The sequence below is a fragment of the Solanum lycopersicum genome, chromosome 4 (genome assembly GCF_036512215.1).
Source record: "Solanum lycopersicum chromosome 4, SLM_r2.1".
Classification (NCBI taxonomy): Eukaryota; Viridiplantae; Streptophyta; class Magnoliopsida; order Solanales; family Solanaceae; genus Solanum; species Solanum lycopersicum.
Genome location: NC_090803.1, coordinates 42,127,782 through 42,199,870, shown reverse-complemented (window position 1 = coordinate 42,199,870; position 72,089 = coordinate 42,127,782). Strand labels below are relative to the sequence as shown.

At 34.1% G+C, this 72,089-nt stretch overlaps 1 protein-coding gene, 2 long non-coding RNA genes and 1 other non-coding gene across 4 annotated transcripts; 1 reads left to right on the top strand and 3 right to left on the bottom strand.

The window, feature by feature from the left end:
- Positions 1-12,420: 12,420 nt before the first annotated feature.
- Positions 12,421-12,494, bottom strand: TRNAF-GAA (transfer RNA phenylalanine (anticodon GAA)). The gene has a single exon. It is a non-coding gene; the product is annotated as a tRNA-Phe (tRNA).
- A 19,509-nt stretch (positions 12,495-32,003) lies between these two features.
- On the bottom strand, positions 32,004-35,696 carry LOC138348284 (uncharacterized). Its single transcript, XR_011220677.1, has 2 exons — positions 35,437-35,696; positions 32,004-32,200 (listed from the first exon to the last, which is right to left on the bottom strand). It is a non-coding gene; the product is annotated as an uncharacterized lncRNA (long non-coding RNA).
- A 1,133-nt stretch (positions 35,697-36,829) lies between these two features.
- LOC104647000 (uncharacterized) lies at positions 36,830-37,772 on the bottom strand. Its single transcript, XR_011220676.1, has 4 exons — positions 37,702-37,772; positions 37,553-37,616; positions 37,409-37,437; positions 36,830-37,299 (listed from the first exon to the last, which is right to left on the bottom strand). It is a non-coding gene; the product is annotated as an uncharacterized lncRNA (long non-coding RNA).
- Positions 37,773-66,604: 28,832 nt separating this feature from the next.
- Positions 66,605-67,144, top strand: LOC138348105 (uncharacterized). The gene has a single exon (XM_069296715.1). It carries the CDS (start codon positions 66,605-66,607, stop codon positions 67,142-67,144), a length of 540 nt encoding a protein of 179 aa, XP_069152816.1.
- The last annotated feature ends 4,945 nt before the right edge of the window (positions 67,145-72,089 follow it).

Genomic DNA, 72,089 nt, shown 5'->3' with positions numbered 1-72,089 from the left:
CGTTATGTTCTATATGCAATATTATATGTACTAAGTATAAGATGTTATTTGTTGTGTGCAATATGATAAGTATGATGATGCATGTTATTCTCATGGCATGACTTTCCTACTCCAAATTTGGAAAGCTCACTAACTTTCCTAATCCAAATTTGGAAGATCACTAACTTTTCTAATCTCAATTTGGCAAGTCCACTGACTTGACTTTCCATAATCATGTTGTTAGGAAAGATCTATTCTTACTCATGCATGTACTTGGTGTGTTCTTGCATATACCCATACTTAGTATATGTGTGTGCTAATCACATATAACTCTACATTTTTAGGTGCAGGCACAGGTTGACGCTAGAGCTCACAGGTTGATGTTGCAGCTATTCAAACATGGAGTTTTTCAAACTTGGTTGGGCCCTCATGCTTTCGAGGATGTCTACTGTTATCATCAGTGAATGTCCTGTAAACGGTAATGATTATTTGATTGTTACTGCACATTGGATTGATGAAAATTTGTATATGCAAAAAAGAATTTTAGGTTATAAATGTTGTCAAATGCAAAAAATTGGTAGTTATATTGCTCAAACAATTTAGATATTTTACAAAGTTATGGAATATGTGATAAAAAAAGTAGTATAACCTTAGATAATGCTTCAAGTAATAATGTTGTTGTTTAATATTTAAAACATACACCTTATCTTTTCTATGGTGATAATTATCATATTAGGTGTAATGCACATATATATAATTTGATGGTTAGAGATGTTGTACATATGTATGATAACAGATGTACGAAAGTTTAAAATGCATGTAATTTTATATTAAAATGTCAAGTTAAGTCTAGGCGTAAAGATTTTCAAAATCGCTATTTTGAAAATAATCTTCCACCTAGAAAAATTCCAAAAACAGTAGCTACTAGATGGAATACTTTATATGAAATGCTTGTAGTCGCTTATGAATATTGAATACCCTTACAAATGGTTTGAAATGCTCATAATTCTGATATGACATATAGACTAGATTAAACTGATTGTCGTGATATAAATTAACTTATAGATTTTCTAAAAGTTTTTTACTTAACTATAAAATGAATATTTGTACTTTATAATGCATCAATTGGTATTGTTTTTCCTGATATTTGTATGATTTCTTCTAAATTATATAAATTTAAAAATAAACCATGATTTCAACAGACTATTGAAAATATGGTTCTAAAATTTAAAAAATATTATATTCCTATTCCTCAAATTTATTTAATTGCATGTTTGTTAAACCCTAAGTATAAAGATTTCGGTGCATCAAGAATGGTTATAATATATATTTTAAGTTAGATGTTAATGATGTATTAGAAGAAATTCCTCGTTGTCAACAAGTTAAAGATAGCATAATAATTGAAGCTAGATAATTTTATGATCTATATAATGATAATATAAGTTTATCAAGTGAAAATGAACATGAAAGATCTAGGGTTATATTTGATGAAAATAATATTGATGATTATTTACAGGATTATTTTTAACTTTCTCACGATAATAGAAATGATTTTGATGCCTATATTATTAAAATTACAGAACCTACTGAAGTGATTCTCCAATGATGGAGAAATCACGGCAAAGGATTTCCAAAACTAGTACTGATGGCTCGAGATATATTAGCAATGCAAGCGTCGTCGGTAGCTTCGGAAGGCGTCATTAGTGCAGCAAGGTTTCAACTTGGAGAACATGGGAATTCACTAGCAGCTGACAGCTTGGAGATATAGGTATTATTTCGAGATTGGATTAATACCGAGAGAAGAAATTTGGGTCCTGAACCACTACCGACCAAATTTTAAGATAACGTTGATGAAGTAATGCAGGATTATAGTAACGACGGGATTGAAGCAATGGAAGATCTTTCTATTCAACCAATTCCCGAAATGTTACTAAAGAAATGTTGAATGATTTACGAAGGAATTTATATGGTGGCACCAACTATTAATAAAAGTATAAAATTCGAGATTTAATTCAAACATAACCCTTACGAGAAGGTGGTTGTGTAGATTAAATCTTTTAATACTCTACTAATATTTTTGTAAATGTAATAGTAATATCAAATAAATATTAATAAAAATATAGGCTATTCATCTTAATTTATTTTTTAATATTGTTGTTTTAATATAGTCAATTTTTAATTTTATATCTTTAAAGTTTAAATTTAAAAATTTCAAACTTTAAGAGTTTTAAATTTAAATTTTATAATTTTAAAATTTGAATTTAAAATTTTCAAACTTTAAAAGTTTGAATTTAAAAATTTCAAACCTAAAAGTTTGAATTTAAAAATTTCAAACTTTAAAAGTTTGAATTTACAAATTTAAAGTTTGAAACTTTAAAGAGTTTGAAAATTTAAATTTGAAATTTTAAAAGTTTGAAAATTTTAAATTAATACTTTAATGTTTGAATTAAAAAATTTAAATCTTTAATTTTTTTTAATTACCGGTCCGGTCTGGTTCGGTATACTACCGGTTCCCTTCCGGACGGGACGGAACAGTACCATTTTTATCGTTTTCTCGGTCCGGTCCTGTACTGGTTCTGAAATGTTACCGGTTCCGGTAATTACCGGAGCGGTTCTCCCGGTTCCGGTACCAGTGCCACACTTAACTGAAAGTATGAATTATTATCTATTTGATATCTTTTAGGATTTATTTATCCATGTGTTACTTTTTTTTACAAAATATTCTTCAATGAAAATTCAAATTGTGATTATTAAAATTAAATATCAATATGTTTAATTATTGAGATTAATCAGGTAATATTAGGCCGATCAAGAACCAATCCGTTGTTAACCCATTTGAGCCCAAAGTAAACTTGGGCGGGTCAAGACCTATCTCTTGATTTCTATTAAACCCATTTTAATAATTCCAATATCAACCCAACCCGCCCATTTAACGCCTTTAGTTTCGGCTATCATAGTTCAAACTACACTGAACCTATTTCATTTTAATTGAGTATATATAGAAAACCTCTGAAGTAATGTTCGGTCATCTTTTTCAAAATGACTTCATCGGAGTTAGAAATAGTAAAAACATAGTCATTTTTTTTCACTTTCTTTGCTTGAATACTCTTCATGTTTCCAAGCAAAGAGGGGTATGCTATGAACACCTAATTTTCGACGTGCTTATTTTACTCCTATAATATATAGTAACGTATTTTTTGAATATATATTTTTATTTTTATTTTTCTGTTGTTTGTCTTTCTGTGTATTATTATTTTTATTGGTCCAAATGAGCATATTTTGTTTGAATTGGGCTGATTTAGATTAATTTATGATGGTCCAATTGATTTTGAGCCGATCTAATAGAAATATTTAAGATTGAATCTCAATCATTCATGATATTTTGATCCAAGGGTTATTATTGGACCCTAACAAAAATACAAAACTCCAAAAATTAACAGTTTTTGTATTTTAGATTTTTATTTTTCTTCTTCCCTTTGCTACCGCCACCGCCTTTTTGGCTGGAAAAATAATCAAAAATTTACCATCCTTTCCATTTACCCCCTTCTACAAAAATCCACAAACCTTTCTTCCATATCTATAGCCAAATTCTATAGATCTAAGAAAAACAAATATGAATCTTCACCTTTCTCCTTCAATTTATGAAAATCCGATCATCCTCATCTCAAACCCTTTTAATAAATGTGTAGAGATCTTCAAGGGATATCTTTTGATATATATTTTTAGTCCAAAATCAATCAAAAAATTTTCCATCAATATTTTCTGGCGATCTTCATTTACCTGAAAATTTATTTCAATCATTCCCCCCTCCCAACCTTCAAATTTATCCTTATCATTTTTTCTTTACCATATAAGTCATTTTAAAGTTTGATTGTATATTGTTTTGTTAATGTTGTTTAACTTTATCATGTTGGTTTTGTTACTTGAATTATTATCATTATTATTTTCACAATTTTTTTAATTTTAGTTTTATTGTTTGACTTATTTTTTTGTATTTGATCTTCAATATATTTTAGATGTTTAAATTTTGTGTTAGTGGGTCGATTTTTTTTTTTTTGGTTTTGGTCTTGATGAAATGGGTCGATATTTTTGACCTGTTTTTAGAATTTATATGACCCATTAGCTATTATTCAAGAATTTTTTTTCAAAATGTCAATATTTTAATATTTACTAGAACCACTTAGCCACACTTTTAATATTTATCAAAAATGTCAATATTTTAAATTGTTATATAATTGATTTATGTATTTTTTTTTTCTTTGACTTAACTTATTAAAATACAACTAAAAAAATAACAAATTAGAAAAAATCATGGGAGAGAATTTTTCAAATTAAGTAAATAGTGTTGAAAATATATTTTTACTTAATTTACAGATTAGGAGACTAAAAGATATACAAATTCTCTAATCTTCCTCATCATCCAATAACGACTTTCTCCATTAATTATTCTCTTTCTTCGTAGAGAGCAAGACAACTTATCAAGGTTTTTGCCGGAATAAAGGAGATTTTCTTTACATATTAAGAGACTAAGGCAACAAATTCTCTCGTCTTCTTCGTCTTTCGTTAACGACTTTCAATTCTCTATCGAAAATCCTCATTCTACGTAGAAGACAAGACAATTGATAGATGTTTTTGCCAAAAAAAGGAGATCGGTACAAAAAAAAATAAGCATACAAATTGAGTGGGGCTTCAAACTATTGAATTGGTGCTGAACAACACTACGGTTGTTGGATGCATTGCTGATGTCAAAAATTCGGTATTTATTTGAAAGATTTATTTCGAATTCAAAGTGTTTTGGATACAACAGTTCAAAATTTTATTTTGAATACGATTTGACTTTGATACAACAATTAAAAGATCAAAAATTGTATATCATTTGTTTTGAATTTGTATGTTTGTTGATGTAAAATTTGTATTTCCTTTCTGTTTCGAATACACATTTGCATCTAAATACAATTTAGATTATGTAATACAAATTGTATATTCAAGCTAATAAATTATAATACAATTAAGTTCAAAGTATATTTTTACTTTGCAATATGTGTGGGATAAAAACAGTAAATTATTGAATATTTTGATCTTTTATGTTGGATGCTTGGAATACATAATAATTTGGAATTCTACTTAGTTGATGTTCTATCAATTAGATTTGGATATAATATAATTTTTAAATACATAACACATATGAAATACATTTTTATCATGAAATACAATTTTCTTTTGAAATACAAATTTTGATTGTTACTATGATTATAAATTTGTATGTTTAGATGAATAGAATACAAATTTTCCTGGAATTTTAAGAAAAACTTTACTTTTTTGAAAAGCATACAACTCAATGTTGTATCATTTCTGAATGAACACGAATATACATAGTATATGGATACAAACATGCTTCTTAAATAACTACAAAGTCATTTGTCATATCTATTGGAATAAATACAAAAAACAAATTTCATTATACAAAAACAAACATGAAAATATTAATGAAAACAACTACACAAATAAATATTGAAAGGAGTACAATTTTAAAAAATGATACAAGATTCTAAAAAAATACAATTACATTGTGAAAGAAATAATTAAATGGATAAGGTAACAAGTGTAAGCTATGAAAATTAATTTAGGTTTGAGTTATTTGAGGAGAGGGAATAAAGGAAAAAATTGTATGAGAGAGAAAATATAGTAAAAGATTTAGAGAGAGAATGAGTTTTTTTCCAATTTCTGGAAAAAAAATTGTTGAAAGAGTAAAAGTAGGGATTTTAAAATGACGGATAATTGAAAGTGTAAAATTTGAGAGAGAGAAAGTATTTTTCTTTTATTAATATGAGAGATAAATAATTGGAAAAAGTGTAATAAATGTGAGGTAAAATAGGAATTAAATTGAGACATATAGTGTTTTTAAGAATAATGACATTTTTACATTTTTATTAATATTTTTAAAGTGTGAAGGTTTTTACTAATTATTTTATTTTTTTGACTAGGTTGCTAATTTTTTAATTAAAGAAATGGGCCATCTAAAATGTCATTTGAGTCTCTTTTAAATTTTCTGATGATCCATATAACTATTATTCAATTAATGAATAAAATAAATGAGTCATTTAAAAGGGAAAAAGAGTCTTTAAATTAAATTATTATTTTTTAAAATAGGGAATATTTCATTGGTCTTCTTGGATGACACTTTGAGAAAACAAAGAGTTCATTGCATGCATTGACTCTTAAGTTTTCAAGAAGAATTGGAGATTTAATGATCAACACCTATTTAAACCTCTTCCTCTTCCATTTGAGAGGACACAAAAAAATATATAGAAAAAAAAAAGAAGAACAAAATTACAATAGAGAAAAACATAAGAAAATTCTTTTTCTTATATTTTTTTTTAAAAAAAATCTTTGGTGATTTTTGGAATTCAAATATGTTTGCTTCCACATTTTACTTGTCATCAATTTTAGGTATTTCTTTTACGTTTCACATGTAATCTTAAATTTATATTGTGTTTTTTTTATAAAGTTGTTTGTGTTAAATTAGTTTTATTTAGTTAAATCTATTATGATTTCTATATGATTATATTTATTATTATGTCATTTAACTTGGATTCTTTTTACTTAGTTTAGTCTATGGTGATTCTCATATGATTATGTTTATTATTATGTACTTATATATTTCTAATTGGTGTTTAGTTTAAAATTTACCATATTAATAGTAACTAGATTCATGTTTTGCCGAAAAATTATAATATAACAATCACAAATTTATTTTTGGTTTCTGGTCACCTTTTTTTATAAAAAAATAATAATAAGAAATAAGAATTTTTTTTGCGAAGATTGTAAAACTGGTAATTTTTTTTAAAGAAATCAGGTAATTTATGCAAAAATGTAAATCTTGTCATTTTGTAAAAACAATTAAATCTGGTCATTTTTTTAAAAAATTAAACATTCTCATTTTTGCAAAAAAAATAGGTAAGAATTAAAAAAATGTAAATATGGTCTATTCATAAAAAAAAGTCTCTTAAATAATTATATAAAATGACTATAAAAATAAAAACACAAAATCGGCTAATTTGACATAGTAATCTAGCTATTAGATAAAAAATTGACTATTTTTGCGATCTTCTTTCAAAGAAGGCAATGTGGTCATGTTGTATGAAAATTTTACTAGTGTTACGACCCGCAAGTACACCCTATAAGTTAGGGCAACCCTTAGGTTGAAACAAGGTGGACTTGAACTTTTGAAGTTTTTCCACAAGCCTCTTAGCTATGATTCATTACATATGACATGAAAAGTAGTGTGAAATTTCAAACTTTTCATGATACATAATAAGGAAAAACATATTTTATAAATGCCAAAGGATAGTCTCATTGTCACAAGCCAACTTAAAGACACGACGTAAATATCTTAGGGACACGGCCCTTTACATTGAAATAAATACATAATAAGTCTTAAAAAGAAACTAAAGAAACATCTACTATGCCCTCGAAATTATGAGGACATACTTAGTCTTGAGACAGCCGATTTCCAAGCTTGCCTTCTACCCTTCAACTCGGCTCCGACCTGTACTTATAAAGTACAGAAAAGTATAGGGTTAGTACAAACAATGTACTAAGAATGACATTATGCAAAATCATGAAAAAAGGGACAAATTTGAAGAAACATACAAGTCATGCTAATTTGATAAAACCCTTTATGAATTATGTTAGAAGACATCACATGATCATCGTTTAATACAAAAGGTGAAACTTCTGTTTTTCTTAACATAAGAACACACTTATAGTGAACCCAAAATATCACATGAACTATTCCTATCCTAAGTTGTCCTAAGGTTCCCTTAGGTAAGACATAAGGAGATTTCCCATACAACCTACCCAATAATTACCAAATAGATCCTTAAGACTACTAAAGGACTGTCAAATCCGGGGAGCACTCCCTAACAGTAGCATGGCGTACTTGACCTCTCGAAGGTCTTATACAAGCGCATAGTTATCATTAATAGCACTGACATAGTAAATTTAGCGGAAAATTCAAAATTTTTCATAGCGCATCATATATTAGAAACTTTACTTAATATATATATAAAACGTAAGTCATAATATATATATTTAGACCTTCAGCCTCTTTGCCATCTTAGACTCAACAACATTACAGTACATTAAGGACACAACCCTTAAGGCATAAACATAAGTACAACTTTACAAACTTTACAGTTAAGACATCAGTAGGAGATCCTTGAACTTAAGGATTCCTTTCATTGAGGTTGGGTCATCTATCAAGCTCCTTAATCATATAGTCATCCACTAAGAATCCATAGCCTACACTTTGTGTAAAAAGTAGAAACTAATGGGATTAGTACGAGAATGCACTAAGTATGAAAACCATGCAAAAACATGCATTTAAAAGGGACATTTTCTTGAAATCATACATCATGCCTTTTTGAGTAAATGTTCATAAAACCTTTATCCAATAGAATTAGCACCATTCACATACTTCGTATAAACAAATTCAAATGCCAAACATTACATAAGATCACATATAGAACTTATGACATTTACATGTCACATTACAGTGAGCTATTCCTTCTTCATAGTGAACATTTCTTTCTTTTATTAATTAACCTCCCATGTAACCCTGTAGTGATACTTTGTGCAATGTATCACTTTAAGGTCACAAATAAACATACATATAACCTACATAATCCAAAACGTAACATCATATAAGCATAATATATCAAAGAGACATTTAAGTCATGAGTAAATTGGCTCTACAATAAGCTACTTCAAGTTGCATATATTTTTACTTCTTTTCATATCCATTATTATAAGACCTTGTTCATGACCCAAATATTAGTCTACTACTGCAATGTACATGTTAATCCTCATAATCCCACACATCCTTAGTACACCCCTTCTGAGACCACAAACCATAACATTCTATTTCATACATCAACAAGTAAGTTAAGAAAACTTAATTCATATCAATATAAGAACTTCATCACATAGTCATTTAGACCCACATAGTGCATATAAATATCAGACCACATTATATAGAGTCATACCATGCACATCTTCATAAAAAGTAGATCAATACTACAAATCCATGCATATGGACATACTCATAATCATACACATAAGTTCAACTTTCTATGACTTCCTAAGGAGCTACTTGTGCACTCTCTAGATGGTTTCATTACTTCCACCTATCCTAAGTAACCTCCCTTAAGTCCTCTTTGTTAGGATCATACTCATTTGCTTCCATTGTCCATTTTACTTTAGGGAAACCATAGCCTTAACTGACACTAAGACCTTGGGTGCTAATCATTGAATTTGGTGTTGTAGAGCCTTACACTAATGGAAGGTGTTCCTACCTAGCAAAGGTAGAACAATAACACATGCTAGCATATTAGGTGATATCACTTACTAGATCCTATGTGGCAAGCATAGTTTATGACTCTTGGGTCTGTTATGGAAATATAAACTCTACACCCTTTGTTGGGTCATGAGGCTATCCACCTTGTGAGGACCGTAGTGGACCCTTTCACCTTCCCTCTTTAAGAAGGTTCCACCCCCTCATCTACAAGTTCACTCGTTGCTAAGCTAAGTTTCCTTTATTGTAAAAGTCTTTATTTATCATTTCTTTATAAAACATAGGTTTTTTGAGAGTCATCCCTTCATATGCTTAGCTCATAGGTCATGTATGAGAATTCCTTTCATCAACCTATATCATGTGAGAAAACCTTTCACATGGACATAACATATGTAAGCACCTATATAGTTTAGGGTACTCTTGAGTACACCCTTCAAGTCTCTTCTATTTACTAGATCATGTTCATGTATCAATGTATAAGTCTATAGGTGTACCTATATAAGCAATACTTTCATATCAACACTCCAAGAAACTATGCATATTCATACTTCATCGTATCATATACTTAACATCATAGCATATAAGTCATGTTTATAACTTGTTCATATAATCCTATGCATGTCCTTAGAAGACCAACCTAGAAACTATCCCATCACGGTGAACATGTACAATGCATAGTCAAAGTTTCATATCCTTGTCTATGCTAGTACATCTATCAACTCATCCTAGTGAATGATACATCACACAACATCATATAATAGTTATCATAACAAAAGACTTATTTATTTAAGACTTACAACATTCTTATAGTAAGCTTTAGTCTTTATGTACCCATCTTACCTTTTCATCACATATAGCATTATAAGACCTCATCATGGTCAGCAAGTACATTTTACCCTAACAAAAATATACACATACTTTTGCACTAACCATACCACCAAAATCACAACTAGAATAGGAAAGTAGACATAAGATTCACATGGCATCATCATAAGCACACATTCACATGTTCATCAATTTTCCTACAAGGCTATGGTCAAAACATATATAATGACAATAAAGTAAACATCTCCACTATAAGTGGACCATAACATACAATGTCGTACAAGACTTCATTAACATTATAAAGAAAAGTAGGGAGAAAGAGAAGACCTTACAAATTCATCAACCCTCTTGACCAACATTAATAACTATACACTTTCATCAATTATATACATGTACTGGGCAGTAACTAATTGTACTTTAAACATGAGAGAAACCATGTACAAATCATTGCAAGATCAATATACAACTAGTGCAAAAGATTACCATTGTTTTAGAGAATAGATAGACATATCAAATAAATCAATTTCCCTAGTCTTGTTTATCAATAAAGATTCATCAATAATGCACATGTAGAGAAGTAGCCAAAGAAAATCATAACTTTAACGAGATACTACTACAACTGCCAATAAACTCGAAATCACTATAAGCATGCTTCATATTAGGAATTCATAGAAAGTAAGTTTACATTGGTAAATCTTATTCAAACTATCATGAAGTGATCCACATTGTATTCGTTGCATATAATTCATACTCACATTGCATTATAGGCAGTAGATATGGAGAATTAACCATGATCGATTCATATAACAACTAACTACAAGAAAAATTACCTTTCGCGAAAGAAAATCCCGTAACTATAAGTCTAAATCTGGGCGTTAAAGGTCTATAACGACCGGTAAAAAGTTGGTCGTCACCGATCGTCAAAAGCTCCGTCGTTAAAGTTTAACTATCGGAGTTGTTCGACCGGTTGTTAAATATTATTTAACGACCACAATTAATTCATTCGTTACATTTGGTTACAATGAAGAAGTTTCCCTTCATTGATGGTCAATTGGCCGTTAGAATATTCAAGTAAAACAACAAATTAGGAGTGTTATAACTAATTGTAGCGATAAGAATTCATATCGTTGATTAAAGTACTTTTTATTAATAAAATTTCCTGTCACAAATTTCAATCAAATTATTACATCTTATTTATAGTTTTTATTTTTTCCATTATTTCTCAAAATAAACTACTTAATATATATTAATTAATATTTTTCACATCCAATTGAAAATTTGATATAAAATTACATAGTTAATATTGAAGAACACATTGATTTAATTACTTAATACTTATATGTTCAACACAATACCTAAAAAAAGAATACACGTTCAACATAATAAAAAATATGTGTTCGACATCTATCAAATCAAAGATAGATATTAAGAAAATGACATTATATAATAACTACAGAAAAAGTCTCTACACTAACAATAAAATATAATATTCTTTTCTACACGCACCACATGAACTCTTCCTAGGTTGTATTCAATGACGAATTACCAAAGAATTGAGTATTAGTATGCCTGTGCGAGAAGACCTTCTCGTAGATGATTTCTAGTTAGTGTGCCGCAAGTGGCTTCTCGATGAATAAGTTGCGATTGCTCTTGTTGATACAGTTTCATTTTTTTAGGTAGTTCCGTATTCTATTGATCCCGTCTTACATGATGATTAGGATTTGCTTTCCCTATTTTAAAAAAGGAGATCTATGTCACTCTCACTATGCTTCAAACTTGAAATTCTACAGCTTTCAAGGTCTCATCCTAGCCTTTTTTGTGACCATAAACTTTTTTGTGATCACGCTTATCATAATCATTCCTTAATGTAGACGACCAGTTTGAAATCTGAATGCCAACATATTCATTGAAAGAGTATCTTCTTTTTTGCCACATCGCATCAAGATAGGATTCGAACCTATTGCCCTCTGTACCCAAAACAGATGCGCTGACGAGACTGTGCTACACCTCTTCTCACCACTCCAAAGCATATAGATCCACCCGATCGATGAACACTCAAACCGAACTTGACCATCATTTTGGATGGATGCGAGAACCAATCCGAGTAATCAACCACTTTTTATTCGATCTGCCTCAAGCACCCCAACCCTACCTCCAAAAAGTCGTCCGTATAGTGCAAGAGCGCTAATACTTTTTGGCTTACTCTTTCACTTTCATTTCTCAATCCGGCTCATTCCCGGCTATGGTTTTGACCTTTCGCCTGTTTAGAAGTGGATTCGAACCACTGACACAAGGATTTTCAATCCTTTGCTCTAACCAGCTGAGCTACCTGAACACCTTTCCTAAAGTCTGTTTTCTTAATAGAAGAGCGCCCTACCTTACCACTTGAATAGTAAGGGAAAATCCCTTTTCTAAACTATGAAAATAGAATGTATAGGCTTTTTTTGCTTGTTCTTCAAGCTTTCGAGAAGCTCTTTAAACTTCTGCCTAATCCCCCGACATTCTTAAGAACCGACATCCGTCTAGGGACTGCTGGAGGGAGCTTACTTATAGAAAGAAGATAGGCCATAAAAATAAGGTGCAACGTGCTCTACGCTCCTAGTTACTAAGAAGTGCTATTCTGTCCTCTGGGGGACTGGACTCCACCAAGAGGTCATTTCACTCAAGTTAGTTCTCCCGCCCGTTTCATTTCCATACCGGAGGAAATGGGGTTTGAACCCATGATACAATTTTCTTGTATGTTGATTTAGCAAACCAATTCCTTAAGCCACTCAACAATACCTCCAAGTTGTTGATCGAAATGGAATTGGATGTGCAGGGTTTGGTTTCTTGACCGAAGGAAGGGCTATCTGATCCGATCAACTAAGTAAGTCGTAGCGCGCTAGCGCGCGTACTTTTCCTCTATGAGCGAGACACCATTCAAATCTGTCACTCCTTAGGCGAGGCCTTCTGTTCTATGAACACACAAACCCACGAACCTAATAGTTGGATTCATGAGGAGACAATAGAAAGCCTTTCATTCTAGTCATTGCACCCGGATTGAGGATTGATTGATCTAAACCAAAGACTTGATTATATATAGGAGAAAGGCGTTCTCATACCCTGATACCACTTTGAGGAAACCTAGAACTGAAGAAAGTCTCTTTAGGATGGCTTTGTCCTAGCTAGATCGAGTCACAACTACTTATTATAGAAGACTCAGGCATACTTCCCTATACTTCTCCTAAGTGACAGCACAATACTCTTTCAGCTGATTCAAAAGCACCAATAGATGAGATTGAATCAGACAGAAGGTTCACCCCTCACCTTGGGGGATTGGGGAGTTGAGACTTCCTTGCTCTTAGGACCGCTGTAAGGCAAATAAGATCAGTAAGAAGGGAAATGGATTCTTCCTTTTATACGGACTAACTCTAATCGTGATTTTGACTCTATTATGATACTTTCCTCTGTCGCAATAGAAATCGAGAATGGAGGTGACATCGCTACCCTTGTTTATAGTTTGAAATTCCAACTCGAAGGCCCTAGTACGAGTGACTTTGCACCAGATTAAATTGAAGCTTTTTTTCGGCATCCCTTCTCAGACGTCTTATTCCTTGCCTTAGTAATGTGCAATCATCTACTTGGCACCTTCCCTTATTCTCCTTCCTTTCCGAGGTAGTACTAATTAATGCTTGAATTGCTCTTATTAGAAATCGAGCTACTCTTGGGTACAAAAGAATGATATTCCGAGCCTGGGAACATCCCTTTGATAACTTTGTTTAGCCTCCTTTACTATGTCAATCCCTCTGTATTAGTTATGGATGAAGACGATCCTCTCCTTGGTACTTCACTTAGTGGCTAATCTCAAGTCTCTTGTCTCGACCGGATGAGCCTATGTCACTAGAATAGGTGAGGAAAGCCTCCAATAACTGTACTGGCAATTCAAGATGAACTCCTTCCATGAAGACAATAATAGAACTAAAATTTCCAAAGAAGAGAGATGAGATCAAGCTTTTAAGTTGGTAGCCGAAAGAAAGCTGTTCGTGAAGGTCAAGCCAGAGCATAAGGAAGTAAGCTCACTCAGAAGCAAATTTTGACTACTATTCAAGAGTACCGAAGCTCAATGGCATTGATAACACCTACGGCCAGAAAAAAGAAAATAACTAGCACCCCGGTCGCTCCATTGACTAACTTGCTTAGAGGGCATTCCGCATATTAACCGGTGCAATTCGTGCATCTGCCGGTAGAGGGTTCCGCTAAAGTAAGTAGCTCACAAAGAGGGATTTCCTTGGATGGTAAAAATATATAGATCTACTAGTAAGATCAGCAAAGGCGGTTAAGAGTGGAAAGAGTTAATCTCTTAGCCTCAAGGTGAAAAAATATAACAACTGACAAGAAGTAGCTGTTTAGGGTTACAATCTAGTATAGCACTGCTAAAAGGACAGTCAGTCGATAGCGAAAGCAAAACTTCTCACATCTCTATCACTTTTTGTTCTCATGAACTCAGAATGATTGACTACATTCAATATAAAGGAGAAAAAAGGATTTTCCCCTCATATTCAACTACACATCTAAGAGCATTTGGTTTTTCAGAATACTTTCTTCTTTTTCTTTTTCTATGGACTGCATAAATCTTATCTTCCAGCCCTAAGGAGGATAATATATTTTGGAAGCTCAATCCTCACGGTAATAATTATGCCAGTTCTGCCTAAAAATCTCTTCAGGTGATGAAGGGGGCTCCCTTTTAATGTAGATGAGATTAGGACGAAAGGTATTATCTCAATGCCTTTTTTCTCTGGTTTGCTTTTTCAAATCCAATTTTGTGGTGCAGTAATGTAATCGGGATTTTATCTCCTAAATTATTTTTTCTATGAAAGCAAGAGGTGGAAAGTTTTGTTAGAAATTCTGCCTTATTCCATGAGATCTAGAAGCACTTCAGCAACTGTCTCTTTTCCCTAACGCTCTATTTTTTGACTTTTTTCAAAGGGCAATGAAGGCCTTCCTTATTAGTTATTGCTCGATCGAAAGGATATAACACATACAAAACCTTAGCTTCGCTAACTTTATAAGGTCTAACCTTCGCCATGACATTAGTGGCTTAGCTGTTCGCGCTTTCCGCAGGTTTTTTTTATAGAGAGAGAGTAAGGGGAGGGGGGACGGAAGATTGCTCCGCTCCAAAAATATGAGTTTTTCGGTTCGACCCTCTATGTGGTTGGCTTTTTTACCAGTCTGTCTCCTTTCTCTTGATGGAATATATCAATATCCCAGCTCCATCCTTTCTTGTGTTCTTCATCGGTGCTCGCCAGATGTATGACTCATCCTACTCCCCATGGAGTAGTAAGGGGTCTTCTTGTGTGTTATAATCTTTACGGGAATGAATCGCATATGTTGGTTGAGAATTGCTCGAGAATTCTTTGATAATAACTTTGCCATGTTCTAGGGAGGCTACTCTTATTTTTTGTCGATCGAGCCTCTTTCCCTCATTCCACTCGTCCAGCCCTCTTCAGGAACTTGTACAATCAATGCCACAAAGATAGCCAACTCTATTGTCAAAGAAATAAGGAAAGGGGTGACAATTTGGCCCTAGTATCCGGAAGTGTGAAAAGAGCAGCTGTGAGAAGCGGAAAAACCATCAAAAAACGATGATAGTTTGTGGAGGTTTCTAACAGAAAGACCCCTTGGTTCTGGCAAACAGATCACAATTATAGGTACCTCGGAGCATACCAATGGAATGAACAAAATACGAACATTTAACATAAAATGTTCATAGATCTTAGGTTTTAACTTGATCATGAGCGAATTTGTTGATGTTGCACCCATGAAGCATGGAAAGTGCCAAACATTAGGAACTACCCGGGGAGGAGTTAGGAATAGGAACAAGGACAAGCGAGAACCACTTAAATGGAGAAATCGATTTTATTCCTTCCTTTTTTCCCCATAGATCCTGCGGATCAAAAAGCACCAAATTTGATGACTTATTAAGGGAAAGACGAAGTAAGAGCATGCTATTGGAGACGTTGCAACATATGTCGGGAAGGCCTTGATTGTGTATAAATAAAATATGAATCCAAAGGCAAGGTAAGAAAATTTTTAAATAATGGAGATACTAACTCTTCCGGGAACCAGTAACACGTAAACTATGTCAAACCAAGACCAATCAATACCCGAACGGAATGGATTTGAACTTCTCCTAGAATAGTTGCCGATGCGTCATATACCGTGGTTTCACGGTATTATTAATACTTTTTCCTTAAGTTTAGTTTGTCCAAAAGCCTTTTTGTGCTAATTTTTATATAAGTTTCTCTTTGTTTTGCAGGAAATCTGTACAAAGATGAATGCGGAGATTTTAAGCAAAGAAATGCAGAAGAGACCACCTACAGAGCTTATGACGGTCTGTCGTGCTTGTGACGGTCTGTAGGTAGCAGCGTAGTGCAGCTGCTGAAGGAATATGGGGAAGTTTGTCCAAGTGTGAGGCTACGGAATCCATGACGGTCCGTCGTGTCTATCATGGTCCGTCCTGCAGGTTCGTCATGAAGTTCAGAGAAGTCCCAGTACCCATATTCCAAGAGTTCAAGTGTTTTGAAACGAATATCCTCGACGGACCGTTGTGCCTATGGCGGTCCGTCATACCTACCGTCAAGGGTAATGAAGAGAGTAGCAGAAGAAATTCCACAAGTATGGGACGACGGAGTCTATGACGGTCCGTCTTGACCACGACGATCCGTCGCGAGTTCCGTCGACCCTGCCGCGTTTTGGCAGATTTCTAACAAATAGAGTCCTTGTTTAATTAGGTTTTTATTTTCAATAAATAGTTCAAAAAACCTCGTTTTTAGGTTAGAATCTTAGACACTACATTATTAGGTTAGACTCTGGATCATTATTAGACTCCGTATTGTTAGACACCATATTAGTAAACACTTTATTGTTAGACTTTTGATTATCATTGATTGTTGGTGATTTTTGGTAATTAATCAAGCAAACTTTTGGCTTTTACTCTTTCTCATTGAAGTAAGTACATGAATTCTTATATAATATATTTGAATATTGTGATTATGACTATGGGTAACTAAACCCCATAACTAGGGTTGTGGGAAGCATAGGCAAATAATGAGATAAAACCTAACTAAAATAACAATTATAGAATAGTGTCCTGCATGTATTAATAATTCTTTCTCTTAAAAGTCTTTTTAACGGATGATCAACTTTAGAACTGGCCTTAATGCTAGTTGTCGGACCAAGGAGGTAGATAATAGGAAAAGAATTATCAACACAGATTTAGTTTATACTATCTAATAGGCTAGTATTAATTGGTACGAGGTAATAACTTAGTCAAATATCGAATACGATGCTTAATATGAGGTAAAGATAAGGGTTAGAAAAGCAACACACCTAGCTGGACCAAGGTACGGAGTGAGGTTTTCTAGATGCCGGGCCAAGGATTTAGAAATACATAACTTATCACTTTGCATGCAAGATATTAGGAAAGAATTGTTATAGTTAGAATTATGAAGTTATGAACCTGTGGATAACACGTAAACCCTAGTTATTGTGATTAATTGATTAAACTCCAACATTCAAAGCTGTTAAGTCTCTTTCGATTTCGTTAGTTATTCTTATCCATTTAGAAATTGAAACCCGACTTTTATTGTTTTACTTTTCAAGGAAGTCATTGACTAAACAAAAGTAATAATAGATTGAAGTTAAGTCTAGACTATTTTCCTCGTGGAAACGATCCCAACCTCACTAGTTAGGTTATTTACTTGACACGACCTCTTTACTCTAGATTAGTTGATATATTATTTATTTTACTTTGTTTTATTATTTTTGATTTTTTTTAGAACTATCCTCCTTGTATGCCAAATATACGGAGAGCAAGAGAACCCTTGTTTCCCTACGATCGCGAATTAGAGCGTACACTGTGCCATATGAATCAAAACTTGGGAATAAATGATGATGACCCAAACCAGAACATCCCAGCTCCGGTTGATGTTCATGGTCAGTTCTTACGCGATGCTCCGGGTGAACACCAACAGAGGGGACAAAATCCCGCTCCACGGCCCCAAGCATACTATAGAGGCTATGATAACATAGCAGACTCGGATGGGCCACTTGTCTTGCCTCCTCTACCACCAAGCCACACCTTTGTGGTAACTAGTAGCCTAATGCAAATGCTCACTGCCAGAGGTTTGTTTTCAGGGCTACCTTCTGAGGATCCACACACCCATATAGCTAAGGTAAGGACAGTGTGTAAAAGTAGTGTAGGGAGGCCTGATTTGGATTTAGATGTAATAGGGCTCAGAGTGTTTCCTCTCTCACTGACAGGAGAGGCTGCTATATGGTTCACTAAGCTCCCATACAACTCAATCTTCAGTTGGAACCAACTAAGGTATGTTTTCTTAGCACGCTACTATCCGGTCTCAAAGAAACTAAACCACAAAGACAGAGTGAATAACTTTGTGGCACTACCAGGAGAGTAAGTTAGTAGTTCTTGGGATAGATTCACCTCATTCTTGAGAAGTGTTCCAAATCACCCTATAGATGATGAGTCACTGAAGGAATACTTCTATCGGGGACAGGATGATAATAATAAAGCGGTGTTTGACACTATAGCAGGTGGATCTTATGGGGAATGTCCTTATGCTGAGATTGCCAAAAATTAGAGAAAATCTCCCAGAATAACAAAGCTTTGATTACTAGGAAGTCTGATACAGGGATAAACACCTTAGCACCGCAGTCCACTCACAACCTAGCCACAGATGAGATTCGTTAAGAAATGGCTCAGATGAGAACTGAGCTTAGGTTGGTACTAAAACATGTCACTGGGGGTCTAGAAAAGATAAATTCAGTTAACTACTTGTCTAAACTACCACCTCCTAATGATGAATGCTATTATGCGGAGGACACCTATGAAGTAAATGAGCAGACGAGGGATACACCATGATGTGCTAGTAAAAGTGGAGTCATTCATATTTCCGCCAGATTTTGTTATTCTTGATTGGTGCTTTTACACAGTTCTGGGTGCCTTGTCTTTCGGGAAAGCTCAATTCCAAACGGACTGGCCCTTACTTGATTACCCAAGTATTACCTCATGGAGTTGAGTTAAAAGCCAAGGAGGGAGTGCGGTTTAAGATGAATAGAGATTGAATAAAACTCTATTTTGGGCATAAAGCATCGGGGAATGAAGTGATAGAGGCATACCATCTTGATGAAGTCTGTGTAATCAAGTGTCCCCACTCGTGCCACGGCATTAAATCTGGCTCTTATTGGGAGGCAACCCAATACTCATAGTCTTTTTAGTAATGGTATCATTTTTGTACTAATGGGTTTTTAAATTTGCAGGCACATCACCAGGAAATTCTGTAGAAAATTACTCTGCAGCAATCAGTGACGGATATATCGACGGACCGTTGCACTTGCAACGTACCGTCGTATGCCTCCATCGTACCAGGTATGTCTTTCTGTTATTTTCAAACTAGCGCACACACGACGGAACCAATGATGGGGAATCATCGCGTTATTAATGAGGCATACCCGATGCGACCAGGTTAGAGTTTATTATAAAATTTCACCATTTAAACTTCCCAACCCCTCATTTAACCCCCATTACTTCATTATTCCTCTTTTTGCCCTCTCCTTTCAACTTCCAAAATCTCTCGCTGTATCAACTGATCATTGCCCCCCCCCCCCAAAAAAAATTTCTCCAAACACCTTAAAGTTATCATCTAGTAGTCGGAGTTGCGGCTGTGGGTGTCTTCTTGGTCACCGAGTAATTGCCCATCTTGTTTTTCTCAAATTCTAAGGTATGTGTCTATAATTTCTACTCATTTATCTTGCATTTTTGTTTATTAATTAGTATTAGCTTAATTGTTCGTGATATGTTCGTTTCTTTTATATAAGATTCTATCTAATCTAGGTTAAAAATGTTCGAAATTGCCGTGTTTACAACCCTTGACATAGGTGCTTTTGCATTGCTAGTTTCCTAGGTAGTTGGGTTAGACAAATGTAGGTCCAAAACACTACAAGTTCGATTTGGGTTCATCGGGGATGAATGGGGTACCCCAGTTCTTTCACTGATCTACAGAACGAGACACCTATGACGGACCGTCGTACCCACGACGGACCGTCGTAGGGTCCCTTCCAAAAGCCCTAACACCCCAATGCCCATTTTTTTCTATATTTTCTCCAACGGACACATGTGACAGACCGTCGTCTTCATGATGGTCCGTCCTGCACAACCGTTATGGTTGTCAGAGACCCTGTTTCTAAGGGTCTCTCTCCATTTTTCTAAGTGTCCTTCAACGGACACATGTGACGGACCGTCGTCTTCACGATGGTCCGTCCTGCATGACCGTAATGACAGTCACAGACCCCTCTCATAAGGATATCTCTAAGGATATCTCTCCATTTTTTTAAGTGTCCTTCAATGGAAATTCACGACGGTCCGTCCTGCATGACCGTTATGACGGTCAGAGACCCCTCTCCTAAGGGTCTCCATATTTTTTTTCCAAGTGTCCTCTGACGGACACCTATGAAGGACCGTCGTACCTGTGACGATCTATCATGCATGACCGTTGTGACGGTCAGAAACTCTCCTTCAGGGTTCTCCATTTATACATAGTCTAAGTAAGACACGACGGACCCTATGATGATCCGTCATATTCATGACGAGACGTCACCTAGCCCATCGTGTTTCACTATTACTATAGACATATTATTTTAATTTTTTTTGCGGTTTTGCTTGTCTGGTTTGCCACTACTCGTACTAATATTGATCCTTTATAGGTACTATCTACTATTGCACCCAAGCAAGATCGAATCTATGCACGTGGACGATCGAAGTCTGTTGCCCCGTCTGCTCGCATGGTCATCGGCTATAATGATAAGCATGACCCCGAGTTTGTGCGCCCAAGCACTTCCACCCCTTCCCGTGCTGCACGTGCTCCTAGATCCACACCCAAAAAGGTAGCATCCAGCGTAGTCACTTCCTCCCAGTCTGATGAGGAGCGCACACTGGCCGGCACACCCTCTGGGTCAGCCACAACAAAAGAAGGAGCGTCTGTCTCCTTAGGAGTATCGTGGTCGGAGGAAGCCTCCGGCTCTCCTAAGGTTCCCACAATCGCAACCCCTGTAGCGTCGGCCTCGTCTGATGAGGCTAAAAGTTCGGAATCCACATCAGGTTCACCAGCTCAGGCCCCCACCCCATCTACTAACCAGCCCAACCGATGGTGTGTCGACGGGCAATTTCAAGTCTACTCCGACGCCAAGTTCCTGACTGACAAAGGAGTTACGACTCGAACACTCACCTTGGAGCGGCGGGTCCTTACAAGGAGTCTCCCAATGATGCATGATATGCACAATCTCTTCACCAGGCATCGCCTGGAGAGGCCAATAAGTCCGTTGGGACGTATAGTGAAGAAATGGTCTGAGAGTTCTACACATCCTACTTAGCGACTCTCCGATCACAGATAGATAGGCGAGCTGCCCCCGCCAAACAGGCCCCACTGGAGCAGGTCCGAGTACGGGGTATGCAGTTTGACATTTCCCTGCCTGCCATCCGCCGGTTTCTATAAGGCGAGGGTGTTGATGCTACTCGGACACCTTTCACTACCGAGTTTGACTACAGATGGAAGCTTGTTAAAGATGGCCAGTTCCTGCGTGAGACATCGCTGAAAGAGACCACCAGGAGGTGCATGGCCCTGCACCTGTCAGTTGATGGAGAGGGTGTCGACTGGGGGACCGAGCCAAAGGGATCCATCAAGAAGGACAACCTCACATTCACGGCAAAGTTCTTGTGGCTGATTGTCCGCCACTGCCTTTCCCCACAGCTGGTGATAATATCGTTACATGGGATTGAGTAGTGTTGATGGCGGCGATGATAGCTGAGTTCTAGGTGGATTTTGGGTGGCTTCTACAGGCAGTCATGCACGAGAGGGCTTTCAAGGTCACAACTACTTACCCTTTCCCGTGCATGATATTTTCTCTCTACAGGTCCGCAGGTGTGCCTATATGGCACTTAGATCAGCTCAAGACCTCGCAGGGCACTGTTGATGTCGGCCTCATCATAGATGAGGCCAATGACTTGCCTCCACGCAGAGGGCCCCGTCCAGAGCTGCCCTCACTTGCAGACGATCTTACTGAGATGGTATCCAAGGCCCGCATGGCTACCAAGGCGGCGTCCACTGACACTATCCGGTCAAGTCTATCCCGGGTAGAAGCACTGCCCCGAGCTCCTTTTGCACAGCCCCTCTACCCACGTTGCTCCCGCTTGCTAGGGTCCAAAAATTAGACGTGCAAATGGCTACATTTCTGCATCATATTCAGCCATGGAGGCAGAGGTCCATTACCGTGACAGAAGAGTGCCTGGAGCGGAAAATAGTCCAGTATACAGAGCGGAAGATCACTGAGGCTCACCAGTGCTTGGATGCCTTTGAGTTGAGGGTGTTAGCTCGGCCATCCCCTCCGGTGGATATGTCGACTTTTCAGGACGCGATCGTCAGTCTTCATGCAGATATCAACACGATCTTAGAGGCTAAGGTGCCGGAGTATGAGGCCCCTTCTGTCGAGCCTACTGAGCACACAGTGTTAGTGGCCCTATTCACTACCTCACAAATTCCACCACCTCCCCCTCGAGAGCATGCCAAGAGGCGTAGGGGTCGAGTAGAGGAAGAGGCGCGAGCATGGAAGAAGGTGAGCCGTGAGATGGAGGCTGCGAGGAGAGCCTCACTTGTTGAGGAGAAGGCGCATCAGATGAGAGCATCAGAGTAAGTAGTTGGAGCGTCTAGCTCCCGAACTATGGAGATAGCAGGAGGCACTATTGACAGTGCGGTTGTTGCTGAGGACACCACTGAGGATGTCCAGATTGTAGAGGACGTGAGTTCCGGGGAACCAGACCCATCATCTTGCTGACCGACGGCGCTTTGCGCCAAAGGTTTGCTTCACCTACCACTCTAGTATTTAAATTTTTTTATGCATTGGGTACAATTACATATTTTTTTGTTGGGGGTGGGGTAAATGGAAAGTGAGTGTTAGGGTGAAGTCTGAGTAGCCCAATTCCCTTTGCTCTTTTGGGGTTTTCTTGCATGTGTTTTTTTCCCCAAAAAACTTATTGCTTTTTCTGTTGAATTGGCATATCTATATCTTTTGTACATAGTTTAATTCTGGAGCATGTTGTCTAAAATGATATCCTGACAAATTGGAAAATAATGCATGACTAGGCATAGTAACTGATAAATGTGTGGCTCTAAGCATGACATAGAGGTACACCATTGCATCACTTTAAGTCTGAAATTCGAACTAGGTGTCTGATAATCTGGTAGAGTGATGAGATGTCAAGTGAGTGTGAGGAAGATTTGAATAGCCCACTATTTGTACTGAGCTAGAACTTGCATGGTAAGTCCTGCTAAAAGTAAGCTATAATAGACAATTAGGAAAAGATCATAGGCCCTTATTAAATATAGCCCATTTTTAGCCTGAATAATAGAAAACAAAATGAAATTTATCCTTCTTTGATCCAAATGATCTGGGCTTAAATTAGACCTTTCTTTTTCACCCCAACTGATCTTTTCTGGAATTAAAGTGTTGGCCCTAGTCCATCCTTGACATGTGCACCTCAGCTTATACCAAAAGCATAAGTTGAGGGTGGCTAATGCAGTAAACAACCTTCTTTATGGCCCTGACCCAACTTAAGGTATTGTGTACCTTCACTCATGGCAAAGACATGAGTTGAGGGTGGATATTACGAGGAATGGTCTGGAAAGTGGGGTTGAAATAACAAAGAGAGGGAAAGAACAAAAGTAAAGTGACTCAAGAATTAGTTGAATGAAAAGTAAAGAAAAAGAAAAATATACTAGAAATACAAGCAAGAAAAGAAGAGAGTCACCTACACAAATGAAGAAAGAAGAGAAAATAGCAAGGTGAAAGAATATGAGAAACTTGGCGAGATAATGATAGAAAGTGAAAGGTTTAGCCGATATGTCAAGGAGGGGCAAAAGACACTAAAGTATACCTAAATATACCCTACCTGACCCTGAGCCTGTGTTACAAGCTAAGAAATTCCTATCGTGATCCTAAGGGTTGTATAGAGAACTTAACGCAGTGAAAATAAGGGCAAGTTTATGGCAATAGGTATGAATGAGTGTGACTTTGTTCTGAGAGCGAGTGTTGAAAAGTAATCCTTAAACTCAAACTGAAATCTTTGTGTCAAAAATGAGGATTTTGTTTTAAAGTGAGGAGACTATTTGCAATACCGGAATTACTAGCACCTCGGTGAGAAATTGAAGAGGATAGGTGTTAGTGCATGGTGAGTCTCTGTCATGTTTTGATCCCACATAATTCAAGCCTAATAGTGATAGCATGCATAGATTTGATGAGATTAATCGGGATTGATAGCCAAATGATTGCAAAGGATGAAACATGGATACTATTGTAGAAAGATTTTGTATTGTGTCATAGTGCGTCGCTTGAGGACAAACAACGAATTTAAGTTGAGGGTGTTGATATAAGTTTCTCTTTATTTTGCAGGAAATTTGTCCAAAGATGAATGCAGAGATTTTGAGCGAAGAAATGCAGAAGAGTCCACCTAGGGAGCTTATGACGATCTGTCGTGCTTGTGACGGTCTGTAGGTGGCAGCGTAGTGCAGCTACTGAAGGAAGATGGGAAAGTCTGACCAAGTGTGGGGCTACGGAGTCCATGACGGTCCGTCGTGTCTATGACGGTCCGTCCTGCAGGTTCGTCATGAATTTCAGAGAAGTAGTCCCAGTACCCATATTCCAAGAGTTCAAGTGTTTTAAAACGAAGACCCTCGACGGACCATTGTGCCTATGACGGTCCACCATACCAGCCTTCGAGGGTAATATAGAGAGCAGCAGAAGAAATTACACAAGTATGGGACGACATAGTCTATGACGGTCTGTCGTGACCACGACGATCCGTCGCGAGTTCCGTCGACCCAGCCGCGTTTTGGCAGATTTCAAGCAAATAGAGTCCTTGTTTAATTAGGTTTTTATTTTCTATAAATAGTTCGAAAAACCTCGTTTTTTAGGTTAGACACTTAGACACTATTGTACAAAGATTTTTTATTGAGTCATAGTGCGTTGCTTGAGGACAAACAACGAATTTAAGTTGAGGGTGTTTATATACCGTGGTTTCACGGTATTATTAATACTTTTTCCTTAAGTTTATTGTGTCCAAAAGCCTTTTTGTGCTAATTTTTATACAAGTTTCTCTTTATTTTGCAAGAAATTTGTCCAAAGATGAATGTGGAGATTTTGAGCAAAGAAATGCAGAAGAGACCACCTACGGAGCTTATGATGGTCTGTCGTGCTTGTGACAGTACGTAGGTGGCAGCGTAGTACAACTGCTGAAGGAATATGGGGAAGTCTCACCAAGTGTGGGTCTATGGAGTCCATGACGTTCCGTCCTGCAGGTTCGTCATGAAGTTTAGAGAAGTAGTCCCAGTACCCATATTCCAAGAGTTCAAGTGTTTTGAAGCGAAGACCCTCGATGGACCGTTGTGCCTATGACGGTCCGTCATACGTGCCGTCGAGGGTAATGAAGAGAGCAGCAGAAGAAATTGCACAAGTGTGGGACGATGGAGTCTATGACGCTCCGTCGGGACCACGATGATCCGTCGCGAGTTCCGTCGACCCAGCCGCATTTTGGCAGATTTCCAGCAAATAGAGTCCTTGTTTAATTAGGTTTTTATTTTCTATAGATAGTACAAAAAACCTCGTTTTTGAGGTTATACTCTTAGACACGATATTATTAGGTTAGACTCTGGATAATTATTAGACTCTGTATTGTTAGACTCCGTATTGTTAGACACCGTATTAGTAAACACTATATTGTTAGACTTTTGATTATCATTGATTGTTGGTGATTTTTGGTGATTAATCAATCAAACTTTTGGATTTTACTCTTTCTCATTGAAATATGTACAGGAATTCTTATATAAGATATTTGAATATTCTGATTATGACTATGGGTAACTAAACCCCATAACTAGGGTTGTGGGAACCATAGGCAAATAATGAGATAAAACCTAACTAAAATAACAATTTTAGAATAGTTTCATGCATGTATTAATAATTCTTTCGCTTAAAAGTCTTTTTAACGGATTGCCAACGTTAGAACTCGCATTAATGCTACTTGCCGGACCAAGAAGGTAGATAATAGGAAAAGAATTATCACCAGAGATTTAGTGTATACTATCTAATAGGATATTATTGATTGGTACGAGGTAATAACTTAGTCAAATATCGAATACAATGCTTAATCTGAGGTAAAGATAAGGGTTAGGAAAGCAACACACGTAGCCGGACCAAGGTGCGGAGTGAGATTTTCTAAATGCCAGACTAAGGATTTAGAAATACATAACTTATCACTTTGCATGCAAGATACTAGGAAAGAATTGTTATAGTTAGAATTATCAATTAATGAACCTGTGGGGAACACGTAAACCCTAGTTACTTTTATTAATTGATTAAACTCCAATATTCAAAGCTGTTAAGTGTCTCTTTCAATTTCGTTAGTTATTCTTATCCATTTAGAAATAGAAACCCCCCTTTTATTATTTTTGCTTTCCAAGGAATTAATTGACCGAACAATAGTAATAACAGGTTAAAGTTAAGTCTAAACTATTTTCCTCGTGGGAACGATCCCAACCTCACTAGTTGGGTTATTTACTTGACACGACCGCTTTACTTCTTATTTGAGAAGTATGTTTGAGCGTAGCAGTGCGAACTGAAATTCATAGGATATATATGAGTAATACAAAGGAGAAATTATAGAATTTGATTCATTTTATTAATGAACAAAACTTATAGGATTGATTATGTATCAGAACTGAATCACTACATGAACCAGAACTGAATCACTACACGAATCAGAACTTGAAACAATGAAAAAATAATGTTATGGGGCTTCCCTATCGAGAAGAAAAAGTTTTTCTCTTATAGAGGCATTTTCTTCGCTTAGAAAAGTGTTCCTTTTCTCAAGGGATTTCCATAACTCAACTAACTCTTGGCGATGGTGCATTTCCAATTGGGCTAGTTATATAATAGAAATCAACTCTTACTTGCAAATCTAAAGGGAGGTAGAACCTCAGAAGTATGAGGAAAAGGCATGACCAGAAGAATTGTGTGAAATAAGTGAATTTATCTAGTTGAGGCATTCTTTATTGATTGAGACAAAAAGATTCCCTCAATACAGCTTCACTCCGTCAAGCCTGTACGAGTAGTGAAGATGTATAGATCTAGTTTGGTATTGACCGACGACAAGCATGGGACAAAGGAGAAAGTTTTAAAAATCACTGACTAGGGTTGGCAGCTAAATTCAGTCTTTGAGACCCCATAACATAACAAAGTCATGGAGTGCATAAGCCCATGTAAAGATAGGGGTGACTTTCTTGTGGTAGTAATTGCGAATGAGCAAGTAGGGGGCGGAAACTAAAGAGGTAGCGAGACTGACCGCAATTTCAGGAATAGGTTGAGTTTCTTTCATTATTGTTATGGAAAGTGAAAGTCGTTTCGTTTAGGACGAGATCTCTTCACATCTCACAATGCTTACACCTCTCGCCTATCGAAGTTCTGTTAAAAAACCTCGTTCGAGAACTTGTATAGAGAAGGATTTCCTGTGGCGCAGCAGTTCTTCCATATCAACTGCTGCCCGGCGCTGCTATTGGCATAACAGCCGGTACACCATACGTTATCCCAAACCAGTCCTCTCTTACTAGGGTTGGCTCCTCGCAGTTTTCCCTTTAACACAAACGGTAGATAGGAACCAAACTGTCTCACGCCATTATAAACCCAACTCATGCACCACTTGAATCAGCAACAATCAAACCCTTGGGACCTTCTTCAACACCTGGATGTGATGAGTCGACATCGAGGTACCAAATGATTCCGTTGCTAAGAGCTTTTGGGAGTCATCAGCCTTTTATCCCCGGTTTAACTTTGATCCGTTGAGGGATAGCCTTTCAACGGGACTCCCGGATCACTATGGCCGACTTTTATCTCTGTTCGACTAGTCGGTCTCACAGTCAGGAAGACTGATGACATTATGCTCACGAGCACAATCTTAGCTTGAGCCTACCTTCGCACACCTCCGATACTCTTTAGGAGGCATCCGCCCCTGACAAACCCAACTCGCAATGTCCCGCCTCCCCCCGAATAATCGGTGCGGAGGTTAGGCATCCTTAGACGAAAGAGCGGTCTTTTAGGATCGGTCGTTGTGTGTCACCACCTCCCACCTATCCTACACATTCTATTAAGGTTGTCACTGCGAAGCTATAGTTAAGGTGCACAGGGTCTTACCGTCTAGCCGTTGGTACTCCGTATCTTCACGTAGAATTTAATTGCACCGGATCCATGTCGGAGAAAACGGGGCAGTCGTTACACCATTCGTGTAGGTCGCTACTTATGCGACAAGGAATTTTGCTACCTTAGGATAGTTAGAGTTACTGCTTCCATTTACCGGGGCTTCCATTCAAACCTTATAACACTTCTCCTTCAAACCTTCCAGCAACGGACAGGTGTCAGACTCTATAAAATCGTGTTACCACTTAGAAGAGTCCTGTGTTTTTAATAAACAGTCGCTACCCCCTGCTACGTGCCGATTTCCTAATCAAAATATAGGAGAGCACACCTCTCTTGAATTTACGGGGTCATTTTGCCGAGTTCTTTCGACATGGTTCTCTCAGGCGCCCTAGTATACTCTACTTGTTAACCTGTGTTGGTTTGGGGTACGGTCAGTTCACCGGGAGGATCGCCCTTCCATATTCGACGTTTTTTACTAGAAGCGTAAACCTTGTTGATTATGACAATAGCCGCGAATACAAATAGACTCGTGACTATGGAAGTGCAGTACGCTCAGCTCTCTCGCGACCCCTACTCTAATCAAAAGTCTAAAGGCCCCTACTTAACATAGGTCACCAAACTATGACGGAGAGTTTCGCCTGTTGAAGCGCCAGTCGCGTAGGGAGATCGGGCCCAGCCGAGTAAGAAAGGCTTTGATGACTCAAGGTTTATATTAGGGAAAGAAGAGTGGGGGAAGAGTGGGAAGCCCTCCGCCCGATTATCCAATTCACTCCAACAGAAAGGCATGGTTCTGTAGTCAAAGAAACTTCGTCACTTTGGTGTACCCATTGGACGGCACCCCTTTCGGGGAATCCTTAGGGACTGATTCACTCTGCGTAGATTGACTAAACGCAGAAAACCTTCCATTGGCAGGCGATCATGTAATTCACAGGATTTTTCGTTACTCATGTCAGTATTCTAACTTTTGATATCTACAAGTCTTGTAACCAAAACCCTTCCCCGATTGAGAGAACGTTCCGCTATTGACACTTGAAAAAGCAACTTTCAAGGTCTCGTCGCTTCGGTGAATCACTTGAGCCCTAATACATTTTGGTTTCCATGGAGATAGACTAGTGAGCTATTACGCGTTCTTCAAAGGGTGGTTGCTTCCAAGCCCACCTCCTGTTTGTCATCGCTCGATCGCTATATTTTCCACTAAGTCATTGCTTAGGGACCTTAGGGAACGTCTGGGCTGTTTCTCTCTTGACTTTGGATCTTAGCACCCAAAAAGTCTAACTGTTCTTTCACATGTAGTTCTTTAATCTTCAAAATCTTCATCTGTGAAAAGAATAATTTGAGGTAAACTAATTAGTAACGAATAAGTTGAACTTAAGGATTAATTTTCTGTTATAGTAAAATACACAAATCAAGATGGAGTATGAAGCCGACATTTAATTAGTTTCTTTTTCATTCCGGATCTATTTTCTAATATATATATATATATATATATATATATATATATATATATATATATATATAGCAAATAAAAACAAATTTGATGTTCTAATTCATGAATTCTAGATAATTTCTCTACCCAACTTTAAACATTGAGGATCTCCACTGGCAGCCAACATGATTTGTATTACATTTCACATGAACATCTCATACAAAATGTAATTGCCGCTTCCTCATATAAATATTTATTTAACTGTATGCTTGTGGATAATTTGAAGGAAAGAAAACATAGATAAGTTGTTGAAATGGAGAATGCAAGTGGATCAGATCTAACAAGCTTGCATCCGAATGGCTAGCAGGAAGAACAAAAATTTAAAAAACTAATTACCCAGTGGAGAATGACACCGACATGATCAAATATGTTTGAAGTTGGAGGTCATCAAAGAAAGGATAATGTGAAAGTATATGATGTTTGAGATTAACTACTAATGCTACAATAATAAGGGCAGATTATATTGACACTGATATTATAGAGGAAATGGTAATACAAGGATCTAATAAGATTACAAATCCTAGTTTTCTTCCAACAACTATATACAGAACAATAACCATATTGATACCTACTTTTACATTTGAAGATGTTATCACAATCTCACTGGTATATACATAAACAAACATAAAATCAATCTTTTAGCTTTATGGATATTATAAGTAAAGTAACATCGATTTTAGTTATATACAGAAATAATAGAGTAAGAATTGCCAGATCATACGAAATATTTAAGATAACGCAGTGCACTAAAAAGGAAAACAAATAACTCACAACTGCAATAACAAAACCCTTATAAACGAGGAGTACCAGAAAACAACATCACTTCATTCACAAATAAACATCATGTAATAATAACTGATAGAATATTTACTAATCTGATGGAATGAATGGAACTAAAGAAGACTGACGGGTCACTATATTTTCAAGGTGTTCATATTTACTCTCTGGAATATCCATGCGTTTTTATAGCGATTCCTTTTCTTTTCGACTTGTTTTAAGATCTTCCCACAATGCAGCCTTTGAGGTGGTACATCCTTTTAACTCCTTAGTTGTTATTCCACCACCAAATTCAATTACATGACTTTTTGAATGCTGGTCCAAAGTACATTTCCACTACCTCAATATTAGTAAGAGATGGTTCAGCGAATTTCAGCCTATAAAACATAAAATTATTTAAATAACGCAATGCACTAAGTAAGAGTAAGAAATTTGATATATAAACATACATATTTTTCAGTAGTATCAGGCTCAACAAGCTCATTTCCCTTCTTACGTGTCTCAAAGAAAATAGTTGCCATGTTTTGTGGATTACCATCTTTGCCTCCCTTCACGATTTAAAAATAAGTCATAAGATATTTTATAGAAATAGGAGAGGTTTCCTTGTAAGGTTGCACTATTTACTTACCATTTCGTAAACAATCAATCTAATAGGCTTGCTACCCCACTGCAACAAAAACAGTCTCTAAGGAAGGGAAATCTAGTCCCTAAAAGTTAAAATCTGGTATCAAATGATCTACAGCATCTAGAAAAATTTGGTCGCTCCTCCTCCTAGAAACTACGTCACTATTGGTAATTAAGGATGAGTTCAAAAATCTCGTCCCTAAATGGTTTTGAGACGAGCCAAAACTCTGGTCGGGAGAAACTTTTAGCGACTATATATCTCGTCTCAAGTAGACCATTTATATCATGAAATTCATGTCGTTAAACTTCTTTTGTGACGTTAAGCAATGTATTCCTATTAGAGTTTTAGAGATGAGTGACACCTTATCATAAAATAGCATCAGAGACCATAAAAAATTTGTTCCTAGAAAAGCTATAAGGACCTTAACAAACTGGTCCTTGAGAAGTTTTAAGGTTGACAAACAATCTGGTCCTAAACAACATTACAGACGAGAATCAATCAAGTCCTAGCTTATACATTACAGACAGAAGCAAGTTTGGTCCTATAAAGAAGCAAGTTTGATCCTTCAATCATTTATATTACAAGAACTAAATTCATCAACAAATACCAAAATGATTACTACTAAAATATGGAAACAAAAGTATCATAGAGCTAGTGAAAAGGAGAATGAAATAAGAGTGATTGATTATCTCATGATATTTGCATAACAAAAAATATTCGATAACATCAAAAGTATTGCAAAACATTCGTAGCAAACATTCTAAACTTGCATCTACCCACTGAAGAATGAACAAAACTATAGCAGAAAACTTTCAAACTTCAGTCTTTGTCAAGTGATATCCAAAAAGATCAACAAAACCTGCACGAAAAAAGAAAAATCTATTAGAAAACTTTGAGAAACATTATACAAGAATCCAACATCTATTTTGAAGAACCACAACTAAAAAACATTATGTAGATGATAGAAACAAATTGAAAGAATTAACATAGAAGATGAGCTACATTATCATCTCTGCAGAAAATGATAAACATGGTAGCTGGCAGCAATATTGTTGCAGCATAGTAGAAAATTTAAAAACAAAATTTATGTCGGAAAAAACTTTTAAAACAGAGTTGCTGGCAGTGCTATTGTTGCAGCATAGCAGAAAATTTCAAAACAAAATTTATGTCGGCAGAAACTTTTAAAACAGAGTAGCTCGCACCACAATATCGTCACCTCACTTCAATTCGTCTCCTCCTGTAACTGACCTTGCTTGTTTAAATAAATTAAGAGTTCAAATGTTACTCCAACTAATGAATTTCATCAAATGATTTCCATGCCATTGAATCAGCCCGATGCCTCATTATTTTACCATCCACTTTTTTATCCTTATGCCATGTCATTAGAGTAGATGTCTTGGTAGACATAAACAATCTCTGAAGTCCAAGATTTAAAGGAAAATAGCTTAAACTCTTTGACGCTATCTTTTTACCTTTTCTATTCTTTGTTTCCCCACTATGCTTATTTGTTCTCCATCTTGACGCACCACAAAATTTGCAAGTATCAAGTAAGCTATCCTCCTTCAAGTATAACATGCAATCTTTAGTACAAGCATTAATTTTGCCGTATAAAATACCAAGATCTTTAATTATCTTCTTTGCCTCATAATATGAATTTTGCAAATTGGCAACATTCGGCAATAACTCATCTTTAAACATATTCAATAGCATTGCAAATGATGCATTACTCGAACAACCCATACTTTTGATATGAGGCAATTTTATCAGTGTGGAAAGTTTTGAAGCTTTTTAATTTTGGTATAATGGACACTCTAAATCCCTTAATAGATCGTAATACTTTTTTGCTTCAGCATTTGGTTCCTCTTCAAGAATGTCTTCACAACCAGTCTGTGTAGCTCCTCCATCAAGATTAGGATATAAATCTCTCAATAGTTTTTCTACTTCATCTTCACTCTCATGTTCTTCTAAAACATCATGTTGTTCACCATCATCATGTTCTGATTATGATTTTGATAATGGCTAACCCGAATGTTCTCCATGGTGATACAAAAAGTATAATTGCGAATTATTCCATGTACTAGCAAATGTGTCTCAACTATTTTACGAGTTCCTAAAGTTGCATTGTAACATTTAACACACGGACATCGTATTTCATATTTTTCTCCTGTTCTTTAAAAAGCATATTTCATAACACTTTGGAACACTGCTCAATTAGATTTCATCTAGTCAATTGTCAAAAAGATCCAACCACTGCTTACTAGGTGCCATAATCTTTAATAGGACATAAAAAAGATTTTAAAAGGTAAAGAAAAATAAAAAAAAATCGAAGTTGCAAACAACTTGTTACCATCAGATAAACAAAGTAGTGTTGAATCTAAGTATAGATTACACTAAGAATTATGAAAGTTTATAATTATACTTATAGCAAAGATGTTAATTCATGTAACATGATTTTTGTTCGAGCCTACAAAGGATTGGAACAACTAAATACACAACTAAATACAAGGATTAGAGCAGTAGTAATTTTTCGTGTTGAGACATTGATCTCCATCCCTGAAGACTTCACAGATATAATGGCACTACAAATAATAAATTACATAAGTAGGAAACTTGGATGATAAAATTAAATACAATGAAACCTAGCTTCAATTGAAGGAAAAGTGTTGAATTTTCTGCTCCAAAAATTTTGGGTAAGTTTTTCTAACATAGGACCAAACAAAACAAAGAAACGATGAACCTTGTTCATCCAAGAATGATGCAGAGGATACTGCTTCTTTTTCACTGTTTAGAGTTCACAATGAAAGTGCAAATAAAGTTCTTGATGAAGAAACCAAGAACCTTGTTCTGCCAGTGATCAGAATGGTGGATTTCAAGCGCACGGGGAAAAAATCGAGCTTCAGAAAAGACTAATATATTAAAGTAAACAAAGAAAATTTCTTGTGGTGAAATCCTTTGATGAAAATTATATTGAGACAAGAAAAACAGATCAACAAAAGGGAACTCAAATTGAAGCGAGAACAACTATTGAGAACTGAGATGTCCAGAATTTGATGAGAACAACTATTGAGTGTTCGTTTTCAAACACTTACCACGCCTAAAATAGGGAACTCAGATTGAAGTGATTTTCAGCCTGCTCTGTAATAATGAAACTATCTAGACGAACAACAATATGATCACTCAGTCATTGTTAAGGATGAATACGAGAAAAACATATAAAAAAATTAGTTCATTCTGATTCCAGAAAAGTGTTTTTAGTATCTTAAATTTGGCTCCTAAAGTACATAAGCTAAGTGAACAAGAATTTGAGTATAATATGATATTTGATTAACATTATATAGATAGGGATACCATAGTGAGTGAATTATACAAAATACTAGAGGAGTTCAAGAAGTAGCCATGTATTAGAAATTACATACTCTTAATTCATCAAATGGTGGATTAAAAGGATGTCGAGCAGATTTGAAAAAAGATCAAACTTGAATATGGGAGAGCATTGTGAATAAGGCTTCCTACACTGCTTGTGTGAGAAAACCTACTAGGATAAGAGATGAAGTACATAGTTTCTTTTAGTGGAAATTATGTATGCGATAGTATGGTTAAAAATTCAATCGTCCAGTATAAATCATAGTAATCATTATCTTTAATTCACTGGTCAAAGACTCCAAAAACAAATGAATCAATCAAGTTAAATAATTATCAATTCACGACCTGCAACACAGAAATAAAAGAAGACAATTACTTGTGTTGTAGTAAATAGAAAAGAATAAGTTTTGTTACTACAAGTTGATAAACACTTCAATATAAAGAATTTTTGTTTTATAATCATCAACTGATCACATGACAATCAGATTTATTCAAACAATCAACTTTGGTGTCCATTGAATAAGGGAAATAAAGAAGCAGAAAAAAACCGAACCAAGGTCTTCACTTAGTTTTTTTCAGAAAAAACTTTACTTTATGGTTTATGGGATTTTTCGAAAATACAATGTAATACACACTTGAAAAAACTTCAACAAATTACACCATCAAAAAAACTGGGCAAAGTTGAATTAACGACAAAATAGAGAACAAGAAGAAAAAGAAAAAAAATCTTACCAGAATTTCGTAGTAGAGAGAAGAAAATAGAGACGACGTTTCTGATGGATAAAGGTCTTTTAAGAAGATCTTGAGAATCCTAAGAAGAATCTGCTCTTGATCCATATGAAAAACAGAGTTGCGTCGTTCTTGATGATCTGAATATGTAACGTCTTAGGACAAGTGGGTATTGAGAAAACATGGTTTTTTTTTAGATATTTTAGGAAATGATGTTTCTTTTAGCACCTAATTTTTCAGCCAAAAAAATGATTTAAGTAAAATTTTTGGGATGTTTGGTATCCCGCTAACTCAGCCAATTACAACAACGACTAGTAATTAAAAATTTTAGGGACGATCTTTTGCACCTTCTCGAAAACATATAGCTTTTAAGACAAAAATATAATCTCGTCTCACTATATACACTTTTAGGGACGAGATTATTAACTCGTCCCTAAATGTTGGTCGTAAATAAGCCTTTTTTTTGTAGTGCCGTATGATGAGGCATACATAACTTAGACCTATTGACTTAGTTTCTTGTACTTGCATCATGCATTAACAACCCAACACAGAAATTAATCCCAATATTGTTAATGATTCTATATTTAATGTGTACTTTTTAGTTTAGTGGGAAGAGGGTAATAGAGAACAGAAATACAAAACACACCATTGCAATTTTCTTTGGTATATCTTAAGGATAGAAAACATCAAAAAATTTTAACGAGATCAAAACTCAATTTGAATGTGGTATAAATTATTCCAAAAAACTAATCATATGTTATAACTAGAAATAGAATGATATTTGTTAATAACTATATGAAGTCTTACCTTAATTTATCAGATAAAAAATGTTCCTTGACCAACCATCCCCAATTACTCTTATCTACTCCCTTCGACACTTCTTTAAGAACATCGGGCAATGATTTATATTTCAAATTCTTGTGCAGTGATCCTCTCCAGTTATTCCAAAGCTTTCTCATATATTGCAAAACGTTATATCTTTGATCATTCATATCGTCACTGTCAAACTACTCTTAAAATAGAAAAAATACCTACAAAATCTATTAATAAGGGAAAACAAGTCATCGAAGTACAAATCACCTAATAGGGATGTAACCGAGAAATTTCAGGAACATAAATCAAGAGTCACATGTTTGAAACTGAAAAAACCAATAGTTTTTGAAAAGGAATTAATTCTTGACAATTATCAGTAAAAGATATAGATATGTTGTAATCCCTACAGTAACAGCTTCCCACATGTGCTCAAGATTATGCTCTTCGATGTTCATCCATTAGTGTACCGCAGTGGACACATATTACAATCACGAACTTGCAAACTCAAGTGTCTAGTAAATGAGGTGTGATTCTGCCCGACGACTCAATTTTTATAGAAAATGACTTTTAATTTTCTCCAGGTCTCAGTCGCAAAACATTCTTACAAATATTTGTTCCTCTCACGTTCTTTACCCTATCTATTTCACATGAACCTTCAAAATCTACAGTAAGGAAAACCAAACAAGATGTTGATTCTCACAGTAGAACAAAGCGAAGAAGGAGACAACTAGAACATTCTTCTAAGAAGGAATCTAAATTACTCGGATAAGGAGAGTTATATAGGATTTGTTGGTCTCCTAACTTCATATAAAGATCTTATTAACCACGTATATGGCTTGAAATGGAAGGGGGAAATAACTTTTTTACTCTTGGACTCTCAGGGCCTATTAAAGCGAGTAGAGATAATGTTTTAGCTCCTTTACAGATAACAATGCAGAAAATAATAGAAATTATATAGAAGAAAGTACATACTAGTTTCAATTCCCTCAACATCTTGTACCACTTCAACAACTTTTTTGGCTTTTCTAGATTCAAACAAACCTGCAAATCTAACTGTAAGCAAAAATGCCCAAGAAATAAATTAGCTTACTAAAAAAAGTTACACAAATAAAAATAAAATAGTAGTATCACTTCTTTGATACTGCCGAGACACTTCATTCACCTTTTTAGCCTTGTCAAATTCAAAAAGACCTGTAAATTTTTATTCAAGTAAATCGATATAAGAAGTTCATTCCCATTACTAAGAAGAAGGGTACTTTTCCGGTAAGAACAAAAAGAAAATATTACATAAAAAGAAAGTACATACTAGTTTTCCTTAGCACCTTGAGCAACTTCAAAAACCTTTTTTGCTTTTCTAGATTCAAATGGAGCTACAAATTTAAGTTCAAGTTATAAAAACTAACACTTCAATTCAACAACAACAAAATAAAGCTACACAAATAAAAAATAAAATACCAGTATCACTTTTTTGAGAAGATCGAGGCACTCCAATAACTCTTCTTGACTCATAAAATTCAAATGCAGCTGCAAAATTTTATGGAAGTCAACTAAACTAAGAAGTTCATGACCATTATTAATAAATAATACAAAGGAGATTAATTACAGAAAGCTAAGCAATTTTTGTTGATCAAATATATTAATCAGACTAACTCTTTTGCAAATTATCACTACTTTTAGCATCTCGAGTAATTGTTGCTTCTTGAAAGAGGGTGTCATTGTCTTCCATTGGATAAAAATTAGGAGGAATAGGGATACTAGTCTTTCCTTCCTTGTTTCGACTAGAATTTGTTATAGTGCTTCTAATTTTGCCAATCAGAGTTTGTTTTTCAACATTAGTCCCTAAGCTTTGTCCTAGAGCCCTTGCATCACTGGTCAAAGTATGTAGATTCATTTGAACTCCTTGACAGAAGGGAACATTGTCTTCCTTTTTATAAAAATGAGGATGTACATGGAAACTATTGTCTGCTAGCTTATAAGACTTAGAAGTTGTGGCATTGTAACTTCTATTTTTTGCAATTGAAGTCCTTTGTTTATCATTATCTCTTGTAGTGCTAATAAATTTCAAACTTTGACCTAATCCCTTTGCTAAGAAACCAGGTTGAATGAGTCCATGCTTGGGAATTTTTTAAGCTTATCCCATTTCATATTAATCCTTATTTACCTTGATCATAACCAATTTATACTTACAATTCAATAATAATATTAACCTTAAAAAGTGGTTACAAGAACCACAACTCAATCGAATTACACAATATTTCATTAAAACGTCCATATTACAGTGATCACATAAAGGCATATATTCGTGATGTTCAAATATTCATATAATGATCCTCATGGATTCTTTATCATCAATTCAACATCAATTCACGTAAATAACAGTACATATAACCACTTCAACGTACTAGAATCATAATTTAATCGATAACAAATTGAGAACACAAAGCCCATGCAAGGACTAAATCAATTTTGGGAAGGAACATGGGTTCATCATGAAATTGGATTAAATAACATTCAATCTAATACATTAACATCAAAATTCTTCATGATTTAACCATTTAAAATATTTTGATAAAGAACCCATGGCTAGATTGAAAGATTGATCATAAAATCCTCTTTAAAAACTTTGAGAAGAACTCTCCAAATGAAAGGTTACTTAGAGATGAAGGATCACCATAACTTTGATTAGTTCAAAACTTCTAAAACTCGATGAATAATCCATGGAAATCAAAGTTCCAAGCTTTTCTTGAGCTTCACCATCAATAATTGTTTCTAGGGAAAATATTTTTGGATGGGAAGGTTTATTTTGTGTAGTAGGGATTGGGAATGGGTTGTTCACGTGTTTGATCACATATATACACCCAAAAATAGGTAAATTAATCAATTAGAATCAGTTTAGTACGTGGGGTGAATTTCCCATTCACCCCTTAAATAAAAGAGTACGCAGGCAACAACCGCAGGCCACCATCGATGGATGACCATTGACTGGTCGTTGGTCAATTGGCTGGCCATCCTTTGGCTTCCATCAATTGTAAGTTGGCCTTTGTTTTTAGTTGAGGCCTGCCCAGTCTATGTTTTGATCGACTAAACCTCATCAAAGGGCAGTTGGTAGACCAACTGGCCATTGTTTGGTTCAGTCGATTGACACTACGAAGGTAGTGTCTCGACCAGCTTTGGGTCCTTCTTGTGGGCCCTTTTGCGATCCCATTACAAGTCGTACCCAAACGTTTCCAAAGTAAATAAAACCTTTATGAAGTTTTAGACCTCACAAATGAGTTTCACCAAAAAAAATTACCCATAAAACGTCCAAACCGTGTAGGCCCATCAAGACACACTTGAACGTCACAAGGGCTAACTTTCGAACGTGTTGGACGTTCTTGGACGTTTGATCTCCAAACCTCACAGAACTTCATATACTATAATTAAGAATCATTATAACTCATTTTAATACTTCTTAAGATCATGAAATACACATATAATAACATATAGACACATGATCCATATAGGCGATGAGCCGTGGAACGTCTTGGTCATCCCTTGACGTTTGACTTCCAAATAGCCTCAAAATATACACTGCCTCTAAACCATATTATAATTCAATTAGGACCTTAGAAACTTAAGAAAAACATGTTAGGCTCTAGGTCTAACTCATTTTGGGGGTCTTACCATGACGAGCATACTTCATTACATTTAACAAATCAACACTCCATACTAAATACACTAAAGAAAGATACTTGCATATAAGAACTTCACATAAGTACCCTCTCAAATTGACTTACAAGTAACTCAAAGTGCAATGTGAGATTAGCATCCCAAACTACTACCCCCACTATATACTCCTTGAGGATTTCATGAGATTAGATATACTACATTCATCATTCATAAGTTCATCCTACAATTCATAACCATAAAATTCTTTCATAACATTAGACATAAATTCACATTACTTTCATTTAAATCAAATCATGACCTATTCATACATTTCACATAAGGACACACCAAGACTACCTCAAAATGTCTAGTTGTGTAATGGATAATTAGCGTTCCACTCCACCACCTACCCTAAGTAGTATACCATAAGAAGACTTAGTTCTTTACTTTGTTTTGTGGGGGATAGATTTAACCGACATAGACCATGAGAGCTTGACATGGAATTCTGGTACTACCCTTATCGAATGAGGGATCCCTACTTGTCTAAGGTAGGGTAATATTATTTATCCTTTAGATGGTCTCTCCAATAGCTACACCTACGCGGGCGCATAGTTAAGGGATAATGAGATTTCTACTAAGTAACTCACTTTGTACTAACAAGGAGCACCCATCTCAAGAGGAACATTGGCTACAACATCTCTACTCACGAAGTGTGTCCACCACTTCTTCAAATCCTCTCGGTGCTAAGCATAACTCCCCCACGAATTCTTAAACATTCAATGACTATAGGTTAGGAGATAACCATTGAAAAACCCATTTCAACTCACGAAGGGTATATAACCTCCAAACTATTTTGGAAAGCTCATTCGGAATAGTGAGGTTTCTACTAAACACTTCATCTCCTTTCTCATACTTAGGAATAGTAGGGATGGTCTAGACACTTCATCTTCACTCACGAAGAAGGTCCACCCTACAATCCCCCATTTTCATTCATTGACTTCATTCATTCATTCAAGTGTATGTGTGAGCACATGTGAGCATACCTTCACATAATGACCATTATTCATAACGTTGACTTCTAGACATGCTCAACTTACATTTATCAAAATTCACACACAATAATACTTTACATATAAAATCCATACTTCATTTTAACATAAATCCTTCAAGATACTCATATCAACATTCCAACACATACCATACATAAACATATCAAAATTATCACTTCATTTCACATATAATGCCTTCAAGGCCATTCTCACAATACACATATAACTTCGTATATTTCAAGTAAACACCGTCACCAAAAGAGGACCATACCACTCAAGAGTTACCTCAACATAACTTTGTAAGGATACAATAAATTACCCTTCATCCAAGCCTTTACCTCCTATGCACGATTCATATAATAATCCATTATTAAATTTTTTTTAGGGAAGTAGCTAAAACTCCATAAAACCACAAAGAAGCAATAACTTTAAGTTTATATAGTCATGCTCATAAAAACCATTTAATAATCCAAAAGTTGATAAAAAGAATAGACATGATTCCATGGGGTTTTGACATTAAAATCATCATTTAAAGCTATGAAAAACTCGTTTTAATCAATTAAAAATTTTCATGCAAAGACTCATACTTAGAGTCAAGGAATAAAGAAGTTTGAAGTTTGAAATCCTTTTTGAAATTTCTTTGGAAGGGGTCCTTGAATGAAAGAAGGTTCAAGAATGACTACCATACTTTAATATGAAGAAACCCAAGAATTTGGTGAAGAAAATGTGAAGAACTTGGTGCTCTTCCTTGGAGCTAGAAGCTTCTTCAATGAAGGTTTATGGAGAAAGAGTTTTGGAGAGATTTCTGATTAAATATTTAGGGTTGTAAAAGATGGGCGAAATGAGGTTTCAAATGACCTAAATTGATCTCCTAACTTCCCAAAAGACCCTCACACCATTTGGACCCTTTTCAAACATGACATTTGCCTTGAAAACGTCGCAGCCAAATCAGGGACTTGGCTGCGCATCGCAAGGCAAGCTCCACATTGTTGCCTATCAAATTTTCTGAAGAAGTGGACCTCGTACCCTTGGCACATCGCAAGGTGGACTTCAGATTCTGCCCCTGCACGCTGCCTTGGGCAGCGTCTTGTCCAATGTTTGGGTCCTCCTCAGGGACCCTTAGGGTGGTTCCCCGGGCGTCGTTCTTGAACGTTTCAACCCTTTACATGTAACTCTATTCATATGAACCATTGATACTCAATTTCACTTCCAAACCATCCCCCAAAGCATCACTTTAAAACACTACGACACACTAGTTCAACTTCAACTAGTTTATGGATGTCTTGGGCGTTTTACTTCCAAACGGTCCCAAACTTTACGAACTAACTTCTAATGCTAATGTATACTATTTTAACACAATATTAACTTACGAAATGCATTCAAATCTCTAGTTTGACCTATTCCATTTTTAGGGCGTAAAAGTACTTCCCCACTTGGGAACATTCGTCGTCGAATGACTCTTAAATACTTTAAAAGGCAAGAAGGAATCAAATAGAAGCATATAAAAGATTACATAAAGTTAAAGATATTCATATTCGATGCACCAATTCACAAGGAGAACCAAATTCACATCATTAGGCAATTTAGAAACATAAGAAACTTGGAATAAGTTCCACAATTCACACCACATACCCATTTCATCATTTATGGAGGAACTACCTTTTCAAAATTAGTGATGCTCTTACACATCATTTCTACACATATTGAGACCATCATTCATGAAAAATAGCAATTAAATATAATTTTCAAAATTCTTTACAGTGATCACAAAACCTTAACAATGAAGCATACAAAAAAATCCATTAATTCACCTTTCAAGCATTTAACATGAAGTGATGAAAAAATGACAGACAACATCATAATAGGTCACATTAAAACATGACAACACAACTTTGAAGCAATTAACTAATATAATTAGCTACACCTTAACATGAGAAATATAGGTTGACTACCGATTGTCCTAATGTAATCATGATATTATCCACAGCATACAAAACCTTATATCATCAAAGGCACTCATAACATAAAGAGAAATGCAACTCATACTAATATGCAGGACTCTTAACCATTAACAAACTACTGAGGATTTTGGTCTAAAGCTTGAAAAAGGATAGAAGAAGTGATAAGGATATCAACTACCTCTCCACTCAACTCATTCTCCCCCCTGTTAGGGTAAAGCCATGTTCAAGGCCTCATACTTAAAAGTCCCACTGTGCTTCTCACAAGTTAGGAATGCATACTACTCTTAACATATGATCATCAAGACTAAGCATCAACTCTACTAGTCAAGCATAACATCCTTCTCTTAGGATTCAAGCTTAGACAAACTCTCTTAAACATCTCCTCATTCAAGTCTTAGGCACCACTTAGCTCAGTCTCATAGAATATAACTCCCTCTTTCCATTTCCAATAGTTAAAGTAGGTTCATTTGGAAACCAACAATCTTACCATATAAATTCCACCATTTTGCTAGAATAACTCCACAACTCCCTTACTAGGTAATCTATCACAATTTCTCCTTAAAGTATACCTACACAAGAACTTCAACCCAATCCCAGGAACCACTATGAAACATTAACTACACAAAATAGTTGCCTTCAACTCCTACAAAATATTCACATTCCTCAAATTTACACCTTAAAGTTTTCTACCATCATTGAACATAATCACAAGGTATCTAATTTTCCACAAAAAGACTTCATTCAAAGATTCAAACTCTTACCATGTTTAGAACTACACCATCGTTAAATTTCACATCATAATACTTCCAACTCATAAGTTACACATAGCTATAAATGGCATCACATTACAATCCTCAAAACTAACCTTCACATTTATTCTTCTAGACACAAAACCATCATAAGCATCAAAACTCACCTTTCTCCCCCCTTAAACTCAGAAACATCTCCCTTTTCAACCAATCAAATCTAGAAAGTCACCGGACAAAGGAGAAAAAGAGAGAGATCTTATGGATTTAAGTTTTATGGCATGATACAAGATTAATGAAGAAAGTGAAATGTTTATCTCCTTATAGCCTCTCTCACATAGATGTGTCGCGACTCACACCGATAAACAAGACTCTACTAGACGTAGCTTGTGAGACTTTTGACCCTAAACTATTTCCCCAAAACCTTATGCTCTCATACCAACTCTGTTACGACCCACAAGTACACCCTAGAAGTTAGGGCAACCCTTAGGTCAAAACATGGCGTACTCGACCTTTCGAAGGTCTTGAAACTCTTAGATATCATTCATTATATTTGACATGAAAAGTAGTGAGAAAATTTAAAACTTTTCATGATACATAATAAGGAAAAACATATTTTATAAATACCAAAGGATAGTCTCATCGTCACAATCAAACTTAAACACATAACGTAAATATCTTAGGGACACGACCCTTTATATAGTCATCCTCTAAGAATCTATAACCTACATATTGTGTAAAAAGTAGAAAATAATGGTATTAGTAGAAGAATGCTTTAAGTATGAAAACCATGCAAAACATGCATTCAAAAGGAACATTTTCTTGAAATCATGCATTTGCCTTTTTGAGTAAATCTTCATAAAAACCTTTATCCAATAGAATTGGTATCATTCACATACTTCATATAAACATATTAAAAGGCCAACATTACATAAGATCACATATAGAATTTATGACATTTTCAAGTCATAATCCAATGAGCTATTCCTTCTTTACAGTGAACATTTCTATCTTTTATTCATTAACCTCCCAAGTAACGCTCTAGTGATACTTGGTGCAATGTATCACGTTAAGGTCACAAATAAACATATATATAACCTACATAAGCCAACACATATCATCATATAAGCCTAATATATCAAAGACACATTTAAGTAAAGACTACATTGGCTCTACAACAAGTTACTACAAGTTGCACATATTTTTACTTCTTTTCACAACCATCATTATATTACCTTGTTCATGACCCCAATCTTAGTCTACGAGTGCAATGTACATGTGAAGCCCCATACCCCCATACATCCTTAGTACACCCCTCGTGAGACCACAAACCTGAACATTCTATTTATACATCAACAAGTAAGTGAAGACAACTTCATTCATACAATTACAAGAACTTCATCCTATAGTCATTTAGACCCACATAGTGCATATACAAATCAGACCACATCATACCATGCACATCTTCATAAAAAGTAGACCAATACTACAAAGTCATGCATATGGACATACTCATAATCATACAAATTAGGTCACCCTCCTAGGACTTCCTAAGGAGCTACTTGTGCAATGTCTAGATGGGTTCATTTCTTCCAAGTATCCTAAGTAACATCCCTTAAGTCCTCCTAGTTAGGATCCTATTCATTTGCTTCCATTGTCCATTTTGCTTTAGCGAAACCATAGACTTAGCCGACACTAAGACCATGGGTGCTAAACATGGAATTTGGTGTTGTAGAGCCTTAAACCAATGTAAGGTGTTCCGACCTAGCCAAGGTAGAATATTAACACATGCTAGCATATTAGGTGATATTACTTGCTATATCCTATGTATCAAGCATAATTTATGGAACTTGGGGTTGTTATGGAAATATAAACTCTACACCCTTTGTTTCCTCATGAGGCTATCCACCCTGTGAGGACCGTAGTGGACCCTTTCACCTTCCCTCTTTATGAAGGTGCCACCCTCCATCTACAAGTTGACTGGGTGTTAATCTAATTTTCCTTTCATGAAAAAGTCTTTATTTATCATTTCTTTATAAAATATAGGTTTTTGGAGAGTCATACCCTCATATGCTTAGATCATACGTCATAGATGAGAAGTCCTTTCATCAACCTATATCATGTGAGAAAACCTTTCACGTGGACATATCATATTTAAGCACCTTCCTAGTTTAGGATACTCTTGAGAAAACCTTTCAAGGCTCTTCTATTGACTAGATCATGTTTCATGTGTGTGAGGGTATACCTATATGTGATTAAACCTTTCACATAACACATAATGTCACACATGTTCATTTATCAATACATAAGTCTATAGGCATACCTATATGAGCAATCCTTTCATATCAATACTTTAAGAAACTATGCACATTCATACTTCATCATATCATATGCTTAACATCATAGGATATAAGTCATGTTTATAACTTGTTCATACAATCCTATGCATGTCCTTAGTAGACCAACCTAGAAACTATCCCATGAAGGTGCACATTAGCAATGCATAGTCAAAGTTCCATATCCTTGCCTATGCTAGTACATCTATGAAGTCATCCTCATGAATGATACATCACACAACATCATAGAATGGTTAGCATAGCATAAGACTCATTTATTTAAGACTTACAACATTCTTATAGTAAGTTTTAGTCTTTATGTACCTATCATAAATTTTAATCACATATAAAATTATAAGACCTCATCATGGTAAGCAAGTACATTTTACCCTAACATAAATATACACATTCTTGTGCAGTAGCCAAACAACCTAAATCACAACTAGAATAGGAAAGTAGGCATAAGTTTCACAACATATCCTCAAAACCACACATTCATATATTCATCAATTTTCCTTCAAGGCCATGGTAAACAAATATATAATGAAAATAAAGCAAACACCGCCACCATAAGTGAACCGTACCACACAATGCCATACAAGGCTTCATCAACATTACATTGAAAAGTAGGGAGAAAGAGTAGACCTTATTAACTCATCAACCCTCTTGATCAAAAATTATCACTACACCGTTTCATCAATTATACATGTACAGGAAAGTAACTAATTGTACTTTAAACATGAAATAAACCATGTACAAATCATTGCAAGATCGTGATACAACTACTGCAAAAGATTACCATTGTTTTAGGGAATACATAGACATAGATCATAAATAAATTTTCCTAGTGTTGTTTATCAATCAAGATTCATCAATAATGAACATATAGAGAAGTATCCAAAGAAACTCATTACTTAAACGAGATACTACTACAACTGCCAAAAAACTCGAATCACAGTAAGCATGCATCATATTAGGAATTCATGGAAAGTATGTTTACATAGGTAAATCCTATTGAAACTATTATATAGTTATCAACATTGTATCCGTTACATATAATTCATAGTCACATTCTATTATAGGTAGTAGCTATGGAAAATTAACCATGATCGATTCATATAACAACTAACCTAACGTCGAGATCACAAGTTACAATTACATTGACTAGAAGAAATTAGCTCAACTTATATTGATAATTATTTACCTTGATCACAACTAATTTATAAATACAATTCAATAATAATATTAACCTTAATAGTAGTTACAAGAACCACAACTCAATCGAATTCCACAATATTTCATTAAAACGTTTATATTACAATGTTCACATAAAGACATGTATAAGTAATGTTCAAATCTTCATATGATTATCCTCATAGATTCTTCATAATCAATTCACATAAATAACAGTAGATATAAAAATATTAACATAACAAAATCACAATTCAATCGATAACAAGTTGAGATCACAAAGCCCATGCAAGGACAAAATCAATTTTCGGAACAAACATGGGTTCATCATGCAATTAGACTAAATCACGTTCAAGCCAATACATTAACATAAAAATTCTTCATGATTTAACCATTTAAAATGTTTTGATAAAGAACCCATGGTTAGATTAAAATATTGATCATGAAATCCTCTTTAAAAACTTTGGGAAGAACTCTCCAAGTGAAACTTTTCTTAGTGATAAATGATCACAATAAAATTGATTAGTTTAAAACCTCTAATACTTTATGAATCATCCATGGAAATCCAAGTTCATAGATGTTCTTGAGCTTCACCATAAATGGTGGTTTCTAGGGAGAATATTTTTTGAGGGAAAGGTTTATTTCATGTAGTAGGGATTGGGAATGGGAAGTTCACATGTTTGATCACTTATATACACTGAAAAATAGGTAAATTAATCAATTAGAGTCAGTTTAGGACGTGGTTTGATTTTCCCGTTCACCCCTTATATAAAACAGTACGCAGGCAAAAACTGCAGGCCACCATCGACGGATGACCATCGATTGGTCGTTGGTGAATTGATTGTCTGTCTTTTGGCTTCCGTCGATGGTACCTTGGCCTTTTTTTTGTGCTGAGACCTGCCCAATATATGTTTCCATAAATGAAACCTCATCAACGGGCCTTTGGTCAACAAATTGGCCGCCGTTTGGTTCAGTCGATTGACATTGCCAAGGCGGTGTCTCGATAAACTTTTGGTCCTTCTTGTGGGTCCTTTTACAGGCCCTTTAGATGTCGTACCAAGAAATTTCCAACGTAAATACAACCTTTAACAATTTTTAGACCTCCCACATTAATTTAACCAAAACCAAATACATATAACACGTTCAAACAGGCTAGGTCCCATCAAGATCCACTTGAATGTCTCAAGGGCTAACTTTTGAACGTCTTGGACGTTCTTGGACGTTTGATCTCCAAGATTCACGAAAATTCATATACTACCATTTAATGATAGGCTCATGAAATACACCTATAATAACATATAGACAGATGAGGCATATATGCAACTAGACATCGAACGTCTTGGTCGTCCCTTGACGTTTGACTTTCAAATCACCTCAAACTTTACATACAACCTCTAAAAAATATTATAAGTCAATTTAGGACCTTATAACTTAAAAAAATATTATAAGATCCATACACCATAACTCATTTTGGGGTTCTTATATGACAAGCATACTTCATTACATTTAACAAATCACCACTCCATACGAACGAAACTAGAGAAAGATACTTGCATATAAGAACTTCACATAAGTACCCCTCTCAAGTTGAATTACAAGTAACTCAAAGTGCAATGTGAGAGTAGCATCCTCTACTACTACCCCCACTATGTACACCTTGACGAATCCATGAGATTAGATACACTTCATTCATCATTCATAAGTTTCATCATACAATACATAACTTTAACATTCTTTCTTATCATTAGACATAAATTTACATTACATTCATTTAAATAAAATCATGACCCATTCATATATTTCACATAAAGACACACAAAGACTCCCTCAAAATGTATACTTGAGGAATGGATAAGTTGCGTCCCATTCCACCAGCTACCTTAAGTTCTACACCCTAAAGAAGACTTAGTTCTTTACTTTGTTTTGTGGGGGATAGATTTAACCGACATAGACCATAGAGCTTGACATGGAATACTGGTACTACCCTTACCGGATGAGGGATCCCTTCTTGTCTAAGGTAGGGTCATGTTCTTTAGCCTTGAGATGGTCTATCCAATAGCTACACCTACGCGGGCGCACAGTTAATGGATAATGAGATTTCTACTAAGTAACTCACTCTCTACTAACAAGGAACACCCATCTCAAGAGGTACATTGGATACAACATCTCTACTTACGAAGTGTACCCACCTCTTCTTCAAATCCTCTCGGTCCTAAGCGTAATTCCCCCATGGACTCTTAAACATTCAATGAATATAGGCTAGACGATAACTATTGAATAGCCCATCTACTCTCACGAAGGGTATCCAACCTCCAACCTATTTTGGAAAGTTCATTGGGAGTAGTGAGGTTGCTACTAAACACTTCATCTCTACTGACGAAGAATGTTAACACCAAAATCCCCCTTTTGATACTTAGGAATACTTGGGATGGTCTACACACTTCATCTCCACTCACGAAGAGTGTTCACCCTAAAATCCAAAAATTTTATTCATTGACTTCGTTCATGCATTCAAGTGTGTGTGTGAGCACATGTGAGCATACCTTTCACATAATGACCATTATTCATAACATTAACTTCTATACATAATAAACACACATTTATCGCAATTCACACATTATCATACTTCACATATCAAATGCATAGTTTATTTTAACATAATCTCTTCAAGATACTCATATCAACATTCAAACTCATATCATACATATACATATGAAAATTATCAATTCACTTCACATATAATGCCTTCAAGGCCATTCTCATAATACACATATAAGTTCGTATATTACAGGTAAACACCGTCACAAAAAGTGGACCATACCACTCAAGAGTTACTTCAACATAACTTAGTCAAGATAGAATAACTTACCCTTCATCCAATCCTTTGCCACCTATTAAATATTTATAGAATAATCCATAATTAAATAGCTCTTAGGGCAGTAGCTAAAACTCAATAAAACCACCAAGAAACAATAACTTTAACATTATCTAGTCATGCTCGTAGAACCCATTTCATAAGCAAAAATTTGAGAAAAAGAATAGACATCACTCCATTGGGGTTTTGAGATTAAAACTATCATTTAAATCTAATAAATACTCATTATAATCAATAAAACATTTTCATACAAAGACCGATACTTAAAGTTTGAAATCTTTTTTGAAATTTCTTTGAATGGAATCCTTGAATTAAAAAAAAGGTTAATGGATGACTACCATACCTTAATATGAAGAAACCTAGGAATTTGGTTAAGAAAACGTGAAGAACTTGGTCCTCTTCCTTGGAGCTTGAAGTTTCTTCAATGGAGGTGTTTGGAGAAAAAAGTTGGAGATATTTTTGATTTGTTCTTTAGGGTTGCAAATGATGGGTTAAATGATGTTTAAAATTACTAAATAATCCCACAATTTATCCCCCAAAGTTCCCAAAACACCCTCACACCATTTGGACCCTTTTCCTACTTGAAATTTGGCTTTAAAACGTCGTGGCCAAATCAGGGACTTGGCTGCGCGTCGCGAGGCAAGCTCTAGATTTTTTCCTCCTAAAATTCTAAGGCAGTGAACCTCGTATCCCTTGCACGTCGCGAGGTGGACTTCAAATTCTGCCCCTGTACGCTCCCTTGGCTAGCTTCTTATCCAATGTTTGGGTCCTCCCCGAGGATCCTTAGGATGGTACCCGAGGCGTCGTTCTCGGATATTTCGACCATTTACATGTCATTCTATGCATATGAACCATTGATATTCAATTTGACTTTCAAACAATCCTCCAAAACTTAACTACAAAACACTACAACACACTAATTCAACTTCGACTAACTTTTTGACATCTTGGGTGTTTGACTTCTTAACGCTCCCAAACATTATGAACTGACTTCTAATGCTAAAATATAATATTGTTATACATTTTTAACTTACAAAACACAAGCAAAACTTTAGTTTGACCTATTCAATTTTCAGGGCGTAACAATGAAAATTGTTATTTCTGAAATTTTATCAATATGATTAATAATAAATAAATTAAAACTTGTATATTACTAGTTTCACTAGTTTTAAGAGGAAGTTGAATTATCATTTTGTGATTTTTGTTTATTTTGTTGTTATTGTGAAGTTGTAATACTTAGATGTATATTTGTTTCTGTTGATACAAAATAATTATTAATAAGCAAAAAATAATAATCATTTTCTTCTCTAATATGTTGCAACTTATTCTTTCATTCATTTTTTTAATCATTTTTTTTGAAAAAAGTTGAGAAATTAATTATCATTTAAAAAAAATTAAATATCATCATGTATTCGATTACGACACTTGGTGTGTATTCTTTTTCTAAAAGAAAGTGTTGTGCAGTAATGCTCCTAGGCCAATCAAATTTTGTTAATTTTTTTTTAAAAAAATAAATAAATAGTAACTAATGCAAATTTACCTCTTTATCAAAAAGAAAATCATTTTTAGCCAAATATAAGTCAATAGAGCGAAGGTGTTAGAACCACGGGACTCGGGGTATCTCATACCTTCTCTCCGGTCAATATAATTCCTTACACAACACTTATTTTCGTATATAAAAAATAAAAGAGTTTTTTTTATCTTAATTTTAAACTAGGAACCATCAGGTGACTTGGAACATTTAAAAAGCTCAATTTCAAGTGGCGACTCTAAAAATAAAATAACAATTGTTTTTGTTTTTGTTTTTTCTCTTAAAAAACTCGTCATATCCTTTAGCAATTGTAAAAAATAAAATGGAAGACGTGTGACACTTTAGAAATAAAGTTCATCCAAATCATATATAGTAAAACATAGCGAATATATAATAATATAAAGAACAAAATATAACTACATGGGTCACAACTTAATGACTGTTTGAAGGTGGTATAACCGGTTAGAAATAACATTTGTTACTTGATTATTGTTTCTCTCAAACATCTAGTTGAATTTGGGTCTTAATTTTAGTCTAAAGTAACTTCATTACTTGGAAATTCAAATTTAACAATTTTACGTTTATATGATTATTGCAAAAAATTAAATAATATGATTGATAGAAAATTCATGAACAATTATATTTATGAAGTCAAAAAGATAGGTAATGAGTAGTACAAATTTATTTATATATTTGGAAAGGGTAGATTTCTTGTTGAAGTCCAATCCTGAATTGAGATTAGGTAACTATTTCATAAAAGTACACACACAAAATGAAGCTACGTAACAAACATGTATCTACAAATTATGACTAATATTAGAGTTTTACAAATTTTCATTTGAAAAAAAAAATTGAAAATAATAGTAACAACTACATATATAGTTAAAATGCCAAATAGTCTTACAAAAGGTCCGCAGTGAGTTGAGTATACAAAGATCTTATCCTACCTCAGAGATAGGGAGGTTGGTTCCAATTGATTTGGACAGAGTCAAATGTTTCTTCAGAGCTCGAACACTAATTAGATTGGAGAGTCAGATTTTACAAATTCTATTACAAATGCCACCTAATAAACTTCAGAGCATAAGAATTGCATGTAGTTTGTAATTTTGTTAATGATCACAACTTTCTGAGTAAGTAGTTATTTGTGGTGGTATAAATAATGAGTCTTTTTGGTTCTTTGGAATAAATGGTTTATCGAAGATTTTGTTCATATTTGAATTTGTATATATCTTATTCCACTGACTCCTTTTGTTGTAGATGTGCTGATTGTATCGTCTTCCTAGGTTTGAAAATATTATTTTTATCATTAATCCATCTTGATTTTCATATGTCTTCTCATCTACTGCGAACTCTTCTTTATTCATTATAATTTTTAAATTATGTTATGTTGTAATTTATATTCAAGGTGATCTATTTGTATTTTTAACATAAATATAACTTTTCTTTGTGCTAATATTGACTTATTACATACTCCTACTAACATGTTTTCTATTAATTAATGTGGGTGGAAGCGGAATTAAGAGTGAGAGAGAGAGTTGTAGAGGAAAAGGGATCAGGGGATGATTTTATTATGAGGTAAAACCCTCTATTTATACTACTAAATTTACATATCTGGACAATTTAAGTGGCCGACATTTACTTTACACATGGCCTAATTATATTTGGCCGACACTAAAAACAAAAGCTCACTATTTCTACTTTACATAATGGCCTCTTTTTTTTTATTTCTGGCCGACACTTACTTTACACATGGCCTAATTATATTTGGCCGACACTAAAAACAAAAGCTCACTATTTCTACTTTACATAATGGCCTCTTTTTTTTTATTTCTGGCCGACACACACTATTTACTTTATGACTAAGAAGACAAAATACTTTTTACATAATTTGGCCTTTTATGGCCGATACACACGACAAACTACTTTAATAATGACATAAAATTACAAAATACATACAAAATACTTTTTTTTATGTGGCTTAAAATATAGTTGAGGGGTTTATGATGTTATCTTTACACGTATCTTTATTCGATCTGAACATCTGGTATGACATTATCTTCTCCTTGACATTTTGAACATATGGGGTCGGGGTATTTTTGTCCAATGATTTTACAATATTTGGTCAATAGTTCTTCCGAAATAAACCCTTTCCTTAATGCTCTTGTTGTTGGTTTTTGCTCTGGCTTGAGTAAACTAAGTATCTATTGGCGTATCTCCTCCATATCTTGTTCTCTGATTTCTGTAGAATTTGAATATATCATAACTTGCTCTCGTACATAATAGCTCCATACTGAATTTCCGTTTAAATAATTGTTAGTTAGCTCATTTAGGATAGTTGCTATTCCTATAACTCTTTTGTTGGCGTAGAATTCTGGTATCTCAATCTTTTGTATTTCTTGCTGTATTTCGATATCTTCCGGAATTATCATATCTCTGGTTAAACCGATCTTTATGACTTGTATAATTGGTTTTATCTCATCAAATAATATCTCTGCTGGTGCTGAATGAAACTTTATATAAAGTAATGTTCCTTTAGTAATTCTTTTATAGTTCATAAGGCTTTGTATAGCTCAGGTATGGTAGATATTTCATCTCCTGTTTGGGTATAAACTGTACTAAGTAATCCATAACTATAACATGTTTTTACTAGATTTGCATTGGTACCTGGTAGTGCTATTAACTTATTATATCCTTGTAGCTTTTGGGTTATAAAATTAGTATTAGGGTCTTTGGTAGTCGGAGATCTGGGTGTTGAGTTTAAATAATTTTGGATTTTATAAAGGTTCTCAATATATGAGCGGGTTATGTGGTTGTAGGCTTTTTTATCTTGGCTTAAACATTCTGAGTAAGTAGTTATTTGTGGTGGTATAAATAATAAGTCTTTTTGGTTCTTTGGAATAAATGGTTTATCGAAGATTTTGTTCATATTTGAATTTGTATATCTTATTCCACTGACTCCTTTTGTTGTAGATGTGCTGGCTGTAGCTGTATTTAAACAAACATCGTCATGGGTTTTATGGAGTTTCCCAACATCTCCTTGTAGCTCTGGAATTTTTCTGTCTTCCGATCGACATAGCTCCACATTTTTATAGTCATGCTGCTGACTTATATTTTTCATCTTTTGTAACTCTTTATCCATACTGTCAAATTTCGTAGAAAGTGTAGTAATGGCTTTGAGTATTTCTTCCATTGTATCTTTTTCTGGTTCAGTTTGGGTTCCTTTTTCTTAATAGGTAGTCTGCAACAAGATTCTTGTCAGTATTAATTACTTCAACTGTAAATGTAAAATTTAATATATTTAATACTAATCTCCTTATTTCTTTTGTTGTAACTGAATCTTCTACCTTTTTTTTATTCCACCATTTTACCTGTGTATTATCTGTTTTTACAATAAATTTATTGTAAACAATATATGGTTCAAATGCTAATAAACATTTATATAATGCAAATAATTCTTTTCTATTTATTTCCCATTTTATTTGTGCTTCTGCATAAGATCCTGAATAATATCTACAATGGTGTTATATTTTTTTCTTTTCATATTTGTATTTTAAAACTCCCCCATAACTATGATCACTTGAATCTGTTTCAACAATATATGTTTTATTTTCATCAGGAAAGTAAAGTTTTGGTAATTTCTTACATAAATTCTTAATATTTTTTATATGTTCTTTATCTTTATTGTCGAATAGTATTCTACATCTTTTTTAAGTTTTTTGTGTAATGGTTTTAAATGCTCTGCTAATTTTGGTGTGTATTCTCTTACTTGATTTACTAATCCTAGAAAGGATTGTAATTTATTTTTTGTATCTATATTTTCATCAATGGTGATTATTTTTTGTACTATATGGTTTTGCATTTTTCTTCCATTCCTATCTATTTGTATTCCTAGAAATTCTATCTGTGGTTTCATAATTTCTGCTTTCTTTTTATTTAAACTTATACCTGAATGTTTAATTATATGTATAAATTTTTGTAATAATCTTATATGTTCTTCTTGTGTTTTAGAATATAATAATATATCATCTATATATACAATACAATTTTCTAACTGGTTAAAATAGTTATCCATAAAATGTTGATATCTACCTGGTTCTAGTTTTAGGTGATAAAATCCTGATTTACAATCGAATTTACTGAAATAATTGTATCGTTGTATCTGTCTTATTTTTAGTATTTTATTTGGTATTGGGTAGTTATATGCTTTAGTTTTAACATTTAAGTTGCGATAATCTATAACCATTCTGCTTTTACCTCTTTTTTGTTCACTGTGTTTTATAACTATAAATGCTGGACTTGTATGTTTACTATTGCTTTCTTGTATGTAATTATTTTCTAATAGTTCATCTATATGTATTTTGAATTCTTTTAAATTATCAAAGTTATATTTTAATGGTTTCTATGTTATTATACTATTTTTATCTATTAGTTCAATTTTTACTTTTGTTTTATGTTTTTCCCATCCTTGTAATGGATCTTCATTGTATAATTGTTCTAGTTGTTCATTAATTATTCTAACTTTGTCTATTGTAAATATGATAATCTCTAATTGTGTTATTTGTTTCTTATTTATATTTTCCATTTCTTGGTTTATCTTTTCACTTCCTTTTATCCATTCTATAGGTTTTCGTTGTTTATTATTTACTCTTTTTGCTCCTATCTTGTTTCCGCATGGTATAGTAAACCACCAATGTGTTTTTGTTATTACATGTGGGTAAAATCTATCTAGAAATGACATTCCTAATAACATGTCTTTTGTCGAAAATTCAAAATTGTACATTTCTTCTATTCTTAATATTTTATCCCATATTTGTATTTTTATATTTTTTGCTTTGTATTTAATCATACTTCTTTCATTATTAAATCCTGTTACTACCATAGGTGTTTTTAATTTTTCTCATTTATCTTCTGGTAGACAATTATATTTACATATATTCGCTTCTGCTCCTGTATCTATCATAGGGGTATAATATCAATTGTTATATCCTTCAACAATAATTTTTACAAGTACAAATATTTTCATTATTCATTTTGTTCTTTTTATAATTATTTTCTTATTTTGACAATTTATTGTTAATTGTTCATTTTCTATATTGTTCGGTTTAACTTTTTCTAACCATTTTATACCTAATGTAATATTATGATTTCCTTGGTATATTTGAAATGGTATTACTAAGGGTATTCCTCCTATAATTATTTCTTTTTCCGTTGTTTCTTCATTTATGCTTACTATCTCACTAGGTAATCCAGGGCATATGTGTCCTGTTTTTAGAATTTCTTCTTTTAATACTAACTCTCTTGTTATGTAATTTTCTTCTTGTCCTGTATTTATCAAAATTTTATATTTTCTTTGGTCTATTATTCCTGTTATGAAATAATGATATGGTGTTATTTCTTCTCCATCTAATAAATTTTGTGGTATTTCATAGTTTCTTTTAGATGTACTCATTCTTGATGAGGTAGCTCTTATTAATGTATTTGGTACACTTGAAATACTTAATCTTTCTTTTGCAATTTCTAAATCTTCTTCTATGTCAATTTCTTTATAGCTATAGTCATTATTGTCTATTACAGTAATTATTTTTTCGAAAGGATTTTCTGTCTTTATTTTATCAATTTTATTTCTAGCTGTTATTTTATGTTTTGCTGTTAATATATATAAGTTTTTGCATCTTGCTGTAATATTTTACTGCATGGTGCTAACTCTATTCCTGACATTTTCCAATATAGAACTAATGATTTATTTATATTTCTATCTTTTAATGCTACTGTATAATTGACACTTATTATAAATTTAAATTTTTGGTATATTAAGTTTCCTTTTACTGCACTAATTACACTTTTTTCTATAGGGTGTATAATTCTATCATTTGCTAAGTATATTTCAATAGGTGTATCTATTCCTTCTCTAAAACAAGCTTTTATTAATATTTTTGTTCCTCCTAAATGTACATATTTTATAGGTGTTTTAGCTTTTATATCTTGTATTTCTTTATTTATTATTCATTTACTTAGTATAGGTATATATGTTTTTCCTCTTGCATATTTACAATCTATAATATGTTCTTTCTGACTAACTACATAATATTCTTCCTTTTGCCTTTTAAACCAATTTCTCAAAGTAGGTATTTCAAGCACTTTTTTCAACACTTAAGTCTAATTCTTTTCCGTTTATTTGTTCAAAAATTGTATTATCAAATATAATTTTTTGGTCTGATAATTCTTCATTTTGATAATCTTCTTTAGATAATATTTTTATCTCATCTTCAGACATTATATTTCTTCATGTGTTCCATTATTATCTAGATTAATATTTTCTTCTTCATTTTCAGTTTCTATATCTAATACTTCATATATACTATCGTTTTCACTTAATTCATAGTCTATGTATTCTATTTGCATATATTTGTCATTATCTATAACTACTTCTGCAATTTGCATCCTTTTCGGATCTTTGGGTAGTTTACAATCTCTAGCTAAATGTCCTATTTTTCTGCAATTATAGCAAGTACATTGGGATATTTTTCTTTTTGGTCTATATGGTCTTTTTATTTTATAATTTTTTATATAATATCTTCGTCTTGGTTTCTTATATTTATACTTGGATTTAGTTTTACAACAGGCTAAATTCTTGTTTAGTACTTTTTCCATTTTTAATTTTTCTTTTTGGTTTTCACATAGTTGTATGAACCATTGATGTAAAAATTTTATTCTAGCTCCTAAAGTATCTACTAATCCTTCATCATTCCAATCTTTAATTATTTTTGTGCTAAATGGTTCTGGTAATTTTGTAAAATATTGTTGTCTTATTTCTTTTGCTTCATTTAAATTGTATTTTGCTTTGTAATAATATTCCTTAAATGCACAAGTGTATTCTTCTATATAACACATTTTACATATACCTAATTTTGTCATAAGTTGCTAATTTATTATTTTTTCCCTATTTTGTTCTCTTACATCTGTGGTCATATCTCCAAATTCATTTCTTATTGCTGATTCATATTTATCTAGTATATCTATATTTATTGCTGATGGAGATCCATCCATTTTCTTGTCACTTCTAAGTACTTCTAAACTTTCTAAGGGTAGATTTTCTATCCATAATCTTGTTGTTCCTACAAATGTTCTTTCTATATACCTTGGTGTTTCTGTTGTTTTCATTTTGTTATCTATTAGTTGCTTAGATATATTTCCTATCCATAGTAATATTTTTTTATTTATATCTGTAACACAATCTAGATCTAAGAAATTATATTGTTCGTTTATTGGTTTTTGTGTCCAATTTTTATTTAATCTACTATTCCATATTGCGTTAGCTCTATCTGATTGCTGATAACTTTCTTTATAATAAGTTGGTGGTGTCCATCTAGGACTAATTCTAGGACTATTTCTGGGACTATTGTCTGGAGTTTTAACTCTTGACATACTAGGTCGATTCATATCTCCTGTGTTTATTTCTAATTTTTTTAGTTTATTTACCTAATCTAGAATTTCTGTGTATGTCTCACTTATATCACTTATTTATGATTTTTGGTCATTTATTGTATCTGATTCATTTTCGTCTATTTCATTTACTTCAAGGTCTTCCTTTAGTTTTTGTTCCATATCTTTTATTTCATTAGTTAATTCTAGCTCTTTTTCACTTTCTATCTGTTTCTCTTTTTGTTTAGTTTCATATAATAATTTTAACCTAGCTAATTCTTTTTCTAATTCACTTATTCTTGTATTTTTTATTTCTTCTAATTGTTGTACTTCTTGTTTTGCTTGTATTTTTATTTTTTCAATTTCTTTTGATTTGTCTATTTCTTCATTTTCTTTTGTTATTCTTATCATAGCTGTTAGACTATCTTCTAATTTTGTTGTTTCTTTTTCTAAAATTAAATATAAATTATTTCCTATTTTTTTATATCGTCTTCCTAGATTTGAAAATATTATTTTTATCATTAATCCATCTTGATTTTCATATGTCTTTTAATCTACTGCAAACTCTTCTTTATTCATTATAATTTGTAAATTATGTTATGTTGTAATTTATATTCAAGGTGATCTATTTGTATTTTTAAAATAAATATAACTTTTCTTTGTGCTAATATTGATTTATTACATACTCCTGCTAACATGTTTTCTATTAATCTTTCTTTCCTATGTTGTAGTTCTTGTCTTTTTTCATCTACTTTTTCTATCAATTGTTGCATATATATTTCTTTGTTCATATTGTTTTTTCAAATAACAAACATATTTGTATTCTGTTTTTGAAATTATATTTATCAAATAATTTGTCTTATCGTTACTTGTTTTAGTAAGTTGTGATAGTTCATATTCTATGTATAAGGGTTTTAATTTTTTCCATATCTTTCGTACCTTTTTATCTATCTTGGTTTTTGTTATTTTAGTTTCTTTGCTTGTTGTATTATTCATTTCTAATTTTCTGTACAAAGTTTTAAAAAGTTTACTTAATTTGTTTGGGTCTTTAATAAATTTTATCTTATAATTATTATTACTTCGTTTTTGCCAAACTTCAAATCTTTTTGGTTCAATCATTATAACTCTAATTCTATTTTATCATATTGATCTATGTTTTCTTTAGCTTTTACCCAATATATATATTTTATCGTTGATCTCTGAATATCTCTAGATCATCATATAAATCATTTATTTCAAAATAGAATTCATCATAAAAACTATCTTGTATATCTAATTCAGTCCAACCTTGAGTTGTTACTTCTATTACCTCATATGTTACTAATATATAATAAATTCTTCTTTTTATATCTGTATTAAGACCTTTTAGTATATAGAGTATTAATATCTTGTAATTAACATCATCATCCAGTAGATAAGTATTCATTTAATTATTTTCCACTTTCACTAAAATTTTGTTCCTTCCAACCTCTTAATGGATTATACTTATTTATGATGTAATAATAATGGTTTACTAATCATCTCGTCTGGTCACTACTACAGTTTTCTTCTTTGATCAGTTACCCTAACAACGGCTCAACTTTGTTTACTCCCCTAAACGGCATTCTTGCCTATCGGTTTCAACCTTAGGATGGCATAGTCTGGGCATACTTATTCACTGAATATTTCTATAGCAAACTTTCTAAAGATGGTTATTATAACATTATTAACACATGTTAAACAATCATAATCAACAAGAGATTATCAGGAATAAATGGATTTAGCTACTCATGAACATAAACGAATATACCTGTTCTTGTAGATTTGTCATCTCTGAATTTTTGATATCTTATTTTTTGTAAACTAGCTCGGATACCAATGTGGGTTGAGCGGAATTAAGAGTGTGAGAGAGAGTTGTAGAGGAAAAGGGATCAGGGAATGATTTTATTATGAGGGAGAATGGGTGGAAGCGGAATTAAGAGTGAGAGAGAGAGTTGTAGAGGAAAAGAGATCAGGGGATGATTTTATTATGAGGGAGAACCCTCTATTTATACTACTAAATTTACATATCTGGCCAATGTAAGTGGCCGACATTTACTTTACACATGGCATAATTATATTTGGCCGACACTAAAAACAAAATACTCACTATTTCTACTTTACATAATGACCTCTTCTTTTTATTTCTGGCTGACACACACTATTTACTTTATGACTAAGAAGACAAAATACTTTTTACATAATTTGGCCTTTTATGGCCGACACTACATGACAAACTACTTTAATAAAGACATAAAATTACAAAATACATACAAAATACTTTCACCTATTAGAAAGAGAGTAATGAACTTATCATATTATGCTGCATATTTACTTCAAATAGATATAGCAAGGAAGGAAGTATTCTCTTTAATACTAAATTAAAGCTCCACAAGAGATTTTGTGTCACTCTTTCACTGATTTTTCTTCTAGAATATTCAATAAAAGGAAGCAGATCAAAAAATATTATAATCCAGTTTAGCAAGAGATTTTGTGTCACTCTTTCACTGATTTTTTCTTCTAGAATATTCAATAAAAGGAAGCCAGTTCAAAAAATATTATAATCTAGTTTAGCTATACGCTATATGTTACTCTATAGTTATATACATGTTGATATCAAGAAGTGGTAACTGCTCCAATACAAGATCAGGTTCCTTAATGGCCAGAAGGGTTGGACGTGTCAAGTTTGAAACTCTTTTCCAATGAAAGCAATTGATTTTCCTTCTAGATCAAGCTCATCACCCCGAATCTACCTAATTGCAGGTTATCTCGATCGAGCTAATCACCCTGAATCTACATAGTAGCAGGTTATCTATCATTTGTGGTTGCAAGATATTGCATAGGAACAAAGGTTTACCTTGTGCGCACCCAAAGTGTATGCAGATTTCTCTAATCTTAAAAAAATGTATCAGCAAATGTGGAGAGTTTGACATATATCTATTGAATGTGTTGTTATATGCTCTACGCTTGGCAAGTATCTGTATTTAACATTACATGAGTCTGAGACATGTTTCTGATTGGATGTACTTGTGATCTTATCATTACCGGGCCTAAAGTGTGATTATTTAGATGAAAAAAATCTTGATGTGAAATATCACGTAGTTTATGTTTTCTAGAACTATCCCACATTATTCTTTTCCTTGTCATCTAACAACTGACTAATAATGTGTTTGCATCATATGCTATGTCATAAGGTATCTAGTTAGTTTGATACTTCTGCATATGATATCCTACAAAGTAATATCTTAATATTTACATAAATATGGTACATCAAAAGGTAAATTACAGAGAATTGCATAATTCGATGGTTAGATAATTTAACACACTGACAAATTAGATTAAAATTGAGGAGCAACATATATGGAATATGCAAATGAGACGATGATGAAACTTGTATCTCCTGATAATTCTAACAGAAAAGTTATCAGATATTATCTACACGGATAAAAATAATGTACCAGTCAAACTCAAGAAACATCAAATTTATCTGTTTTTTTTTATCATTGTCTTATTACCTAGCCTGATCACCTAAGCAGTGTCCCAAATCTGCGCATTTTAGTCTTATGAACGATTTCTAAGGTCCTCATCTGGAATTCAACACCTCAGATGGATTTATTATCTTTGTAAGCTCGTCCAGCCAGTAGCTACAACTAAAATTCGATTGACCAAATTGAAGATAGAATGTGTTGGTGACGAAGAAAAACAGTTTATGCCTCTCTTAAAAGAAGAGGGTTGTGTGGAGGATTCAACAAACTCAATAATAAAGTGATGATGAATGAAACTACTAAATTAGCAAATCAGCAATCTAAAATCAGTTTTCGTTCCAAGATGCAAGTAAACAAATCAAAAATTTCATATTGAAGAATGTGTTTCCCAACTTCCATATCCACATATATACTACATTGTCCCTTTCTTAAGACAACTTCCTTGATGCGATAATATGTAATATGTTTTCGATAGCACATCTCTTTCACACATAATTCCTACAAAGTTAAAGAACTAAATCTTTTGAGTCTTACTGTCAATTGCTAGTAGATTTATCGATCATTTTTATCAATGATGAATTTCCATCAAAACTAAACACATCATTCAAAATCGTGTTCCAATCAGTGCATGTTTAAAAATTGACATTGAATTCTTTAGGGAGGAAAAACAATACACCAAAAAAAATCAAAACTGGGTTCCGATCAGACATTGTGTGGCAGGGACTTAGTCTTCTATCCCTATGTTCACCTCAGTATATGGTGGTGTACTCGGAATGAAAAACATCCTAGATGTTTAAAAGGGTAAAAGAAGTACAACAACTTATTTTATTGATGAATCTAGCCTCAATTTTTTTATCTTCTTATTAGATCCCTCTGTTTCAGATTTAAAGCAATATAGAGGTTGTTCTTGGCGTTTTCAAATTCACAACCGTATAGTGGATATTAAATCCCTTGTAAGATTGACGAAAAAGAGGGTTAAACCTGTGCGACACATAGGAGGCTTCATTGTCTTTATCACTTCTTGAACATCAATGTTGTAATCTAAATCTTGGGAATGTGAGATATTTCGAGAAGGATTCTCCCATCAACCGTATAATTAAGGGGCTGTGAACTTATTAAGAAATTCTCATAAAGCAAAAGACTTCTTTTGTCGTTTATGGAAGAATAAGCAGTGGAAACATAAATAAGATGTTTAAAATCGAATCAACTTTTCAAAATCCAAAATTTAACAAAACATGTTTTTTGACTCCTGTACAAGTAAAAGGCTTGAAGTGTGGATGAGGGTTTGTAGTTATGATGCCCCATTTTCTTTATTTTGATGTTATTTATACTTCAATTATGTTATTATTTGTTTGGTCCACCTTTGGTGGCAGTGCTATGTGAATCGATGTGGCCTTGTCGGCGTTACTTTCTAGAATATTGATCATTATTGCTATGTGTTAAGTGTTTAGTGTTAGAGTTGATACATGTTGACCCTAAATTGGCTAGATGAGTCTAAAATTGTTAGGTTTATAATTTTAAGGTAATAAATAGGATGACTAAATAAGTTTAAGGGTTATTCCTAAGAGTATAAAGGAAGATAGGCAATATGTGTTGAATGGAAGTATGTTGTGTCTCGTTTAGGTAGACTTGGGTCCCTTACATAATTCTTATGTGAATATGTGATGTCTTGACTTACTAACCTAAAGGGTATTAGTCTTAAATAAATGAATATATGTTAGACCTTACATGATGATACAACGGTCATTTATGTGGAACCTTGAACCAAGTGGTAAGGTTATAAATCATGAAGTAGTTAGCCGTAATGGTATCCTTCATGTAATGAGTGATGGACTTAAGGTTGATTGGCTGCAACGGCATCATATCATACCTTAAGAAATTCGCGATGATCTTCTTGTGGCAATAGTGAGATATGCCCTAGTGGACCTTGCTTTGTTTTGTTGAATTTAATTAGGTCATGAACTAGATATGGGACCCATTTATATGAACCTTAATTACAATTGATCTATGAAAACTAAGGCTAGCACCGAGTGAGAACGGTAAGGGAAAGTAGTTCGAGTTAAGTATAAGACTAGATTACAAAGTATGCCCTTCATATTCCTTAACCATGTGCCTACATGGGATGTGTCAAAGTTCTACCATCGACAAGTAGAACAACCTCATCGAAGTAGGGTAGAACTCCGGATTCCATGTCTTGCTATCATGGTCTATGTCGGTTATTGCCTATTCTCATCATATGGAATAACTATTAGCTTAGAGGAGTTTATGGAGTTTAGGTGGTGGTATGTGACACTATCTAGACATTGCACAATATACTTTGAAGGGGTTATGTGGAGTTCCTAGGTATTGTTCAAGACCATTATTTGAATGTCATTTTTATGATGTATGAGCCTTAATGAATTAATGACTTATGTTAAAGAGTATGTAAGTAAATGAGTACCTAATCTAGTGACGTAAGAATTCCTTAGCTAAAGTGTGAATAGGGCAATAGGGATGATCTCTTCATGTCTTATCTTTGGAATCTTGAGGATGACTCTAGTTAAGAAAGTTGGTTGATTTTGTGGACACGATCTAAGCCTTAGGTAGTCTTAAGGATTGTTTAGGTAATCTTGAAGAGTTCATAATGGACGTTATTTTTTTGATTTACTTAAGTAGGTCTTTTGATAGAATTTGGAAAGAAAATGGCATAACATCTATATGTAGGTGATTGAGTGAGAATGATTCTATCCTAGGGAGTCTATAAGATCTATTGAGTGTGTATGCAAGGGATTGTATGGGCGATCGCTTCACAACTCACTCAAGTGAAACATAGAAGTCACCTTTTTGGTAGAGGAATCTTACCTTAATGTTTATGATACTTTCTAAGTATGTATGTGACTCATTATAATTAATCTTAAGTGTCGTTTAGTTTCATCTAGAGAGGGTGTATGTGCGGTATCTCTTTGTGTGACTTAACTGAATCGTAGCATAGCCTTGAGTGAGAAGATTACATACTAAAGGGTGTCTAAAATGATGAACAAAGTTCTTCACTGTATGAATTAATTCACTGTAACAGTGAATGAGGTTAGTGTAAAGTGACTTCTAAAAATGCTATATTTTGGTAAAATGTTTTCTTATGTGTTCCTTAATTACTAAATGATGCTATTATGAATATAATATGATATTTAAATGAAAAGATGCATATTTCAAATAATTGTCCGTTTTCATGATTTTTATGCATAAAGGCATATTTGTACATATGGTTGTACTGATTCCATGCTTTTATCTATTTTCAGTTCTTGGTAGGTGAAGAGCTTTGCAAAGTGAAGACTTGAAATTAGAAGATCGTTCAAGAGAAGCTGAAGTATGTCCTCACTTGACTCGAGGGCATATATGTCTTTTATGTTTCTTATTGAAGTATTGTAATAGACTAAGTATTTATATATTCATATTTTGAAGTTGGGCCGTGTCCCAAGTATTCTTGTATCTTAATATGATGAGATTGAGACTTAGTATTTCCAATTACTTTTATATGAAAGAGATTTTGAAGACTATATTATATTTTGTTAAAAGTTTTAATTCTGCACTATTCTTCACTATGTTTATGCATGAATAATATGAAAGGGCTTGTATAAGACCTCCGAGAGGTCGAGTATGTCGGGTTACAATTGGAGATTGTATCCTAACTTCTATTGTGTGGTTTTGGGTTGTGACAAGCATGGTATCAGAGCATAGGTTGGTAAAACTAGTATTAGGAATCAAGAAGTCTCATCTACTCTCGTCTAGTATAGTCTTGACCATCGGTGTGAGTCGCGACACATCTATGGGTGAGAGGCTATAGGAAGATAGAGTTTTCCTTCATTTCTACTCCTATGTCGTGCGGTAGAGTAAATGTTCTAATTATCCTTCTTATGAGTTTCCTTGTGTTTTCTAGGAGTTAAATACTAGAAGAATGACCTCTAGAAGGTTGGAAGAGGAGAGGGTGGATGAAGAGGTTCCCCCTCAAGTTGAGCAAGTTCCTCAAGGTGGGCAACTAGTTCAAGGTGATCAAAATTCCCAAGTTCCTCCCCAAGGTAATCCTATTCGTAATGTGTAAGGAGGTATTGAGGATCTGGAGATGTCTAATAGGCAGATTAGAGAGGATTTGATTGCTATAGCCCGAGCCGTGACTGTGAAAGCTAATTTGAATATGATGCCTAAGGTTGTGGAGAGAACTATGAAATCTGGGGTGAGAGATTCTGTGAGGATGAATCCTTCTATCTTTCTTGGATCTAAGGTAAATGAGGACCTTCAAGAGTTTCTTGATGGTGTGTACAAAGTTTTGAGTGCTATGGGGGGCACATCTTGGGAGAAGGCAGAGTTGGCTTTGTACCAATTGAGGGATGTTTCTCAAATTTGGTACACTCAATGGAAGGATAATAGGTCGAATGGATCAGGTCCTAATGAGTGGGAAGAATATAAGGAAGCTTTTATTGGTATGTGCTTTCCCCGAGAGAGGATAGAAATTAAGGTGGAGGATTTTATCATTCTCAAGCAAGGCAATATGAGTGTTGAGGGGTACTCTTTGAAATTCTCAACTTTGTCTATGTATGCCCCTTCTCTTGTGTCCAATCCAAGAGATGAAATGAGTTGTTTGTGGCAGGGGTATCCAACTTAGTGGTGGAAGAATGTCGTACCGCTTTGTTGCATGATGATATGACCTTAGCGAGACACATAGTGTATGCACAATCAATTGAAGTGTCTAACCTTAGAAGGATGTCTAGGGACATTAAAAGGAGTGTTGATAGTGATCAAGTGCAACCTAGCTTCAAAAAGTGGGTTCAAACTCAAGATCGACCTAGAGTTCCTAAGAAAAAGTTTTAAAAAGAAGGTGGTTCTAGCAATAGCAAACCTACATGTGCCACTTATGGTAAGCAGAATATTGGTGAGTGTCTTTTGGGTACGGGGATTTGCTTTGGATGTGGAAAATATGGTCACAAGGTGAGAGATTTTCCAAGAATTGCTTTGAAGAAGGAGGGTAAGAAAATTGAGCCTAGTTGTCAAAAGGAAGATGCTCCGACTATGAGGCGTTTCTATGCACTCCGAACTAGAGGTAAGAATCCGTGTGAGAGTGATGATGGTTGTATGTTCTTTTTATCTTGTTGTGATATGATTTCCTTCTATGTGGGGGAGTATGGTTTGTAAATGGGATAGAGTTCTTTGAATTTGTCGTTTGTGCATGAGGTTTAGGAGTTTGGTTGAAATTGAATTTCATTAAATTCTTGAATAGTGTGTTTTATGAAGGCTTGATTATGTTGTAAGATGTGTTTATATGGTATTACTTTTCATATTAGCATGTTTATATCATGAATTGCTTAAAATGTTTATTTATAAAATTCTAAATTGCTTAAAACCCATTGGTGCTTTAAGATTGCATGCTGTAAATTTTTGAAAAAATGACTGATTAATTCTTTGCCAAAAAATGTTGTGATGTGTTTAGAACTGATGTATATAAGTATGATATTGAATATAATAATGAGTTTTTACTATTTGGATTTAACAATGTGAGTTTAGTAGCAGCATGAGTTATAGAATTATTTTCTAGTTCATTGTTGTGTTGTGAATCTCTTGACTATGTGAAGTTGATGTTTCTTCTTCGATATGTGTTGTTAGGAATGGTTATTAACTGTAAGTTGAGTCTGTAATCTTGGAAGTGTTCGGAGAGTGACAAGTGTCATTCAAGGACGAATGTTATCCAAGTGAGGGAGATTGTAAGACCCTAAAAATTACCTAATTTAAATAGATCCAAACATGTTGATATTTATTTTAGAAGGTCATAAATATGTCCAATATATCGTATAGAGGCAGTAGCTAATGTATTAGGTGTGTTGGAAGTCAAACGTCAAGGGACGACTAAGACATTAGACAACTAAGACACCTAAATGTCTCTTATGTGGTTCTATGTGCTTATATTTTTTTCATTATGTTTAAAAGTTATTAACTGAGTTAATATATCATGAATCGGATGTTTTTGAAATTTCATGAAGTTTGGAGGTCAAACAACCAAGAACGTTCATGACGTTCGAATGATATGCCTTGAAGTGACCTTGTACGTGTAGGCGTGTTTTGTAGAGTTTTATGTGTTTGTTTTGTATGAAATTCAGGTGAGAGGTTTCAAACAAATAGAAAATCGTATTTGGGTCGAAAACGTCCGGGAAAATCATCCCTAAAAAGCATCTAAGGTTCCTTGTGGAAGGACCCAAAATGATTGGCATGGCAGTCCCAGGCAGACCCCAAACAGGCGGAGCAGTCAACGGCTCGTAGGCCTGTTGACTCCCCATAAAAGGGTGTCGTCGATGGGTATTTAACCATGGGAGGGAAAGGATCTTCGGAAAGCTACTGTAAACACCGACGGTGGCTAGAGATGTCCCGTGGAGGGCAAGTCGTCAATGATGTTGTTTTTCTGTGTACGTTGTTGCCAAGTTAAGGGGTGAATCGTAAATTCACCCAACATCTAAAGTTATTCATTGTAGTTTTATTAAGGGTATTTTGGGTACTTTTATTAAGTATATAAAGGGTAAACACCTTAAAGACTTCACTCTTCCAAATTGAAAACCCCAAATTCCTTAAGAAATCTTGAAGACTCCATTGATGTCCAAATTGAAGAAGAAGCATAGTGTGGCATTTTAAATGGAAATTATTCATAAAAGTTAATAATTATTATCTTTGAGTTATTACTTTTGATTCTTGAAACTTGTTTCATCAAAGAGTCCAACTCCAAAATGTTTTTCAAAGTTTTCTAAAGTGAATTATCTAATTTTCAGGATTCTACCATGGTTTCTTGCATAAATGATTTCTAAACATTGAATTATGTTATAATTGATATTTTATTAATTATTTTAACATAAATTACCCATGAACGCATGTATATTGATGAACCGTAGTTTTGATTACTTATTGGGTTACTTGATATTAAGCTAATATTGTTGAATTGTTATATAGTTTCTTATGGGCTTTCTCTTAGATTTCTAAAACTAGATTTAATTGTTGTAGATTTATTGAGTTTTAAGATTATTGCTTTGAATTATTATTCATGGCCATGAGTAAGGGCCTTTATGATGTTGAATTGGTTGATTTGACATTAAATTGAAGTGTGGATGACGGGATGAAGGTATGCTGCACCATTTTATTTATTTTGATGTTATATATACTTCAGTTATGTTATGATTTGTTTGGTCCACCTTTGGTGGCGGTCCTATGTGAATTGATGTGGCCTTGTCGGCATTACTTTCTAGAATATTGATGATCATGGTTTTGTCGTCACTACTTGAACTTATATAGCTATTTGTGTAGTTGATTTGATCATGTGTGATCATATCTACCTATATGTGAAAGTATGTGTTAGACTATTGAAACTATTTACTTAATAATGTTATGTTATAGCTATATGTTAGTATGCAGTCTTCGAGTTTATACATTGTTGATCCTAAATTGTCTACATGAGTCTAAAGTGGTTAGGTTGATAATTTTAAGGTAATGAATAGTATGACTAAATAAGGCTAAGGGTCATTATTAAGAGTCTAAAGGAAGATAGGCAATTTGTGTTAAATGGAAGTATGTTGTGTCTTCTTTGGATAGACTTGGGTCAATTACTTGATGCTTATGTGAATATGTGATGTCTTGACTTAGGAACCTAAAGGGTCTTTGTCTTGAATAAATGAATATAGGTGAGTCCTTGCATGATTATACGAAGGTCATTTTTATGGATTATAAAATCAAGAAGTAGGTAGCCATGATGGTATCCTTCATATAATGTGTGATGGACTTAAGATTGATTGGCTGGAACGACATCATATCATACCTTAGGAAAGTAATGATGAACTTCTTGTTGCCATAGTTAGATATAACCTACTGGACCTTGTTTTGGCTGGTTGAATGTAATTAAGTCATGAAGTAGATATGAGACCCATTCATCTGAAGCTTAATGAGAATTGATCTATGTGAACTAAGCCTAGCACGAAGTGAGTATGGTAAGGGAAAGTAGTTCTAGTTATGTATGAAACTAGATTACAGAGTATGACTTTCATATTCCTTAACAATGTGCCTACATGGGATGTGTCCAAGTTCTACCATGGGTAAGTAGAACAACCTCATCGAAGTAGGATAGAACTCCGGATTCCATGTCTTGCTATCATGGTCTATGTCGGTTATTTCCTATTATCATCATATGGAATACCTATTAGAATTAGAGTAGTTTATGGAGTTTAGGTGGTGGTATGGACGCTATCTAGGCATTGCATAATAGACTTTGAAGGTGTTATGTGGAGTTCCTAGGTCTTGTCCAAGACCATTATTTGAATGTGCTTTATGTGATGTATGAGTCTTAATGAACTAATGACTTATGTTAAGGAGTATGTAAATAAATGAGTACTTAATCTAAAGTGACTTAAGGATTCCTTAGCTAAAGTGTGAAGAGGGAATAATGGATGATCTTTTCATGTCTTATCTTTGGAATCTGGAAGATAACTCTAGTTAGGGAAGTTGGTTGATTTTGTGGACATTATCTAAGCCTTAGGTAGTCTTAAGGATTATTTAGATAGTCTTGAAGAGGGCACTATGGACGTTATCTTCTTGATTTACTTATCGAGGTATTTTGATAACCTTTGGGAAGCGAATTGCATATCATCTATGTGTTGAATATTGAGTGAGAATGCTTCTATGGTCGGGAGTCTACAAGATATCTTGAGTGTGTGTGTAAGGGATTGTATGGGTGGTCGCTTCACAACTCACTCAAGTGAACTTAGAAGTCACCTTTGGTAGAGGAATCTTACCTTGATGTTTATTATACTTTCTAAGTATGTATGTGACTCATTATAAGTAATCTTAAGGGTTGTTTAGGCACATCTAGAGAGGGTGTATGAGTGGTCTTTATTTGTGTGAATTAATTGAATCTTAGGATAGCCTTGAGTGATAAGATTACATGCTAAAGGGTGTCTAAAATGATGAACAAAGTGATTCACTGTACAGTGAATTAATTCACTGTAACAATGGATGAGGCAACTATAAAGTGACTTCTAAAAAGGCTATTTTTGTTAAGTGTTTTCTTATGTGTTCATTAATTGCTAAATGATATTCTTATGATTATAATATGATATTTAAATGACTAGATACACATTTCAAATCAATGTCCGTTTTCATGATTTTTATGCATAAAGCCATACTTAGTACATATCGTTGTACTAATTCCATGCTTTTATCTATATTTAGTTCTTGGTAGGTGAAGAGATTTGGGAAGTGAAGACTTGGACTTAAAAGATCGTTCAATAGAAGTTGATGTATGTCCTCACTTGACCGAGGGTATATATGTCTTTTATGTTTCTTATTGAAGTATTGTATTAGATTAAGTATTTCTATATGTATTTTGAAGTATAGGTCGTGTCCCAAGTATTCTTATGTCTTAAGATCATGAGATTGAGACTTAGTATTTATTTTTTCTTTTATTTGAAAGAGATTTTGAAGACTATACTATGTTTTGTGAAATGTTTTAATTTTGCACTACTTTTCACTATGTTTATGCGATGAATGATATTAAAAGGCTTGTATAAAACCTCTGAGAGGTCGAG

Excerpts from the sequence above, each read along its gene's own strand:
- LOC138348105 (XM_069296715.1), top strand. The coding sequence starts at position 66,605 with ATGTCTAATAGGCAGATTAGAGAGGATTTGATTGCTATAGCCCGAGCC.